The 72,089-nt window shown below is 41.2% G+C and overlaps 1 protein-coding gene across 1 annotated transcript; it reads right to left on the bottom strand.

Annotated features, from left to right (window-relative positions):
• Positions 1-37,986: 37,986 nt before the first annotated feature.
• Positions 37,987-45,292, bottom strand: LOC128656398 (uncharacterized). Its single transcript, XM_053710279.1, has 2 exons — positions 43,205-45,292; positions 37,987-39,778 (listed from the first exon to the last, which is right to left on the bottom strand). Exons 1-2 carry the CDS (start codon positions 45,096-45,098, stop codon positions 39,249-39,251), a joined length of 2,424 nt encoding a protein of 807 aa, XP_053566254.1. The 5' UTR covers positions 45,099-45,292; the 3' UTR covers positions 37,987-39,248.
• Between the last annotated feature and the right edge of the window lie 26,797 nt (positions 45,293-72,089).

Genomic DNA, 72,089 nt, shown 5'->3' with positions numbered 1-72,089 from the left:
TAATCATATCACATAGTATTCCCATGCTCTGGCACTAAATTAATTAAATAAAATTTACACTGTCATTTCATTATTTCTGCGGTGTTCGGGTCAAACGATTCCATACGATTGGTCATATGACTCCTTACTTTGTGCGGTAACTCAGATCACTATAGGTAGATAATGGTCACGTATATTGAACTGACAGGTTCCTGTCTTGCTTAGACCCAGGTCTATCTATGTTAAGTCTGAGATCCAAATTGTCTAACAGATTCATAACCGTATTAAACCTTATTTTAAAATTCCCGTGCAATATTAGCAATTCAGTGTATTCAACTCACTAATGGCATTGCACAGTATATCACTTAGCATAACATTAATTTAAAACAGTATGTTAACTAATATGTGCACACTACACACATCATGATTCAAAGATTAGTCACTCAGGTTTTTGCCTCATATGTTTCTAGTATCGTTATTACTAAGACTTCATTTCAATCGTATTAGTAAAAAATTTTAATAAGCAAAATATTGCCTGACGCAAGTTTGTAGTCTCATATGTTTCTAGCATCTCTATTACTAAAGATGCATTTCAAATTCATTAGTAAACTATTACACATTTGCCTAATGCGATACACTTCAGACACATATATGGAGAAGGATATATATATATAAAAACCATCTTCTATGTGAATACTTATCCACCTAGGTTTATATTCACATGATTGCATTAGTATGAAGATACATATGCATTTTATGTGGAATTTACCATGTGTAATTTATAGAAAAGTTGTCATAAGGGTAGTTTTTTTAGGCAAAAAACAGAAGAAAAAAGGGGGGCAGACAGAGCACTATGGGCGGCACTTTTGACAAAATATTTTATTAAATGTATGCACAATGTGCCATGTAACTGTTGATTATTAATTCACAGTATTACTCGTCTTGTGTTCCATTTGGAGCACTTAAGATGTTTTTAATTTATCATGGAGTATAATTCTAACTCAAAATCAACTCTTTGAATACACATTGCACAAAACATTGTAAAAAATAGATACAGATTATGAATACTATGATTATCATTCCTTCTATATTACAGAAAAACCCAATAGTTATTTGCTTCATTCATTCCGTGTGGCATTACTGTGTTTAATTTGAATATCCAACTAGTTTCTTTTTGTAATAGAGTATTCTCAGTATTACCACCTCTAATGCCCGGTTTCACTCTTTCTATGCCCCAACATTTGAAGGATGTAGTTTTACCTGCATGATTCAGCAGGAAATGTTTCGCTACAAGTGATTTTTTTACCTTCTTTCATATCTTTTTTTGGCATTACGTATGTTACTGAGGTGTTCAGTTATTCTGGTACTCAATTTACGGGTTGTCATGCCTGTGTATATTAAGTTGCATGAACATGATAAGCAATATATGACATTGTCACTCTGACAGTTAATATGAGTTTTGATTTTCCATTTCTTAGAAAATCTGTCAGTAATGGAGTCTTTTTTAGTCATAAATTGACAGGTTTTACAATGGTCACACGGAGTAGAGCCTTGATGTATTGGTTTTTTATTTCTGTTTCTATCAAAGTGACTTTGTGTGAGATTGTCTCTTAAGTTTCTGGCACGTCTAAAAGTGAAAGATGGTCTTTCCGGTATCAATCCTTTTAAGCGTTCATCACTTTGAAGGATATGCCAGTGTTTTTTGACAATTGAACTCACTTTCTCACTTTGATTACTGTAGGTGGATATAAATCTAATGGTATTCTCATCTGATCCACATTTTTTGTTTTTTGGTTTTAAAAGATCTGACCTGTTTTTAGATAGTGCTTTTTGATAAGCCCTGGCTTAATTCTAGTGCTGATTTTTTGAAAGAGTTTATGTATGTGCAATTTCTCCTTACTCTAAGGTATTCACCATATGGCAAACTGGTGATTGTGGACGGATGATGGTTGCTATGTGCATGTAAAATATTATTTGTGGCAGTAGCTTTTCTATATGTGTCCGTCACTAATTTGTTATCATTCTTAGAAATGGTTAGGTCCAAAATCTCAACTTTTTCATAACTGACATTATAAGTCAGGTATAATCCGAATGGATTGATGTTAAGTAATTTGATGAATTCATTTAGTGACTCCATTGGACCATTCCATATAAGGAGAATGTCATCTATAAACCTGGACCAGTGGGAGATGTACTGTGTATACTGGTTCATATTTTCATTGAACACAATCATCTCTTCCCACCAGCCCAGGTATATATTGACATACGTTGGCGCGCAGGATGTGCCCATTGCGGTGCCACAGACTTGTAAGAAAAATTTGTCATCGAACACAAAGTAATTGTGTGTGAGAACAAATTTCAATAACTTAATAATAAACTCTTTAGTGGCTGGATCCATATCAGTATCTTTTTGTAGGAAATGAGCAATAGCTTTGATGCCCCATTCAGTTTTAATACTCGTATAGAGAGACTCTACATCACATGTCACTAGGATAGAGTGTTCAGTAACTTGAATACTTTGCATTTTATTTAAAATGTGCATCGTGTCTCTAGTATGCGATGGTAGAGCCTCAACAATGTTTCTTAACCTCGCATCAACGTATCTGCTGGCTTTTTCTGTCAGTGATCCTATCCCTGAGACGATTGGTCTCCCAGGTGGGCATGAGATATTTTTATGGATTTTCGGTAGTAAGTATAAGGTCGCTACTTATATAGTAAAGACGGTATTAGCTATGAATTGTTGCAGATGATCACATATGTTCACTTTCAGACAATATAGTAAGAGAGTGAAGTTGTCAGTGCTTGTAACCAATGAAAAATCAGTAGAGACGAAGATGATTCAGGGAATTCTATCAGACGTAAGCATCAGTATACGCCCTGAATGTACAGCGGCTCATTAGTGCGATGATGGGCGTTCCTATAGGCTTAAGCTGATTGGTTGGGATAGAAATTGTTAGCACTATAAAAGAGGGTGGCACCCGGGCCTCGGTTTGTTCTAACACATTGACAAAGGCTGATCAACACAGCCGAAACGCGTTTTTGATAATTGTAAGCACTTCGGTGCACATCTACATTGGTTTTATTTGCTGTCGCTTGTCCCTGCCACCTGAAGCCGAGGGAGCTGCTATCGGCCAGGAAACAGTGGGACAAGGTGCACAGCGATTTAGTGGGTATTTTTAAGGTGGTTATCCTCCTTTTTTAACTTAAATCAGAATAAAAATTCAATTTTTTAATCACTTTAGTAGGAATGAGTGCAATATTAAACCCTTAACCTTAGGTTCATTCTCTTGGTATCTTTATTTGAAATGCAAGAATGTAAGTTTAAATGCCGGCCCATTTTTTGGTGAACAACCTGGGTTGTTCTTGCTGATTGGTGGATAAATTTATCCACCAATAAAAAAGTGCTGGAGGAAGAGTTTGGCGTGCGGCTCCACTAATCCGGAACCGGAACTGCGGGTAGACCACAGGGTCACAGGGTCATCCAAGGGTGAGACAACTATTCCAAAGTGCCGTAGCCAGGGAGATCAAGCCCAAGGTATGTAATGCAGAAAAGAAGATAGCAGGCACTACTCGGGGGTGAAATACAAGCAGCAATTTATTAATTTAAGCCATACAAAAAAGAGATCAGGCTTAAAATAAACACCAGCAGCATACAAACAGGAGAATAGACACAGAGGGACTGACGGCCTGACGCATTTTGCGCCCCCTAGTGGCGCTTAATCATAGGCTAAGTTAGTGACAACAAGACACCCCTTATATACACACACAAGGGAATTAACCCTACCCCCACCAACAATAAGTTTAAAACATACTTATGTATTCTATAATGCATTTAAGGCTGAGACAATTGAATTGTAGGAGAGAGACAAATTATGCAACCCTGCAATACTGTTATAAGTCTAGAACTAGTGTGAATGCCTGAGTAGTGAATAAAATGCTCCAGACAGTTCACAATAAGATAGAAGGGCACAAAAAAAAATACAAAAAGATAAAAGGGCACAAAAAGAATTAATGAACTAATGTAGTGAATTAATATCCAAAGTTCTATCAACCTAGTCAGAGGAACCAACACTCCTATATTAAACACATATACAGAATAACCCAAAAAGTACTAAATAAATAATTTAATTAATTAATTAATCTTCCAACTCATTAAAAAAATTATAATACTAATAATAATAATAAATGTAGTGCATAAATTAGGTTAGAAAAAGAAAGCAGAAATCAATACATGTGTTTAGATAGAATATATGAATAGGTAGAACTTAAGTGTCAATAAAGAAATTGATGTCACATTCCTTATTCATACCATTTGGTATCCTAGTGTGTAATTTTAAAATCCAATAGAGTTCTTTTCTATCTAGGATTTTATTTTTGTTACCACCCCTTGGGGGGAGTATGACTCTATCAATGACTTGTATTGACATGTCTGCAATGAGACTGAAATGATGATAATTTAAGTGATTTGCTACTGCAGAATCTACAAAATAATTTTTAATATCCCTAATATGTTCACCATATCTTGTTCTTGCCTCACGTGACGTTTTCCCTACGTATTGACTTTTACACAAATTACAGGTAAGTAGATAAACCACGTAGGAGGTTCTACAATTAGCATAAAAGTCTATTAGGTAAGTTTTATTATCATAGGACGAAGTAAAACTATTTCCTACTATTACATTTGTGCAAGTGGTACATTGCCTACCACCGCACTTAAAATTACCCTTCTTTGAAAGCCAACAAGTGGGATTTCGATGGTTTGTTGTGACCATACTGGGAGATAGAAATCTAGATAGAGTTTTAGGCTTTCTTGAGACAAATCTGCAGTTATCAATCAGAGGTTTTAAAATTGGTTCGCCCATTAATAAATGAAGATGTTTTTTAAGTATATTAACTATACTTGTGTATTGTGGTGAATACTCAGTAGAGAATACCACAGAATCCCCTGACACATGTTTTTCAGGACCATGTCTCTTTTTTAGCCTATAATTATTAATTTTAACATGCTGTCTACATTTTTCTAGGTCATCGGGGTTGTATCCTCTGTTGATGAGTCTGTTTTTTAGCTCCAAGGATTGTTCATTGTAAATTTTATCAGACTACGTATTCCTACGTAGTCTGATAAATTGACCCTTGGGAATGGCTCTAATTAGATGGGATGGATGTTGAGAAGCAGCATGCAAGATTGTGTTTCCAGCAGTGCTCTTCCTATATGTTTTTGTCATGATCATATCCCCAGTGGTGTACAGTGTAAGATCAAGAAAATTTATCTCTTTAGCGTTCATTTCGGCAGTAAATTTCAAACCCAATTCATTAGTGCTGAAGTAGAGTAGCATGCTGTTTGAAAGATCTGGATCCCTATCACTGTGCACCACTAGGAGCAGGTCATCTATATATCTGACGAAGAGCTCTATCCGTTCAGACCAGGGGTTGGGAGGGGAGTAAACATACATTAGCTCCCACCATGCAAAAAAATATTGGCAAAAGACGGGGCAAATTTTGCCCCCATGGCCGTCCCCCTTATCTGCAGATAGAACTCTCCGTCAAAAGAAAAAAAGTTGTGTGTTAGTAAAAATCTCAAAACATCACCTATATACAGTCTGACTGTATTATCCAACTTGCCCTGTCTTTCCAAGAAGAAATCAACTACCAAGATGCTGAGGTATGCTGGTGTAAAGGGACATAATGTCTGCAGTTATCCAGCAAAAGTCCTCCTTCCACCTGATAGTATCCAATGTGACAAGGAGGTGGGAAGTATCCTTTAAATAGCTTAATTGTGTCATAGCAATAGGCTGGAGGATACTATCCATCCATTCTCCAAGTGGCTCTAAAAGAGACCCAATCCCGGCCACAATTGGCCTTCCAGGTGGACAGGTGGCACTCTTATGGATCTTTGGTACATGATGGAATATTGGAATAATAGGGTGATCAGGTATCAGCGACTCCAGATCTTTAGCAGAAAAAAACACCCAAAATGACACCATCCTCAATTAGTCTGGTTAGTTCCTTTTTGAACATGGAAGTGGGATTACCAGGAAGCTTGCGATAAACAGTAGAGTCTGACAGTTGCCTGTCAGCTTCTTGAAGGTAAAAAACCTTATCCATCACAACTATGCTGCCACCCTTATCTGAATTCCTTATAACAATATCTTTATTTTCCCTTAAATGCTTAAGGGTTAGGCGCTCTGCTCGATTCAGATTAGGGGTGGCAGCATTCCCAAAATTCCTGGTTTCCACATCCTGTTCAAGTTTAAATATGTCCTCAATGATGATATCCAACCACTGCAAGGCAATCCTAGGTATCTGATTCATAAAAAGAAAATTGATGAGGTACTAAGAAAATGTGATCAGGATCAAGCCACCAGAAAGGGAAATAAATTTAACAGAGATAAGGAGGACTATGACCAGAATAAAGTTTATAATTGGATGATTAATCGCCAACAACATCGTTCAAATAAAAATAAAAATAAGTTTGGAAATAAGAAACAACAACCCAAACAACAAAGCGCCTCCAATATAGAACCAAAGTCAATTCTTAAAAAGAAGGACACTAAAAGGGTTGCTTTTAGCACTTCAGAGGGTGAATCCTCTGATTCTGAAGCTAATACTACCGCCAGTTCATTCTCTTCAGTTTCATCTCTTTGCTCTTCTTCACCCTCTTCTTCTCCCTCCTCTTCTCCACCCTCATGTGTTTTTTTACAGAAACCCCCGAAGGAGGCCGTGAACCTGGAAGTGCGCCCAAAGACAAGGAACTTAAAGGAAAAAGGAAAAGAAGGCGAAGAAGATGGAGAAAAGGAAGGGGGAAAACGAAACAAGAAACAGAAAAAGGGACACTAGTAAATGAAATGGAGCATGTATCCTCTAATGATATAAGCATTTTTAACATATCGCAATACAGTCTATCTAAAGAGGAACATGCTATTCTTTCAAAGGGTTTAGGCTTTGCCCCTACCAACAAGTTTTCTAGTTTTAGCACTTTACTTGACATCAATAAATTTGTTCGCAAATTAGCTTTGAAACGCTTTTTTGCACTAACTAATGGGGAGGTGGGAAATGAATGTGAAGCAGTTGAGATTATCGAGCCTGGTAGAGCACATGCTGCATGTTCTGTACATTTACCTTTTCAAGATGCAAGTGCTGTTGCTACACTCGAATCCCTCTACAACCCTGGTGTTGATCATAATGGTGATGAACCCCTAAATGCACTGAAACATCCTGAAAAGAATAGTTCATCCTTTTACCCAGTTAATTTCAGGGGCCCAATAGTAAATGCATACCAAAAGGCAGTCCAAGAGGACACATTTAAACTTGAACAGGATGTGGAAACCAGGAGTTTTGGGAATGCTGCCACCCCTAATCTGAATCGAGCAGAGCGCCTAGCCCTTAAGCATTTAAGGGAAAATAAAGATATTGTTATAAGGAATTCAGATAAGGGTGGCAGCATAGTTGTGATGGATAAAGGTTTTTTACCTTCAAGAAGCTGACAGGCAACTGTCAGACTCTACTGTTTATCGCAAGCTTCCTGGTAATCCCACTTCCATGATCAAAAATGAACTAACCAGACTAATTGAGGATGGTGTCATTTTGGGTGTTTTTTCTGCTAAAGATCTGGAGTCGCTGATACCTGATCACCCTATTATTCCAATATTCCATCATGTACCAAAGATCCATAAGAGTGCCACCTGTCCACCTGGAAGGCCAATTGTGGCCGGGATTGGGTCTCTTTTAGAGCCACTTGGAGAATGGATGGATAGTATCCTCCAGCCTATTGCTATGACACAATTAAGCTATTTAAAGGATACTTCCCACCTCCTTGCCACATTGGATACTATCAGGTGGAAGGAGGACTTTTGCTGGATAACTGCAGACATTATGTCCCTTTACACCAGCATACCTCAGCATCTTGGTAGTTGATTTCTTCTTGGAAAGACAGGGCAAGTTGGATAATACAGTCAGACTGTATATAGGTGATGTTTTGAGATTTTTACTAACACACAACTTTTTTTCTTTTGACGGAGAGTTCTATCTGCAGATAAGGGGAACTTACATGGGGGCAAAATTTGCCCCGGCTTTTGCCAATATTTTTGTTGCATGGTGGGAGCTAATGTATGTTTACTCCCCTCCCAACCCCTGGTCTGAACGGATAGAGCTCTTCGTCAGATATATAGATTACCTGCTCCTAGTGGTGCGCAGTGATAGGGATCCAGATCTTTTAAACAGCATGCTACTCTACTTCAGCACTAATGAATTGGGTTTGAAATTTACTGGCAAAATGAACGCTAAAGAGATAAATTTTCTTGATCTTACACTGTACACCACTGGGGACATGATCATGACAAAAACATATAGGAAGAGCACTGCGGGAAACACAATCTTGCATGCTGCTTCTCAACATCCATCCCATCTAATTAGAGCCATTCCCAAGGGTCAATTTATCAGACTACGTAGGAATACGAAGTTTGATAAAATTTACGATGAACAATCCTTGGAGCTAAAAAACAGACTCATCAACAGAGGATACAACCCTGATGACCTAGAAAAATGTAGACAGCATGTTAAAATTAATAATTATAGGCTAAAAAAGAGACATGTGTCAGGGGATTCTGTGGTATTCTCTACTGAGTATTCACCACAATACACGAGTATAGTTAATATACTTAAAAAACATCTTCATTTATTAATGGGAGATCCAATTTTAAAACCTCTGATTGATAACTGCAGATTTGTCTCAAGAAAGCCTAAAACTCTATCTAGATTTCTATCTCCCAGTATGGTCTCAACAAGAAACCATCGAAATCCCACTTGTTGGCTTTCAAAGAAGGGTAATTTTAAGTGCGGTGGTAGGCAATGTACCACTTGCACAAATGTAATAGTAGGAAATAGTTTTACTTCGTCCTATGATAATAAAACTTACCAAATAGACTTTTATGCTAATTGTAGAACCTCCTACGTGGTTTATCTACTTACCTGTAATTTGTGTAAAAGTCAATACTTAGGGAAAACGTCACGTGAGGCAAGAACAAGATATGGTGAACATATTAGGGATGTTAAAAATTATTTTGTAGATTCTGCAGTAGCAAATCAGTTCAATTATCATCATTTCAGTCACATTGCAGACATGTCAATACAAGTCATTGATAGAGTCATACTCCCCGCAAGGGGTGGTAACAAAAATAAAATCCTAGATAGAAAAGAACTCTATTGGATTTTAAAATTACACACTAGGATACCAAATGGTATGAATAAGGAATGTGACATCAATTTCTTTATTGACACTTAGGTTCTACCTATTCATATATTCTATCTACACACATGTATTGATTTATGCTTTCTTTTTGTAACCTAATTTATGTACTACATTTATTATTATTATTATCATTTTTTTAATGAGTTGGAAGATTAATTAATTAATTTATTTATTTAGTACTTTTTGGGTTATTCTGTATATGTGTTTAATATAGGAGTGTTGGTTCCTCTGACTAGGTTGATAGAACTTTGGATATTAATTCACTACATTAGTTAATTAATTGTTTTTGTGCCCTTTTATCTTTTTGTATTTTTTTTTTGTGCCCTTCTATCTTATTGTGAACTGTCTGGAGCATTTTATTCACTAATCAAGCATTCACACTAGTTCTAGACTTATAACAGTATTGCAGGGTGGTATAATTTGTCTCTCTCCTACAATTCAATTGTCTCAGCCTTAAATGCATTATAGAATACATAAGTATGTTTTAAACTTATTGTTGGTGGGGACAGGGTTAATTCCCTTGTGTGTGTATATAAGGGGTGTCTTGTTATCACTAACTTAGCCTATGATTAAGCGCCACTAGGGGGCGCGAAACACGTCAGGCCGTCAGTCCCTCTGTGTCTATTCTCCTGTTTGTATGCTGCTGGTGTTTATTTTAAGCCTGTTCTCTTTTTTGTATGGCTTAAATTAATAAATTGCTGCTTGTATTTCACCCCCGAGTAGTGCCTGCTATCTTCTTTTCTGCAATAAAAAAGTGCTGTCCATAGTCTGAACCAAAAAAAGCTTAGATGCATTCTTTTTCAAATAAAGATAGCAAGAGAATGAAGAAAATGTGATAATAGGAGTAAATTTAAAAAATGCTTAAAATCGCATGCACTATCTAAATCACAAAAGAAAAAAATTGGGTTCAGTGTCCCTTTAAGGACCGGGCATTTCAGACAAAAACTTAACTAAAAGACCAGAGCATTGTTTGCATTTTTCCCATCACTACATTTAAACAGAAATAGAGACTTTTTTATATTAACCTTTCAAAACTATTTTTTTTTTTTAGTAGACTACCCAAAGTATTGATCTAGGCCCATTTGTATGCCACCATTTCACCGCCAAATGCGATCATATAAAAAAAACTTCACAAACTTTAGGTTTCTCACTGAAATTATTTACAAACAGCTTGTGCAATTATAGCACAAATGGTTGTAAAAGCTTTTCTGGGATCACCTTTGTTCAGAAATAACAGACATAGATGGCTTTGGCATTACTTTTTGGTAATTAGAAGGCCGCTAATTGCAACTGCACACCACACTTTTATTATGCCCAGCAGTGAATGGAGTTAATTAGGTAGCTTGTAGGGTTAATTTTAGCTTAAGTGTATAGGTTACCCTCCTACCTGGTACTTCCCACCCCCTGATCCCTCCCATACCCCTCTCAAACAGCTCTCTTCCCTCCCCCTAATGGTTACCCTTTGTTAAGTATTGGCAGAAAGTCTGCCAGTATGAAAATAAAAGGCTTTTAAAAAAAAAAAATAATAATATATTTTCTACTATTGTGTAGGATCCCCCCCAAACAGCTCTCTAACCCTCGACCCGCTACCTATTAGCCACCATCTTAGGTACTGGCAGCTGTCTGCCAGTACCCAGTTTGCTGGCGTTTTACTTTTATTTATTTTATTTTTTTAAAACCCCAATTTTTCTGTAGTGTAGCTGCTCCCCCCTCATTACCCTTCCCCCTCCAGCTACCAGATCAATTTCCCACAACGGATCCCACATAAGATTCCCCTCCTCCTCATTCCCCCCTCCCCCTCTCACTGCCACTGCGGATCAATTTTTTTTACTGCTTAGCGTGGCATATCGGTCCCACCTACTCCCATCCTCCTCCTGCCCCCCTCCAACAATGGGCCGCTCACTCACCCACCTCCCTCCATAAAAACGATCGGCACCACCACTGCCCGATGCAGAGATGGTCACAGGGTCTCCCTTTCTGCATTGGTACCCCTGCCCATCTATTTCTGGACTGCCCCACTAGTTTTAGCAAGATTGTGGCAGAGAGAGGCCCAGTACTGCAGTGTTGTATAGGGTACGGCGCTGGTCGTTAAAGAAATAATCTAGTCAAAATTGAACTTTCATAACTTAGATTGAGCAGGCAATTTTAAGCAACTTTCTAATTTACTCCTATTATCATTTTTTTTCTTCATTCTCTTGGTATCTGTATTTGAAAAAGCAAGAATGTAAGCTTAGGAGCTAGCCCATTTTTGTTTCATCACCTAGATAGCACTTTCTGATTGGTGTCTAAATGTAGCCACCAATCAGCAAGCGCTGCCCAGGTTCTAAACCAAAAATGGGCCAGCTCCTAAGCTTACTTTCAAATAAATATACAAATAGAACAAAGAAAATTTGATAATAGGAGTAAATTAGAAAGTTGCTTAAAATTGCATGCTCTGAGGCCTACTTATCAAGCCGTCAACTGTGCTGCATTCGACGGCACCAATACACTCTCCATATTTATAAAAAAGGCTGTCAAAAAGCCACGCACCAAGTACGGGGCGATGAGCAGCGGACTGTTGTTAACTAACAGTCATCAATCTCGCTGATATTCGGCTTTTTCCCAGCTTTAATTATATCCTGTCACTAAACACCGACACTATACTAAAATGTTTAACCCCTATCCCGCCGCTCCCCGACCCTGCCGCAACTAAATAAAGTTATTAACCCCTATCCCTCCGCTCGCGGAGCCCACTGCAACTCCAATAAAGTTATTAACCCCAATCCCACTGCTCCCTGAGCCAACTGCAACTAAATAAAGTTATTAACCCCTAAACCGCTGCTCCCGGAGCCCTCCACAACTAAATAAAGTTACCCATAAACCCCTGGCCACATCACTACCACTTACTAAACCTATTAACCCCTAAACTGCCAGCCCCCCACATCGCCATAAACTAAATTAACTTATTAACCCCTAAACCTAACAACCCCTTAACTTTACATTAAATATTAACTCATCCCTATCTTATAATAAATTTAAACTTACCTTTAGATTTAACTTAAACTATATTAAACTAATAATTAATCTATCCTAACTATTATATTAAAATTACATTAAACTATATTGCATATTTAAACACCTAACCCTACTCAAATTATTTAAATCTACAATAAAGAATTACTAAGTTACAAAAAACTAACAACTAAGTTACAAAAAATAAAAAACACTAAGTTACAAAAAATAAAAATAAACTATATAAAAAAAACATATTTAAACTAATTACACCTAATCTAAGAGCCCTATGAAAATAAAAACGTCCCCCTGAAATAAAAAAAACCCTAGCCTACAATAAACTACCAATGGCCCTTAAAAGGGCCTTTTGCGGGGCATTGCCCCAAAGAAATCAGCTCTTTTACCTGTAAATAAAAATACAAACATCCCCCAACAGTAAAACCCACCACCCACACAACCAACCCCCCAAATAAAAACCTAATCTAAAAAAGCTAAGCTCCCCATTGCCCTGAAAAGGGCATTTAGCTCTTTTTCCTTGCCCAAACCCCTAATCTAAAATTAAAACCCACCCCATAAACCCTTAAAAAACCTAACACTAACCCCCGAAGATCCACTTACAGTTTTTGAAGACCCGACATCCATCCTCAACGAAGAGGCAGAAGACCTCAGCGAAGCCGGCAGAAGTCTTCATCCAAGCGGGCCGAAGTCTTCATCCAACCAGGCAGAAGTCTTCATCCATCCGGCGCGGAGCGGCTCCATCTTCAAGACATCCGGTGCAGAGCATCCTCTTCTTCCGACGTCTTCTTTACAATGAGGTTTCCCTTTAAATGACGTCATCCAAGATGGCATCCCTTACATTCCGATTGGCTGATAGAGTTCTATCAGCCAATAGGAATTAAGGTTGAAAAAAATCATATTGACTGTTGCAATCAGCCAATAGGATTGGCTGTAATTTTTAATAGTAGATTTAAATTATTTGAGTAGGGTTAGGTTTTTAACTTTAATTTGTAGTTTAATGTAATTTTAGTATAATACTTAGGGTAGGTTAATTAATAGTTTAATATAGTTTAATGTAATTTTAGTAAAATAGGGTAGATTAATTAATAGCCTAATATAGTTTAATGTAATTTTAGTATAATAGTTAGGGTAGCTTAAATAATAGTTTTATATAGTTTAATTTAAATCTAAAGGTAAGTTTAAATTTATTATAAGATAGGGATGAGTTAATATTTAATGTAAAGTTAAGGGGTTGTTAGGTTTAGGGGTTAATAGGTTAATTTAGTTTATGGCGATGTGGGGGGCTGGCGGTTTAGGAGTTAATAGGTTTAGTAAGTGATAGTGATGTGGGAGGCCAGGGGTTTATGGGTTAATAACTTTATTTAGTTGCGGTGGGCTCCGGGAGCGTCGGGATAGGGGTTAATAACATTATGTAGGTGGCGGTGGTTTCGGGGTGGCAGAATAGGGGTGTTTAGACTCGGGGAACATGTTAGGATGTTAGGTGTAAACATAACTTTTATTATACCATAGAAATCAATGGGATATCTTGCAGCAGCGAACATAAGCTTTTGCTGCTTTCAGACTCCCATTGATTCCTATGGCATCCTCGGCCTCCAGGGCGGTGGATTGAAAAGCAGCTACGCTGGGCTGGAATAGTGGCGAGCGTACCTGTTAGCAGTTTGAGAACTAGCAAAAGTTGTCAGATAGTGCCGAATTTGTATTCGGAACATCTGTAATGACGTAAGCATCAATCTGTGTCGGATTGAGACCGGCAGATCGTATGTTACGTTTTAATTTTAATTTTGATTAGACTATTCCTTTAACATTATAAACACAGTACCCAATGTAAAGGCACTTTTCAGTGCTTCTTTATTTTTATTTATTTTTAAACACCGCACATCCTGAACTGCATAGTTACCAAGTGCATAATTAAAAAGACAATGATTTAACACCTACTCTGAATTTAAAATAAGCAGTCATTTTTTTCTCTAGCAAATTTATTTTTTCTCCTATTTTCCAGCCCCTGTATCATGTGAAAGGCATCAGCCAATCACAGACTAGTAGTATACATATCCCTTAAGAGCTTGTGCACAAGTGCTGTAGGATCTTTTTTTCCAGAAAGTGTAAATATTAAAATGCAAAATTTGATAATGGAAGTAAATTGGAAAGTGCCTTAAAACTGCTGCTCTTTTTGAATCATAAAAGTTAATTTTGACTTGAGTGTCCCTTTAATATGCCTGACAGTTTCTATCATATCACCTCTCCCCTTTCGCTCCTCTGAGTTATGCATATTTAGGTAATCAAGTCTTTCTTTGTAAGCTTTATTTGTTTAGACCATACACCGTGTTATTGATTATATTGCTTGTGTTTCCCCTTAAGCTTTCTGACAGGTGCTTGACTTCTAAGCTTCATTTGACTTGAGCGGTTCTGGAAATGCTGCAGAACAGGTATCTTTTCAGACAAGGTGATTACTAAATTGCTACTAGCTCCCTAAGCAAATTATTGGCTAGGAATAATGCCTCATGTCAGTCTGGGAATTTTTATTTCTTTAATTATACTCTCTGTCCGCATGTTGTCTTGTTTAAAAGGGGGTAGATTATTTTGTAAGTAGCAGCAAAGCTCTTGAATGCTTTAAATCCTATGACCTCATGGTAATATTTTTTTACTTTGTTTAAACACAAGATATGAGGTAGTAGTATTGGAATAACAGCTCTACTTGCTTCATTATCAGATGTGAAATGGTTATTTTTTCTATAGTTTCTATGGGTGTCGATTCTTCTGTGTTTCACTGTCTTAAAGGGACAGTCTACACCAGAATTGTTATTGTTTTAAAAGATAGATAATCCCTTTATTACCCATTTCCCAGTTTTGCATAACCAACACAGTTATAATAATATACTTTTAACCTCTGTGATTATCTTGTATCTAAGCCTCTGCAAACTGCCCCTTTTTTCAGTTCTTTTGACAGACTTGCAGTCTAGCCAATCAGTGCCTGCTCCCAGATAACTTCACGTGCACAAGCACAGTGTTATCTATATGAAATATGTGAACTAACACCATCTAGTGGTGAAAAACTGTTAAAATGCAATCACAAAGAGGTGGGCTTCAAGGTCTAAGAAATTAGCATATGAACCTCCTAGCTTAAGCTTTCAACTAAGAATACCAAGAGAACAAAGCAAAATTGGTGATAAAAGTAAATTGGAAAATTGTTTAAAATTACATGCTCTATCTGAATCATGAAAGTTTATTTTGACCTAGACTGTCCCTTTAAATGGCATCTACATATTCTGATCTTGGTAAAGGAGAGTATATTTAGCTTGCAATTGGGAATTATTTAAAGGGACATGAAACGCATTTTTCTTTCTTTCATGATTCAGATAGAACATACAATTTTAAACTTTCCAATTTACTTCTATTATCATTTTTTTTTATTATTTTTTGTAGAAAAGCAGGAAGCTAATTTCAGTGGAATGCATGTGGCTCTGCATTATATGGCAACAGTTTTGCAACAATTTTATACATTAGCAAGAGCATTAGAAGACAGCAGTATTTCATGCCATGTAGTGCTCCAGACATGTGCGTCTTGTCTAGATATCTCTTCAACAAAAAATAACAAGAGATAAAGCCATGTGACCAGAGCATTGACGGCTTTTGAACGGATTTGTATAAATCCCGGGATCAAAAAAGCGCATCTTTCACTAACATATAAACAGCTTAAAGGGTCCTTTCCGGACCAACGTCCTATTTTACAAGGTAGTGGAGCACAGAATTAATACAGAATGTTGATGACGATGACTGGAAGCTCTGCTTCAAAGCGTGTCACTCAGCCTCTAGCTCCCTGTTCATATCTGAACTGAATTATAAAATACTTGCACAATGGTACCTGACACCACAGCGCCTCAGATATATTTACTCAACCGCTTCTTCTGCTTGCTGGAGGCGTTGCGGAGGGATAGGCAACATGCTACACATCTGGTGGTACTGTCCTCTACTTGGGGGATTTTGGACGCAAGTAGAGCACAGCATTACAAAAATAATAGGCTCACACATTCCCCTCAGCCCGAAATTAATTCTACTGAATCTTATCCCACCACTTAACTGTATATATCGTACTAAATTGCTCCAATTAATGTTGGCCTGTGCAAAGAGACTAATACCTAGGTTGTGGAAGACCCAAATGATCCCTACCCACACACAGTGGATATCTGAGGTTGGGCATATCCTAAATCTCGAAAAACAACATTTTTATCTTTTGGGGAAAAAAGATTTTATTACGAATGTGCTTTTATCTGGGAACAAGGCCTTTTTGGCTTAGACCAGGCTGTCTTACAGTGACTGAGCACTGATGGGAACGAGTGTTCACCGACCTCTATGGGACTGTTGATATCCCGCTTTTTATTCGATTACGGGGATGAGGGAGTAGGACTACACAGACATATTTTCCCTTCCATTTCCTACGCCCCTTACTTTACTTTTCTTCTTGTCTTTTTTTCTTATCTGCAATGAGACTAGCGAACATTACTATGAGGAACTTGTTACGTCTTAAAAATGTTAAAATGATTGGGATAGCTTACATGTGCATATTAACGTATTGTTTTATTTCTAAGTATTGCATTATTTCTGTTACCAGCTATGTATTTTGTCTTGACTGTAATGCTTCGAAATATTGAAAACCCATTACGTGTTTATTGAATAAAAAAAATAAAAAAATAACAAGAGAACGAAGCAGATTTGATCATTGTATTCTCTATCTGAATCAAGAAAGAAACATTTTGTGTTTTATGTCCCTTTCAGAATTTTTATTGGAGCATTAGCTGATGTCTTTATTCTATCTATAAATGATTAGAGCACTGCTTATTTTTTTTAAATAAGTAACTATCACAAAGGTAAGAACATATATTTTATAACATTGAGGACAAAAATGAAGCTTTCAGGATCCTGAAATCACTGCTTCAGGCTGTGCAGCAGAACAAATATATATTTGTCTATGTCACTAAATTCCAATACAAATAAATGTAAAAATTTGTCCTTGACGCCCAATGCTTATTAATACTATTAAAATTCAAGTTATAAATAGGTATATAAGACCATTTTGCATCTTATATACACAAGTGACAAAGGTCTGCAGAAAAAATGCTTGTTATTCTTCAAATACCTTTTTCTTTAAAGGTCAAATATGTTGGTAGAACACACTTTAGTTTTTATTAGTAAAGAGAAAACTATTTCCTATATAATTCATTGTCTATCATGTTTACCTATGTTTATATACTCTGAGAAGTCTTTCATAAAAAAAATAATAATCTAGCAATGTGACATACTAACCTCAGAAAATGATGGTCATTAGGCTTGTTAAAAAAAAAAATCTGTTTTTTGTATTGAGAATGAGAAATTCCTGTGACATACCTTTCTTACTTACCTTAACGCTTTGGCTGCTAAGCCATTTCCCACCTGGGTGCTAAACTGGATTTGAGCTTTTTTTATTTTTTTAAATATATTTATTTTTTCCTTTTTTTCCAGATCACCAAGACTTATACCATTGGAAAGGTTAGGCTATTACCGTGGGTCTTGGGGGTCTGTAGCTGCTTAGATGCCTGAGATGCAGGCTTCTAAGCAGCATGCCCCCTGTCATGAGATGCAGGACACAGTATAGAAGGTACAAGGCTATTTTATTGCAGATCATAGAAGTATACAGCTTGTACAACACACCTAACTCAGGCCTAGATTTGGAGTTTGGCGTTAGCCGTGAAAACCAGCGTTAGAGGCTCATAACGCTGGTTTTGGCCGCCCGCTGGTATTTGGAGTCAGTGATTAAAGGGTCTAACGCTCACTTTTCAGCCGCGACTTTTCCATACCGCAGATCCCCTTACGTCAATTGCGTATCCTATCTTTTCAATGGGATCGTTCTAACGCCGGTATTTAGAGTCGTTTCTGAAGTGAGCGTTAGAGCTCTAACGACAAAACTCCAGCCGCAGGAAAATAGCAGTAGTTAAGAGCTTTCTGGGCTAACGCCGGTTCATAAAGCTCTTAACTACTGTACCCTAAAGTACACTAACACCCATAAACTACCTATGTACCCCTAAACCGAGGTCCCCCCACATCGCCGCCACTCGATTAAAAATTTTTAACCCCTAATCTGCCGACCGCCACCTACGTTATACTTATGTACCCCTAATCTGCTGCCCCTAACCCCGCCGACCCCTGTATTACATTTATTAACCCCTAACCTGCCCCCCACAACGTCGCCGCCAGCTACTTAAAATAATTAACCCCTAATCTTCCGACAGCAAAGCGCCGCCACCTACGTTATCCCTATGTACCCCTAATCTGCTGCCCCTAACACCGCCGACCCCTATATTATATTTATTAACCCCTAATCTGCCCCCTCAACGTCGCCGACACCTGCCTACACTTATTAACCCCTAATCTGCCGAGCGGACCTGAGCGCTACTATAATAAATGTATTAACCCCTAATCCGCCTCACTAACCCTATCATAAATAGTATTAACCCCTAATCTGCCCTCCCTAACATCGTCGACACCTAACTTCAATTATTAACCCCTAATCTGACGACCGGAGCTCACCGCTACTATAATAAATGGATTAACCCCTAAAGCTAAGTCTAACCCTAACTCTAACACCCCCCTAAGTTAAATATAATTTAAATCTAACGAAATAAATTAACTCTTATTAAATAAATTATTCCTATTTAAAGCTAAATACTTACCTGTAAAATAAACCCTAATATAGCTACAATATAAATTATAATTATATTATAGCTATTTTAGGATTTATATTTATTTTACAGGCAACTTGGTAATTATTTTAACCAGGTACAATAGCTATTTAATAGTTACCTAGTTAAAATAATAACAAATTTACCTGTAAAATAAATCCTAACCTAAGATATAATTAAACCTAACACTACCCTATCAATAAATTAATTAAATAAACTACCTACAATTACCTACAATTAACCTAACACTACACTATCAATAAATTAATTAAACACAATTCCTACAAATAAATACAATTAAATAAACTAGCTAAAGTACAAAAAATAAAAAAGAACTAAGTTACAAAAAATAAAAAAATATTTACAAACATAAGAAAAATATTACAACAATTTTAAACTAATTACACCTACTCTAAGCCCCCTAATAAAATAACAAAGCCCCCCAAAATAAAAAATTCCCTACCCTATTCTAAATTAAAAAAGGTAAAAGCTCTTTTACCTTACCAGCCCTGAACAGGGCCCTTTGCGGGGCATGCCCCAAGAATTTCAGCTCTTTTGCCTGTAAAAAAAAACATACAATACCCAAGCCCCCCAACATTACAACCCACCACCCACATACCCCTAATCTAACCCAAACCCCCCTTAAATAAACCTAACACTAAGCCCCTGAAGATCTTCCTACCTTGTCTTCACCATCCAGGTTCACCGATCCGTCCTGAAGAGCTCCTCCGATGTCCTGATCCAAGCCCAAGCGGGGGGCTGAAGAGGTCCATGATCCGGTCAAAGTCTTCATCCAAGCGGGGCAGAAGAGGATCTTCCATCCGATTGAAGTCTTCATCCAAGCAGCATCCATCCGGAGCGAAGCGGCAGGATCCTGAAGACCTCCAGCGCGGAACATCCATCCGGCCCGACGACTGAACGACGAATGACTGTTCCTTTAAGGGACGTCATCCAAGATGGTGTCCCTCGAATTCCGATTGGCTGATAGGATTCTATCAGCCAATCGGAATTAAGGTAGGAATTTTCTGATTGGCTGATGGAATCAGCCAATCAGAATCAAGTTCAATCCGATTGGCTGATCCAATCAGCCAATCAGATTGAGCTCGCATTCTATTGGCTGATCGGAACAGCCAATAGAATGCGAGCTCAATCTGATTGGCTGATTGGATCAGCCAATCGGATTGAACTTGATTCTGATTGGCTGATTCCATCAGCCAATCAGAAAATTCCTACCTTAATTCCGATTGGCTGATAGAATCCTATCAGCCAATCGGAATTCGAGGGACGCCATCTTGGATGACGTCCCTTAAAGGAACAGTCATTCGTCGTTCAGTCGTCGGGCCGGATGGATGTTCCGCGCTGGAGGTCTTCAGGATCCTGCCGCTTCGCTCCGGATGGATGCTGCTTGGATGAAGACTTCAATCGGATGGAAGATCCTCTTCTGCCCCGCTTGGATGAAGACTTTGACCGGATCATGGACCTCTTCAGCCCCCCACTTGGGCTTGGATCAGGACATCGAAGGAGCTCTTCAGGACGGATCGGTGAACCTGGATGGTGAAGACAAGGTAGGAAGATCTTCAGGGGCTTAGTGTTAGGTTTATTTAAGGGGGGTTTGGGTTAGATTAGGGGTATGTGGGTGGTGGGTTGTAATGTTGGGGGGATTGGGTATTGTATGTTTTTTTTTACAGGCAAAAGAGCTGAAATTCTTGGGGCATGCCCCGCAAAGGGCCCTGTTCAGGGCTGGTAAGGTAAAAGAGCTTTTACCTTTTTTAATTTAGAATAGGGTAGGGAATTTTTTATTTTGGGGGGCTTTGTTATTTTATTAGGGGGCTTAGAGTAGGTGTAATTAGTTTAAAATTGTTGTAATATTTTTCTTATGTTTGTAAATATTTTTTTATTTTTTGTAACTTAGTTCTTTTTTATTTTTTGTACTTTAGCTAGTTTATTTAATTGTATTTATTTGTAGCAATTGTGTTTAATTAATTTATTGATAGTGTAGTGTTAGGTTAATTGTAGGTAATTGTAGGTAGTTTATTTAATTAATTTATTGATAGGGTAGTGTTAGGTTTAATTATATCTTAGGTTAGGATTTATTTTACAGGTAAATTTGTTATTATTTTAACTAGGTAACTATTAAATAGCTATTGTACCTGGTTAAAATAATTACCAAGTTGCCTGTAAAATAAATATAAATCCTAAAATAGCTATAATATAATTATAATTTATATTGTAGCTATATTAGGATGTATTTTACAGGTAAATATTTAGCTTTAAATAGGAATAATTTATTTAATAAGAGTTAATTTATTTTGCTAGATTTAAATTATATTTAATTTAGGGGGGTGTTAGAGTTAGGGTTAGACTTAGCTTTAGGGGTTAATACATTTATTAGAATAGCGGTGAGCTCCGGTCGGCAGATTAGGGGTTAATAATTGAAGTTAGGTGTCGGCGATGTTAGGGAGGCCAGATTAGGGGTTAATAATATTTATTATAGGGTTAGTGAGGCGGATTAGGGGTTAATAACTTTATTATAGTAGCGCTCAGGTCCGCTCGGCAGATTAGGGGTTAATAAGTGTAGGCAGGTGTCGGCGACGTTGTGGGGGGCAGATTAGGGGTTAATAAATATAATATAGGGGTCGGCGGTGTTAGGGGCAGCAGATTAGGGGTACATAGGGATAACGTAGGTTGCGGCGGTTTACGGAGCGGCAGATTAGGGGTTAAAAAAAATATGCAGGGGTCAGCGATAGCGGGAGCGGCAGATTAGGGGTTAATAAGTGTAAGGTTAGGGGTGTTTAGACTCGGGGTACATGTTAGAGTGTTAGGTGCAGACGTAGGAAGTGTTTCCCCATAGGAAACAATGGGGCTGCGTTAGGAGCTGAACGCTGCTTTTTTTGCAGGTGTTAGGTTTTTTTTCAGCTCACACAGCCCCATTGTTTCCTATGGGGATATCGTGCACAAGCACGTTTTTGAGGCTGGCCGCGTCCGTAAGCAACTCTGGTATCGAGACTTGCATTTGCGGTAAAAATGCTTTTTTGGAGCCTAACGCAGCATTTGTTTGAACTCTCGATACCAGAGTTAAATTTATGGTGCGGCCAGAAAAAAGCCTGCGGAGCGTTAACAGCCCTTCTACCGCAAAACTCCAAATCTAGGCCTCAGGCCTAGATTTGGAGTTTGGCGTTAGCCGTGAAAACCAGCGTTAGAGGCTCCTAACGCTGGTTTTGGCCGCCCGCTGGTATTTGGAGTCAGTGATTAAAGGGTCTAACGCTCACTTTTCAGCCGCGACTTTTCCATACCGCAGATCCCCTTACGTCAATTGCGTATCCTATCTTTTCAATGGGATCTTCCTAACGCCGGTATTTAGAGTCGTTTCTGAAGTGAGCGTTAGAGCTCTAACGACAAAACTCCAGCCGCAGGAAAATAGCAGTAGTTAAGAGCTTTCTGGGCTAATGCCGGTTCATAAAGCTCTTAACTACTGTACCCTAAAGTACACTAACACCCATAAACTACCTATGTACCCCTAAACCGAGCTCCCCCCACATCGCCGCCACTCGATTAAATTTTTTTAACCCCTAATCTGCCGACCGCCACCTACGTTATACTTATGTACCCCTAATCTGCTGCCCCTAACCCCGCCGACCCCTGTATTACATTTATTAACCCCTAACCTGCCCCCCACAACGTCGCCGCCAGCTACTTAAAATAATTAACCCCTAATCTTCCGACCGCAAAGCGCCGCCACCTATGTTATCCCTATGTACCCCTAATCTGCTGCCCCTAACACCGCCGACCCCTATATTATATTTATTAACCCCTAATCTGCCCCCTCAACGTCGCCGACACCTGCCTACACTTATTAACCCCTAATCTGCCGAGCGGACCTGAGCGCTACTATAATAAAGTTATTAACCCCTAACCCGCCTCACTAACCCTATAATAAATAGTATTAACCCCTAATCTGCCCTCCCTAACATCGCCGACACCTAACTTCAATTATTAACCCCTAATCTGCCGACCGGAGCTCATCGCTACTATAATAAATGGATTAACCCCTAAAGCTAAGTCTAACCCTAACACTAACACCCCCCTAAGTTAAATATAATTTACATCTAACGAAATTAATTAACTCTTATTAAATAAATTATTCCTATTTAAAGCTAAATACTTACCTGTAAAATAAATCCTAATATAGCTACAATATAAATTATAATTATATTATAGCTATTTTAGGATTAATATTTATTTTACAGGCAACTTTGTAATTATTTTAACCAGGTACAATATCTATTAAATAGTTAATAACTATTTAATAGTTACCTAGTTAAAATAATAACAAATTTACCTGTAAAATAAATCCTAACCTAAGATATAATTAAACCTAACACTACCCTATCAATAAATTAATTAAATAAACTACCTACAATTACCTACAATTAACCTAACACTACACTATCAATAAATTAATTAAACACAATTCCTACAAATAAATACAATTAAATAAACTAACTAAAGTACAAAAAATAAAAAAGAACTAAGTTACAAAAAATAAAAAAATATTTACAAACATAAGAAAAATATTACAACAATTTTAAACTAATTACACCTACTCTAAGCCCCCTAATAAAATAACAAAGCCCCCCAAAATAAAAAATTCCCTACCCTATTCTAAATTAAAAAAGGTAAAAGCTCTTTTACCTTACCAGCCCTGAACAGGGCCCTTTGCGGGGCATGCCCCAAGAATTTCAGCTCTTTTGCCTGTAAAAAAAAACATACAATACCCAAGCCCCCCAACATTACAACCCACCACCCACATACCCCTAATCTAACCCAAACCCCCCTTAAATAAACCTAACACTAAGCCCCTGAAGATCTTCCTACCTTGTCTTCACCATCCAGGTTCACCGATCCGTCCTGAAGAGCTCCTCCGATGTCCTGATCCAAGCCCAAGCGGGGGGCTGAAGAGGTCCATGATCCGGTCAAAGTCTTCATCCAAGCGGGGCAGAAGAGGATCTTCCATCCGATTGAAGTCTTCATCCAAGCAGCATCCATCCGGAGCGAAGCGGCAGGATCCTGAAGACCTCCAGCGCGGAACATCCATCCGGCCCGACGACTGAACGACGAATGACTGTTCCTTTAAGGGACGTCATCCAAGATGGCGTCCCTCGAATTCCGATTGGCTGATAGGATTCTATCAGCCAATCGGAATTAAGGTAGGAATTTTCTGATTGGCTGATGGAATCAGCCAATCAGAATCAAGTTCAATCCGATTGGCTGATCCAATCAGCCAATCAGATTGAGCTCGCATTCTATTGGCTGTTCCGATCAGCCAATAGAATGCGAGCTCAATCTGATTGGCTGATTGGATCAGCCAATCGGATTGAACTTGATTCTGATTGGCTGATTCCATCAGCCAATCAGAAAATTCCTACCTTAATTCAGATTGGCTGATAGAATCCTATCAGCCAATCGGAATTTGAGGGACGCCATCTTGGATGACGTCCCTTAAAGGAACAGTCATTCGTCGTTCAGTCGTCGGGCCGGATGGATGTTCCGCACTGGAGGTCTTCAGGATCCTGCCGCTTCGCTCCGGATGGATGCTGCTTGGATGAAGACTTCAATCGGATGGAAGATCCTCTTCTGCCCCGCTTGGATGAAGACTTTGACCGGATCATGGACCTCTTCAGCCCCCCGCTTGGGCTTGGATCAGGACATCGGAGGAGCTCTTCAGGACGGATCGGTGAACCTGGATGGTGAAGACAAGGTAGGAAGATCTTCAGGGGCTTAGTGTTAGGTTTATTTAAGGGGGGTTTGGGTTAGATTAGGGGTATGTGGGTGGTGGGTTGTAATGTTGGGGGGCTTGGGTATTGTATGTTTTTTTTTACAGGCAAAAGAGCTGAAATTCTTGGGGCATGCCCCGCAAAGGGCCCTGTTCAGGGATGGTAAGGTAAAAGAGCTTTTACCTTTTTTAATTTAGAATAGGGTAGGGAATTTTTTATTTTGGGGGGCTTTGTTATTTTATTAGGGGGCTTAGAGTAGGTGTAATTAGTTTAAAATTGTTGTAATATTTTTCTTATGTTTGTAAATATTTTTTTATTTTTTGTAACTTAGTTCTTTTTTATTTTTTGTACTTTAGCTAGTTTATTTAATTGTATTTATTTGTAGGAATTGTGTTTAATTAATTTATTAATAGTGTAGTGTTAGGTTAATTGTAGGTAATTGTAGGTAGTTTATTTAATTAATTTATTGATAGGGTAGTGTTAGGTTTAATTATATCTTAGGTTAGGATTTATTTTACAGGTAAATTTGTTATTATTTTAACTAGGTAACTATTAAATAGCTATTGTACCTGGTTAAAATAATTACCAAGTTGCCTGTAAAATAAATATAAATCCTAAAATAGCTATAATATAATTATAATTTATATTGTAGCTATATTAGGATGTATTTTACAGGTAAGTATTTAGCTTTAAATAGGAATAATTTATTTAATAAGAGTTAATTTATTTCGTTAGATTTAAATTATATTTAATTTAGGGGGGTGTTAGTGTTAGGGTTAGACTTAGCTTTAGGGGTTAATCCATTTATTATAGTAGCGGTGAGCTCCGGTCGTCAGATTAGGGGTTAATAATTGAAGTTAGGTGTCGGCGATGTTAGGGAGGGCAGATTAGGGGTTAATACTATTTATGATAGGGTTAGTGAGGCGGATTAGGGGTTAATAACTTTATTATAGTAGCGCTCAGGTCCGCTCGGCAGATTAGGGGTTAATAAGTGTAGGCAGGTGTCGGCGACGTTGTGGGGGGCAGATTAGGGGTTAATAAATATAATATAGGGGTCGGCGGTGTTAGGGGCAGCAGATTAGGGGTACATAGGGATAACGTAGGTTGCGGCGGTTTACGGAGCGGCAGATTAGGGGTTAAAAAAATATGCAGGGGTCAGCGATAGCGGGAGCGGCAGATTAGGGGTTAATAAGTGTAAGGTTAGGGGTGTTTAGACTCGGGGTACATGTTAGAGTGTTAGGTGCAGACGTAGGAAGTGTTTCCCCATAGGAAACAATGGGGCTGCGTTAGGAGCTGAACGCTGCTTTTTTGCAGGTGTTAGGTTTTTTTTCAGCTCAAACAGCCCCATTGTTTTCTATGGGGGAATCGTGCACGAGCACGTTTTTGAGGCTGGCCGCGTCCGTAAGCAACTCTGGTATCGAGAGTTGCATTTGCGGTAAAAATGCTCTACGCTCCTTTTTTGGAGCCTAACGCAGCATTTGTTTGAACTCTCGATACCAGAGTTAAATTTATGGTGCGGCCAGAAAAAAGCCCGCGGAGCGTTAACAGCCCTTCTACCGCAAAACTCCAAATCTAGGCCTTAGTAACTGTAACATAGACAATAATGGACCTAAACCATGCCCCCATCTGGTGACGTCACTTCCCACTCTCATCACATCTTCCCCCTTTTCAATGGACAAAGCATACTTTTTTTTTTTCATTTGAATACATCAAATAACAAGGTATACAAGAAGCATACAAAAATAGTTTTGTTTAGTATACAATAAATAACAAGTTAAAGAGAATATCTATATAAACAACATGAATTACATCCTGACTTGAACATCGGGGTAGACTACCCTAGTCCACAGTGACCATGGGATTATTCTGCCCATACCTCCGGTCACTTCTCTAACTAGTGCTAATCCCGATATCGGGCTGGAAGTTTCACCACTCTTCCACTTGATGTCATTCTACATGAACTGTCCTCTGATACAGAAGAAGGTGATTGAGAGTCTGCTGGAGGCAAATGCTGGAGGCAAAGACATATCCCCGCTGTGATCTTGCTGAGGAGAAGGTACCCCTCTAAAACAGGGGATCCCACCGACAGTGGTACTGAGGCATCCAAATTCTCAGGTACAGGCTGAAGATGTTTTTGATTTCGACGTGTGACTGTCCATCAGTAAGGACTACATAAGACCTTGGTTCTGGAGAGCGTCCAATTACCATAGCAGGCGTCTTCCATTTCTTCTCATCTATATAAACTTTCACATCTGATTCCGTTGAAGATTCTTCAGCAGCAGCCAGCAGGAGCCTGGAAAGTGTATCTGTCACTACTATTTGTCTCCCCGGCATAAGCACTGCCTGAATGTTGAACCTGAGCAGCCTCATCAGAAGTATCTGGCATCTTAGAGGTGTTTTGTCAATATCATAGGAGTTGATTAAAGGAACTAGCGGTTTATGGTTAGTCTCCAGACTAAGTTTCTCTAAACCCACTAGGTAACGCTGGAAGTGCTCACAGGCCCAAACTGCAGCCAGGCACTCTTTCTCAATTTGGGCGTATTTCGACTCAGCAGCCGTCAGTGTACGGGAACAGTAGGTGATGAGCTGTAGTTTTTTCTCATTCAACTGCAGGAGGGCGGCCCCTAACCCATAACTGCTCGCATCGGCACTAACCACAGTCTTTTTGGAAGGGTCATAGAACCCCAACACTGGGGCAGACCCCAGTAGGGACTTGACCTGCACAAAAGATTCTTCTTGTGAAGGTCCCCAGACCCAGGCAACATCTTTCTTTAGCAACTCTGTGATAGGGTGTAGTATTGTGGATAAATCTGGAAGGAACCTGTCCACATAATTCACAAGGCCCTATATTTGTCTCAGCTCATGTACATCAGAAGGACTTTTCATCTGTTCAATAGCAAGGATTTTATCAGGGTCCAGCTTGATGCATCCCCATTGATGATATGCCCAAAGTAACATAACTCAGCCTTCCTAAAATGGCATTTCTCCTTATTCAATTTTAGCCCGGACTCTCTAATGGTCTGCAGCACACAGCTCAATCACTGAGCATGTTCTTTCAATGTAGACCCATACACCAAGATGTCGTCCATGATGACTGCCATGCCCTTGTGGTCTCTTAGAAGAGAACTCATCTCTCTTTGAAAGATTTCAGGAGCAGAGGATATCCTGAAGGGGAGTCTGCAGAAGCAAAACTGACCTACTGGTGTAATGAAGGTAGTTAGTTTGCGGCACTTTGGATCTAGAGGTATCTGCCAGAAGCTGCTGGAAGCATTGAGTGTGGAAAAGAACTTCGCCCCAGCCAATTTCGGGGCTATGTCTTCAAGTGTCGGCAGCACATATCTTTCTCTCTTCACCGCCTCATTCAGCCTTTTCAAGTCTACGCAGATTTGTACCTTCCCATTTTTTTTGCAACAGTCACAATGGGGCCACACCAGTCAGTCGCTTCAACAACCTCTTCAATGACTCCCATATTCTTCATGCGCAAAAGTTCCTTCTCCACTTGAGGCATGAGTGGGAATGGAATTCTACGAGGAGTGGAAATGCTGTATGGGACTGCATCACCTTTAAGTGATATTCGGACTGGGTTGCAATTCAGTAGGCCCAATTCCCCAAACATGTCTTTTGAAATCTCATGGCAACCAGGCCCAAACCACAGGCTGCTTTTCTGCTCAATAGGTTGTTAACACACTGACATCTAATCACATGTACCCATATGATTAATTTCCTCTGCTTTTACTCGCAGTTGGCAAGAAATTTCCCTGCACAATCGATAAGCCACCAGGACTATGAACTTTAGTTGTAACTTTTGCCAGGGACATAACAGTGATATCAGCTCCTGTGTCAATCTTAAAGGCAACTTTGGCTCCCATTACAGTAAGGGTAACCCGCCAATCTTCATCTGAACCAGGCCGTTTAACAACGGACCCCACAATGGACACTTCTCGACCCTCCTGGTCACTATCCACCTGCATCTCCTTAATGTATTCAGTTTTACACACCACTTCAAAATGGCCCATTCGGTTACATTTTCTACATATTTTGTCTTTAGCAGGGCATACGACACTCTGATCATGGGTACGGTTACACTGCATGCAGTGACCATGCTGCATCCATCCGCTTCTGGGCCTATCTTTTGACCTTGGTCTACCGCTCACACTGTGCCTTTCACTAGTAGCTCTCCTGACTGCTGCACTTCATCCACAAGACCTCAGATCAGCATTTTGCTTTTTCACAAGTTCACTCTGGCGGGCCATCCTAATAGCCCCATTTAACGTTAATTCAGCCTCCAACTGTAGCTTCAGTGAGACTTTAGCATCTGCAATTCCTATGACTATACTGTCTCTGATTTGCTCCTCTTTAGCAACAACAAACTCACAGAATTCAGCTGGTTCATACAGGCTGCGCACAAATGACTCCACAGATTCTCCCACACGCTGAGCTCATTTGTGAAAACAAGCCCTCTCATGAATCACATTTCTTTTGGGTACAAAGTGGGCACTGAGTTTATTCATAACTATTTCAAAGTCAAATTCTTCCCCTTCTTAGAAAGTAAAGGCTTTGAACACTGGCTCCACATCTTTCCCCATAGAATATAAAAGAGGATTAACTTGTACTTCACCACTCTCCTTATAAAGCTTGGAATCAATCCTGAAGCGTTGAAACTGCTGACACCATTTGGGCCAAGCTTCAGGCTGAGAGAAATCAAAAGGCTCAGGTGGGGTAAACTTCGACATCGTCATTAATCAGGAAACAGAAGTGTAGGCAAGTACTTCTAATACCATGTCATGAGATGCAGGACACAGTATAGAAGGTACAAGGCTATTTTATTGCAGAGCATAGAAGTATACAGCTTGTACAACACACCTAACTTAGTAAATGTGACATAGACAATAACGGACCTAAACCACACCCCATCCAGTGACATCACTTCCCACTCTCATCACACACCCATTTCCCTATATTGTCCATTGTTAATTTCAAATAAAGTTGTGCGGTGACGTTATCATGTCATTGCGTGTGACGTCACCACTCGAATTGTGACGCCCCGGCGATGCCTCTCACTATTCAGGCCAGATCACCGTTGTGGGAATAGGTGGGAGCCCCCAGATTGCCCTCAATGTGGGTGAGTGCTAGCTACGGCTCTGAGCCATCATTAGCACCTGACTGGGACAATTTTGAAATGGCTCAGAGCCGTCGTTAGCACTCTCTTAAAGTGAATGCAAAGTTTCATAAATAAGTGCCCCGTTTATAAAAAAAATACTATTAAAAACAGGGGCACTTTCATTCATAAAAGTTTACATTGCAGTACTTTTTTAAAAATACGTACCTTTTTCTGCAGCAAAGCCAGATTGGCAATTCCCTGCCCGCAGTATCTCTGTTTTTACATCAGCAATGACTAAACCAGCTTCCTCCAATCATGGCATACACCCCAGAGCATTCATCTCTTTAGGCCACGCCATGATTGGAGGAAGCCGGTTTCATTATTGCTGTGTAAATACAATTAGTGATGTCCCGAACTGTTCGCCCGCGAACGGTTCACATCGAACATAGCTTGTTCGCGTTTGCATTTGTGGGCGAACACATGGCGATCCGCCCCTATGTGTCATCATTGAGGAAACTTTGACCCTTTATGTCACAGCCGCCTGACACATTAGAGCCAATCAACATCAGACACTCCCTCACAGACCCTCCCAGCTACTCGGAATCCGCCATTTTAGACTCATAACGACCTTGTTTTCTTAAAGAGAGGACGTGTTGTGTTTTTGCTCCTGACATTAATAGGAAAAACATAGTTAGGCTAGTGTATTTACAGTCCAGAAGGACTCCACTCATCTTTGCTGCAAGCCCTTTTTAGGGCTATATTTCGTGCCCTTTTTTTTTTTTTTCCTTTTTTTTTTATTAGCATTTGCCTGGCTTTCAGGCTGTGTGTTTAAGGCTCACAGCATATGCTGTGATTACTGCCACCACTGATATCTCCCTAACAACATTAGTTTAAATTTAACTAACCAAAAAATTTAATTATTTTGCTAGTGTAATTTTTTTTCATTTTCTATCAGGCCAGTGTCACACAGCATATACTCTGGTTCATTGCTCTGTGCCAGCCAGCAGCCACCAGTGTTAATATCCGTTTATAACATTATTTTAAATTTAAAAAAAAAAAAAAAAAATATTTTGCTAGTGTAATCTAATTACATTTACTATCAGGCCTGTGTCTGTCAGGCTCACTCAGCATTAATATACCTCATTTTTTTTCAGTCTTTTGGTTAATTGGTCTGTGCCAGGCAGCCACCCAGCACTCATATCTATTCTTCTTCACCTTAATTTTAATATAAAAAAAAAAAAGTTTAAATTTGTATGATAGTGTTATCTAATATAATTTTCTATCCGGCCTGTGTGTTTTGCTGACATACAGAGCCTACTGTGTTTACTTGCTGCCCTCCCTAGTCTATGAGCCACGACTCATATGTGTTTAACCTTTTTTTAATTTCCCCCCCAAAAAAATAATTTAAATCATTTTTCTAGTGTAATCTAATAGTATTTTCTATCAAGCGTGTGTGTATCTGACTTACAGAGCCTACTGTTTTTAATAGCTGCCCTTCCAAGGCTATCAGCCACGACTCATATGTATGTGCTTAACCTTTGTCAGGGTAATCATAACCGCCATATAGACCTCCACCAATAGGGGGAGTTACAGGGCTGAAAGTGCGAAGAACAGTACTACTTAACGCAACCTAGTTGGGTCCAAGAACGCATGTTTAATTATTAGACTTTATCAGGGTAATTATATATCTAACAAATCTATCTATTTCTCTTCTATTGATTCTAACTATCAATCTATGTATATCTATCTATCCTATCTATCAATCTATCTTCTGTCCGGGATGTTTTGAGACAGCCACTTTGGGAATATTAGTTGATTTAGGCCCATTATGGCTTAAAAGCAGACTCTGCATAAACTATGTAATTTTCCATGGGAGTTTTGCCAGGGATCCCCCTCCAGCATGCGACAGTCCAGGTGTTAGTACCCTTGAAACAACTTTTCCATCACTATTGTGGCCAGAAAGAGTCCTTGTAGGTTTTAAAGTTCGCCTGCCTATTGAATTCAATGGCGGTTTGCGACATCACTAAGTACAACATGAGAAGCGGGTGGGGGATTGCCAATCCGGCTTTCCTGAAGTAAAAGGTAAGTATTTGTAAAAATACCCTACAATGTTAAGTTTCATGAATGAAAGTCCACCTGTTTTTATAGTATTTTAAAAACCGGGCACTCATTCAAGAAAATTGACATTCGCTTTAAGTAATACATTGATTATATAAAAATTTAAATTTAATGAAGTTTATAAATGCAACATTAAACATTCAAAACTAACAAAGTTTAAAGGGACATTAAAGTGAAAATTAAACTTTCAGATGGAGAATGAAACTTTAAACAAATTTGCAATGTATTTGCTTACTTTTACGTATTTTAATTTTTTAAGTTTCCATATTAATGTCTATTATATTATATATATATGTGTGTGATTTAGCTTCCTTGGTTGTTCCAAGAGTTAGAAAAATATAGGAACTAAGTCCACATCTGTTGTCAAAAAATGTAAAAGGTTCTCTAAAACATATAAATACAATTATTTTTTTATTATCAAATCTACTTTTATCTTAGTATTATTTAGTGAAAGCTAAACCCTGATAGGATCAAATGCTAATTTCTAAGCCCTTGAAGGCCGCCTCTTATCTCTGCATTTTCACATTTTTTTACAGCTAGATAGCGCTAGTTACTTTGGTTTTAAAATAGGGATAGTATTGTTGGTTTACAGGTTTAATCTTTTTTTATTTTTTGTAATTTAGTGTTTTGTTTTGTTTTTGCAATTTAGTTTAGTGTATTTAATTGTATTTTAGTTTAGATATTTGTAGTTTATTTAATTTATTGATAGTGTAAATGTATTTGTAACTTAGGTTAGGATTTATTTTACAGGTAAATTGGTAATTATTTTAACTAGGTAGCTATTAAATAGTTATTAACTATTTAATAGCTATTGTATCTAGTTCAAATAAATACAAAGTAACCTGTAAAATAAATATAAACCCTAAAATAGCTACATGTAATTATTAATTATATTGTAGCTATCTTAGGGTTTATTTTATAGGTAAGTATTTAGTTTTAAATAGGAATAATTTAGTTAATATTATTAATATTATTTAGATTTATTGAAATAATAATTAAGTTAGGGGTGTTAGAGTTAGATAGGGTTAATATAGTTAATATATATAATATAATAACTATATTAACCCTAATATAATTAGGGTTAATATAGTTAATATAGGTGGCCGAGGTGTAGGGGGGTCAGATTAGGGGTTAATATATTTAATATAGGTGACGACGGTGTAGGGGGATTAGATCAGATTACAGGCAATAGAGCTGGTTACTTTGTGACAATGCCCCACAAAAAGCCCTTTTAAGGGCTGGCAAAAGAGCTAGTTACTTTGGGGCAATGCCCCGCAAAAGGCCCTTTTCAGGGCTATTTGTAGGGTTAGACTTAGGTTTAGTGTTAGGGATATTTTAGGGGTTAATAAATTTAATATAGGTGGCGGCGGTATAGGGGGATTAGATTAGGGGTTAATAAATTTAATATAGGTGGCGGCGGTATAGGGGGATTAGATTAGGGGTTAATAAATGTAATATAGGTGGTGGCGGTATAGGGGGATTAGATTAAGGGTTAATAAATTTAATATAGGTTGCGGTGGTATAGGGGGATTAGATTAGGGGTTAATAATTTTAATATAGGTGGCAGCGGTGTAGGGGGATTAGATTAGGGGGTAATACATTTATTATAGGTGGCGGCGGTGTAGGGGGGTCAGATTACAGGCAAAAGAGCTGATTACTTTGTGACAATGCCCCGCAAAAAATGCCCCTTTAAGGGCTGGTAAAAGAGCTGATTACTTTGTGAAATGCCCCGCAAAAAATGCCCCTTTAAGGGCTGGCAATAGAGCTGGTTACTTTGTGGCAATGCCATGCAAAAAGCCCTTTTCAGGGCTATTTTTAATTTAGTTTAGGGTAGGGACATTTTAGTATTTTAGGGCTTAATATATTTAATATAGGTGGCGGCAGTGTAGGGGAATTAGATTAGGGGGTAATATAGTTAAAATAGGTGGCGGCGGTGTAGGGGGCTCACATTAGGGGGTAATAATTTTAATATAGATGGCGGCGGTGTAGGGGGATTACATTAGGGGGTTAGACATTTAATGTAGGTGGCGGCGGGGTCCGGGAGCGGCGGTTTAGGGGTTAAACACTTTATTAGGGATTGCGGCGGGGAATCACGGTTGACAGGTAGATAGACATTGCGCATGCGTTAGGTATTAGGTTTTATTTTGCAGCTAGTTTAGGGAGTTACGGGGCTCCTACACCTGCAATTTGTGGCGAGGTGAAAGTGGAGTAAGATTTCTCCATTTTCGCCACGTAAGTCCTTACGCTGTATATTGGATACCAAACTGCGCTGGTTTGGTATACCTGTCTATGGGCCAAAAACTACGGCCGAAGGCAGAAATATACGAGCGTAACTTCTATGTTACGCCATATATGTGATACCAAACCAGCGCAAAATTTGGCGTCACCGGCTTTTGTGGGTGACGCTGCATATCGGATCGAGGCCCAAGTGAGAGCGTTAATCTGGCTCACAAAGTTTAAATGATATGCATTTTCCTGTATAATGCATAATAATTAAATTATTGTATAGACTTTTAACATGCTTTTTTCATGTTAAAAAACATGTTTAAAATCTATACAATACTTGTAATACAATTAATATGCACTATACAGGAAATTCATATAATTTAAACATTGTATATACATGTATCAATATAACTCCTATAGTGGAGTTTTTTTCTTTATTAGTCAGGCCTAGTGAAGTCATGTCCTAGATATAGGGGTTCTGTGGGAGTTAGCTGGGCGTTCCAGGGGAGTACCCTACATTTTATTTGGGATATTTCTCCAGTAGTGCATTGTATTCCATTCTGAAGTACAGGTTATGTGTAGGGCTTCAGCCATGTTTGTCTTTTCAGTGGAGAGACTTTACAGTGTGAGGCAGGTAGTGTAGGTTTAGTTACAATAATGTTAGGTATGTAATATTTAAGTGTTTCTACACAGAAATTGTGTTTGGTTTCAAGTAAGGCCCCCACCCTCTGAAAGTGCCAAAAAGTAGCGATGCCACAATCCCTATTATTTCCTATGGGAGACACATCGCCACTAGATGGCACTTTTTGGGTCCACCCCCTTTTATAGAATATATCAACAGGCCAATGGACTGCAAGTCTGGTGAGGCCAGAAAGATAGATTCTCTTCAGTTTGTCGATGCTTTACCCTATGGGCCCCATTTAAGAAGCCCTATGAGCCCCATTTAAGAAGCTGCAAATGCAGCTTTGGAGCATCTTTTGCTGCAGGCTTACATGAGCGAGCCTGCAGCCGATAGTTAATGACCACTGCTTCTTAACCTATATGGCAACTCTTAGCTGGCTGTTTTCAATTCCCACCTCAGGCCATTCAGCTCAGCCTAATTGATGATTACATTGTGACTACCAACCCACATTCCTTGAATAAGAGACCTTGTGATTTGGGGACATCGCTGAGTCAAGGGTGAGGCCTTGTGAGGGCGGCCATCTTTCAACTGCATGCAGTGGCAAACCACAGCTGCATTATAGTCCCCAAGACCACCATTGTATCTGCTCTCTAAATATTAGACGGCATTAGGGTTCTTTTGCAGACTTATCAGTCATCCTTTGTGGAGAATTTGCAGTCCACCAGGGGCGAAACTACAGGGGATGCAGAGGTTCGCAAACGTTGACCTGCCACTGGCTGCACTGATATCATGTGAGTGTGACATGATGCTTCACTAGTGTCTCTGACTTCAGGGGTTAGTCTTTCTGTTTTACCCATTGGTGTTTATGTGTGTATGTATGTATATGACTGTGTGTGTGTATTTATGCATGTATGTGTGTGTGTGTATGTTTGTGGAACCAGAAAATTACAGACCTTGTTACTACAGCATGGTGGGGCAGGGGTAAACAGTGTCACTATACAGTACCACTATATACAGTACGGGGGGCTGGACTATGTCGCAGACTACTGTGGTCACTTTATAAAGTACTGGGGCGGGTAGGGCAGCCATCTCACCGACAGATTACAGACTGTGTCACTGATTCACTATATACAGTACAGTGGGTTAAAAAGTGTCAATATATACAGTAATAGGGGGTCAGACCATCTCACAGACTGTGGGCACAGGGTACCTCCTTTTTTCTTAGATTCTTGCACCTGGGCCCTGTGGTTTCTAGTTATGCCTCTACAGTCCACTCTAGATTCAGCTGCTGAGGAAGACCCAGGAGTGTTCCAAGCCGGGGGATGTGCTTTCAAGCGGATTAGCGCAAAGCGGGGACACATCTCAGAACGAGACTTCCCTCTCTAAAAGGGAAACTAGACTTGTGGCTGAAGTTAGGCACTTGCGAGGTGGAAATATACCTGCAATATCCTAAAGTTTGCTAGCTCGCCACTCTGTCCTCTACACTAGCCACAGAGAGAAAATCACATAATGCACCAGAAGCAGTAAGACGACATGTTAAGGCTGACCCTATCCTACTCCACAAGTATTCTTTGGCTGGACTGCAGGGCGATCATCCCGAACCACTCATTACCTCTTGCGCTACAACAACATAGCCCGGAGGTGTGGTGTTTCATGAAGGTGCTTGAGGTCAGGAGATGGGGTATATTTGGGACACAGTGACTGCAGACTTACCGGCCTTCCCTTACTATGTGCAGCTATATGTGCAGATTTCAGCTTGCCAAGCAGTCATTCCCCCTCCGAGGCACATACTCTTCAGTTGCAAGGCCTGACAGAGGAGCGCTGTATCTGGCTCCTCCTGGAGATTGAGGAGAGTTCCATGTTTCCCTTGAGAACCGGAGTGGGCTAGCTATATGTCTGAGACTAGCAGCAAAACAGACTCATATAGTGTGTTTTTTACTGTTTGCTATGTTTTCCTTATAGTCCTGCATTTTTTGTTTCTCATACTGTTTTAGGTCGACTGTTGAGCAGGAGATACACAGGTCATAGAATCCCAAGTGTGTGTATGTTTTATTTGTAAGATATCTGGTCATTGGCTTCTTATGAGGATCTGTTGTTCTGAAGCCCTATAGCCAATAACATAACGTCCTTGTTCCTTGTTGTTTATACCTCTGCTCCAAAGGTTGGTCACTTATTTTATTCTTCCCATGTCTGCCCACCTCCATTTGCCCTCACAATTTTAGCAATATTATCATAAACGGTACTTAACCATTAACAAAAACACTACTTTAATATGCCCAGTTGCTCTATTTATCCAATTAGAGATAAAAGGGGTTTGACCTTGTACTCCAAGCGGTTAAATACTAGGTGCACCTAATTAATCCACACTCTTAGTTGGGTAATAACATTCACAACACTCTTTATATTATTCTCCCTATGGTTATGGACACTTGAGTTTCTTCATGGTTCTTCGGTTGATGGGTGTAGGGCCCACACCCAGCCAATAAGAATTATTCTCCCTTATACCAATATATATATATATATTATTGTGCAGCACTCATGCATTTTATGTTACCCTCGCTGTTACAGAAACAGGTGCACCACTTTAATGGGGTTACTCTGATTTGGATTTTGCATTTCTTCTTCTGTTATCCATTTTATATTGTATATTTTTTATGTATTGAATGCGTGGACTCCTAGTTTAAAATAGCATTAGGGTAAGTTGCCAGCTGTTAGTAAGATCAGCAGTAGTTGATTAGTAGAAGACGAAAATCTTACAAAACTGATGTTTCCTTGATATACCCCACTATGCTAAATAGGGTTGATTAAGGTTCTTAATGTCACCAGATTGTAGGTGGAGCCTTGGTACGTTACAAGATTGATCTCTGCCCCCTCCTTCCCCCTCCCTCCTCCCCCCCCTTCCCCTTTCACCTTTTCCCACCTATAGAACCCTGACACTAGGGAATGGTGTTTAGGGTCCTATAGCGCGGTTTCTCTCGTAACATACTGCACTTTATAATCCTCCCCAAACTAGTTACCCAGATTTAGGTGGCTCTGCTATGCTCTTATTTACACTTTTTAGATCTTCTTTACTTTGAGTTCCTATAAGGGATTAAACGCTTACCGGATCCTTCCCAGCTGAGGAGGGAGAATCTTAACCATAACTTAACTTAAATAACTATTTACATGTGCATGTAGTGCGAATAACGACAGACAACTTTGTATGGGAGAAATTTTTGACCGTCACAGGTCAGAAATTTTATTAACCTAAATCAACTAGTAGAACCAATAGAACTGAATATGGCGGCATAGAGACCAACTAACCCAGTACAGCAAGGAGATTCCCGGCCCAACGGGAACAGCAGCAGAGGGGTCTCTGCCCTAAGGAGATGACGCTGAGGGGTTGCAGAGATCACGTGACCATCCCTCAAGAGGGAGGAAGGAGGGTTACCGTCACGTGCACGTGAGGCCTACCCTCCTCCCCAAAATGTGGTCATCACTCACCCCTAGCGACCTTCTCCTACGCAACAGGACCGGGATCTCCCCGCCGCCGGGGTGCACAAAGATCTTCCACCTGATATAAGGATCTCTCTGTTACCAAGCCGAAATGAACCGCATAACAGAGAGGGGAGATCTATAAACTACAGCAATGGCATAGGGGCCTAGGGTGAGTAGCCATAGCCCTGCCATTGAATTGCCGTCAATTTAGCAAAGAACCAGTAACAAAAGGGGAGGGAGGGCGGGACAAAACTGCTTCAGTCAGGATCCAGAGAAGAAGAGGAAGTTGCCAGGGAAGATTCAGCTTTTCTACAGGTAAGGAGGGGCCTACCCTGAATAGCAACAATGTTGCACCCTGACACAGCCCTCTCTCTTCTATCCCACTCTCCTACAGCCTTAACCCTTAGACTGCTCCAGGCTTATGCTAAGCCCTACACTGCATTAAGGGATTAAACGCTTACCGGATCCTTCCCAGCTGAGGAGGGAGAATCTTAACCATAACTTAACTTAAATAACTATTTACATGTGCATGTAGTGCGAATAACGACAGACAACTTTGTATGGGAGAAATTTTTGACCGTCACAGGTCAGAAATTTTATTAACCTAAATCAACTAGTAGAACCAATAGAACTGAATATGGCGGCATAGAGACCAACTAACCCAGTACAGCAAGGAGATTCCCGGCCCAACGGGAACAGCAGCAGAGGGGTCTCTGCCCTAAGGAGATGACGCTGAGGGGTTGCAGAGATCACGTGACCATCCCTCAAGAGGGAGGAAGGAGGGTTACCGTCACGTGCACGTGAGGCCTACCCTCCTCCCCAAAATGTGGTCATCACTCACCCCTAGCGACCTTCTCCTACGCAACAGGACCGGGATCTCCCCGCCACAAGGAAGCATTTTAATGGTCCCTTGCCGCCACCACCCACAGCCCGACTTAGAGGAGGGGTGAAATTGCTCTTTGGATATCTCCTATGAATAAATCTAAACCCACATCAGAGAGATGAACTTTATCCCTTCTGTAAAGTTCAGTTCTATCAGCCGAAATGGCTTCGTGCCGTACCACGAAGCCACCTGAACCTGTGACGGTTTTTGCCAATGATGCATTGATCTTTTTCTAATCCGATATGCCGCCGTATGGGCAGACATATGCCTCCAGTGGAGGCGGGGGACTATATTGGACCATCCTATCATGACTCCTGGAATGCGCACTCTCAAACAACTTATGTCTGCCTGTATAACTTTTATTAACTGGAGAACTGGCATGGCCCCCACATCATTACCCCCCAGGTGAAGGATCAGGATATGAGGCTTACCCCAATGTACTAGGGCCTCTGATAATGTTCCAGCTAATTGTGGCCAACACATCCCCCTGTCCCCTAACCATCTAATGGATACTTTGTTGGAGGGAAAACCTAGGGATTGGCCAATTGGGAGGGATGCACAGCGAAGTGAGGCCCAGTGAACGAAGGAGTGTCCCACAATCCAAATTCTCTTCACTCCTGGGACAGTGCCTGTGGAGACAAATATTTTAGTATTTGAAAATTTACGATAAACATTAAACAATTGGCCGGACATATTTTTTGAAACAATTGGAGTCGCCAACGCCCAATACGTTTAATGTCCTCGCTCAAGGACCCCGCTTGCGCCGCATCTGTAGCTGCCCCTATCCGGAAGGAGTGTGGGGCCAGCTTGCTAGCATCCAACCCCGCTTTGACTGCTGCCAGCTTCAGCACCCTCCCAAACTGGAATTTTGAAAGGGATTTGCCGTCCGCGTGGACCAAGAACTGACCCTGGACTTGCGGTCTGTGGGCTAAATAAATATTAACCCATTTTACAGTGCAACATGCGCTGACTGCTTGTGGATATAGGGGGATCCAAGTTCCCTTTCCATCCTGGTCCGTTTTTGAACGTGGAAGGAAAAGGAGGAGGGACCCAGGAGCAGCCCTAACATGCTGCAACTGAATCCCTGACCCAGCCTTCTGTTTAGAGGGTGCTACTAATTCACTGACCCTAAGGGCCCCTGCAAAGGCCAAATTAAATGCTGTTTTGAAGAGCACGGCTTCAAATTCTGATAAACAAACTTCATCGAGCACCTGGACCAAACGTTCCAGGCGCTCGCGAGTAATGGGCTCACGAGAGTCTATTTTACGCTGCTGCGATCTACCCCAACCCTTGATGACCTGCCTGATGAAAAATGAGTCAGTGGGGTCAGGGATGGATAAAGTCCTGTAGAAAAATGATATTGCTGCTAATTTAGACTGTATTGCCCCTTGACGAACGCCGGAAGTGTGTAAACTCACCAGCCAATCACATAACGTGTCCTGAGATCCCCGAGCAGCCTCAATTCCCCTGGAATTACAGAACTTTTCCCATTCAGTCCACATGCGGACATAGGAGTGCCATGTGGATGGTGCAAGGGAGGATCGAACCAACGGAAGCAAGGCTATCCAGGAAATCAGGACAGCTTAAGCCCAGTGTAGCTGCCCTTGGGACTAACTGTCTAAATTTTACCCAATCAAAACGTGACAGTGCGTCGGCCACTACATTGTTCACCCCGGGGACATGGCGGGCCTGGAATTGGATGTTAAGCTCCAGACAGCGCAGCCCCAAGTGACGCAACAAAGTGATAACCTTCTCGGAAGTGGCTGTTAAGTTATTGATTGCGTATACCACACTGATGTTGTCTGTCCAGAACACAACAGTCCCATTCTCCAATTTTTTACCCCACAGCTCGACGGCCAAGACCACGGGGAATAGCTCCAGGAGAGTTTAAATTATGAGTCAGGCCCGCTGGGGGCCAGGACTTAGGCCAAGGCTCTGCACTCCACTCTCCCTGAAAGTAAGCCCCGTAGCCGTGCGATCCAGCTGCGTCCGTGAAAAGATGTAATAACTGACTTGACATGGGAATTGACCACCATACCCGCACCCCGTTAAAATGTGTAAGGAATTTTTCCCATACTACCAGATCAGCCATCAAATCCTCCCCCAGGGTTATTTTAGAGTTCGGGTTGGACCTACCGCTTAGCTGTCTTTCTAGTCTTTGGTTAAAAACCCGACCCATGGGGATAACCCTGCAGGCGAAGTTAAGTAGCCCTAATAACGATTGTAATTGTTTGAGGGAAATAACTGATTGCGAAATGGACGCTCTGACCACCTCTAGCATGGCTTGAACTTTGTCAAATGGCACCCTACAAAGCTGAGCGATGGTATCAATCTCAATACCTAGGAAAACTAAACATGAAGTGGGGCCTTGAGATTTGTCTTCGGCCAGGGGCACTCCGAAGTGGCTCATAATATTGCGCATTTTGTTCATTATGGTTAAGCATTCGCTAGAACCTGCCCTACCTATTATGAGGAAATCATCAAGGTAGTGTGCTATGGAATCGCTGCCCACGTCAGAAGCTACAACCCAATGTAGGAAACTGCTAAACGCCTGAAATAAGGCGCATGATAAAGAGCAGCCCATGGGTAGGCAACGATCCACATAAAACATACCCGACAACTTGCAACCCATAAGGTGGAATACTGAAGGGTGAAGTGGCAAAAGCCTAAATGCTGATTCAATGTCAAGTTTCGCTAATAAAGCACCTGGCCCTGCCCTCCGAACCAGATCTAGTGCGCTATCAAAGGATTGATAGCGCACTGAGATGGGTTCTGGGTCAATAGCATTGTTGACTGAGCTACCTTTAGGGTATGACAGGTGCTGAATGAGACAAAACTTTCCGGGTTCTTTCTTTGGGACCACCCCCAGCGGAGAAATGACCAAATTGGCTAAAGGTGGAGAAGGAAAGGGCCCGGCCATGCGGCCTAAGGCCACCTCCTTATCAATTTTTTCCCTCACGACCTTAGGGTGCTGATATGCTGAGATTAGATTCCTATGAAATTTAATGGCCTTAATGAACTTGACAGTTGGAATTTTGAAACCGTATGAAAACCCTTCCCACAACATTCGTGCCGCACCCTGGTCTGGGTATGTCCATAACCAGGGTGTCATTGCCCCAACCTTAATTGGCGTTTCCGCTTTTTTGGCCCAGGCTGGTATTTGGGGGCTTATTGGCTGTGGTATTGTCCCTTCGCTTGCTGCATTCACTACCCAGGTGTGATCCAGAGCAGAATCTGCAGACGTGCCTAAAGGCGCATGAGCTACCCTTTTCACATTTTTTATCCTGAAAAGGCCAGCATGTGCCCCCCCTTTTCCTATTTCTATTGGGACGAAATGACTGCTGCGGGGAGTTAATGGCGGAGGAGGAACCCCCTTTGGGGTCCATCCGCTGCCATAATTGATTATCTGTGGAGTCGAAAGTTAAGGTAGGGTTACCCGCCATCTTTCTTCTGAACTCTGCATCATACTCCCTCCATACTCCATCGCTGTGATTACGCTGAATCCAATGAATGGTGTCAGTGTATTTAAGAATGGCCAGGCTCTGTGAGGGGTATTTCTCTATATAACAAGAGGAAAACACCCTAAAGCATTGCAGCCACTCATCGAAAGTATCGGGGCGCTTACATTTTTTAGGGCCTGTCCCTTCAGCACTTCTTTCCCTCTGCCTATAAGCTTCCACAGAGAGGTCGAATATATTAACGTATTTACCTCTGTGGATTCTACTACTTTTTTGCGCAAATGCTTATGCAGCGAATAAATTTTACTGGGCTTGCGTCGCCATAGAGGGCCGCATGTCTTTCAGAAATGGCCCTGGGGGGTAAGGATTCTGACGGGACCTCTGTAAGGGGTTCCGTGTATGGAAGGGCTAGCATCTTCATACTATCGCGCTTCTTATCTGGCGCAGCCCCCCTCTTTAAAAATGTTTTAATCATTTTAAACATTTTCTTCTGTCCTGACCCTTGTAAACCCATTGAAGAGTCACTACTTGACCCTGTGTCAGAGGTGGATGAGTCAGAAGAAGAATTGTTATCGTGTGTAAACAAAGTATTCTCACCGTTTGAATTAGCAGACAGTCCTTGTCCGGTGTTGCTAGTGACTTGTTCTGGCTGCTGACTGGGAATAGCGATGGCGTTGGCTGAGCCCTGCTGTCCATTTGAAGTGGTCGCAGCTGCTCCTGCGTCCACTGGGTTAATTACAGCAGCAGTTGGTTGCTGGACCTTTGTTGGCTCCTTTGAGTGAAGAACTCCCTGCAAGAGAGACAATAATTCGCGAGCACTTTGTTCTTGTGTGTGTGGGTTATCAATAGCAGGAAGTTGGGCCATACAAATAGCATCCTGTGCTGGATTAGATACAATAGTAGTAGCATTGTTTTGTGCCCTAACATTAGCATTCTGGCCTAAATTTGATACTAATGCATTACCTGCTGCAGCAGTCATAGCAGTGAGATGACCATGACCTCCTGTCTGTATCTGACCTACTGTCTGCACATTCACCCCTTGCAAGCCTGCATTCGCCACCATGGAGGATGATTTATGAGTTTCAGCCACATGTAAACCACTTTCAGACCTTAAAGTGTTAATAACTAATTCTGTTGGCTGTGCAGCCGTCTGACAGACATCACCATCACGCAAGCCACATTCATACCTTTGGGGGTTAATGAAACCAGCTAGCTGCGCAGCTGTCTGAGCTGCGCCACAATCAGCACTTTGAGGGTTAATGAGTAACACCTCTTGCTGCTGCGCTGTTGAAATTGCGCTACCTGCATCACTTATAATGTTACTGGAATAATCCTGCTGATCGTGTGTTTGCGCTGCAACTACATTCCTTATATGAAACCCATGAGCAAATTCTAAAGGCCTCATTGCCCTAATAGGGTTAATAGTGCGAGCACCCCTTCCCCTTCTAATGCCTGTCTGCCTTGCATTGCCTCTAAACTGTGAGCGGCCCCTTTGCGGCAATTGATAATATTGGGCCTTTTTTACCGCCTGCTTGCGCTGCATGCTAGCGCCCTTATTGCCCCTTTGCCCTCCTATTAATACCCCATCCACGGCCAAGGACGACTCTCGGTGCTCACCTGCATCTTGTGTAGCACCGTGAGCCGATGTCCCTGCGACCGCGTGGGGTTTCGCCAAACCGGAAGTGCCGATGGGCACTTCCGGTGACATCACTAACATGTCGTCTGCCCTGGGGATAGGCCGCGCACCACGCGGTCGGGGTTCAGCAAGGCCGCAAGGCTCCAGTAATGTCACCGGAGGCCCTGCGGTCCCCGAAGGTGTCCGCGGATTAGTGAGTGGTGTGGCGGTAGAAGCGACGGTTGGTCTAGCTCTGTCCCGTCCGGGCAGAGTACCGCCAGAGGCCGCAGGTGTCTGAATAATGGATTGAGGCTGTGGTTTGTTTTGTTTTTTAGCAACTGTGGGCCTACAAGGAGTTAAGACTCCTGAAATAACAGGTTGTGTGGTGGTAAGATGTGGTGTCTGTGGTGTCTGCAATATTGCAGATTGGGACCTAGGTGTTCCTTGAGGGTTATTCAAAACCGGTATGGTAGTAGGATTAAAATTAGTTGTAACCGGCTCTTGTGGAATGGGCTGAGAAGCAGCCATTGCTGCAATAATATTCTGTAATAAACCTGATACTGCAGACACTGCTGAGGGAGGAACAGCACTGATAAATGAAGCCATGTGGCTAGCTGCAATATTGTCAAAAGGCAAGTTTATTTGCTGTTGTGGGGGATTTACTTGCTCTAACTGATCATTAACTGACTCCAGCTCTTCTATATTATGAATCTGAGCAGTAACAACATTAGAAAACTGAGTTGGGGGGATAATAACCAAATCATCCAAACTATCAGATTGAACACTTAACTGTCTGGTCACATTTGCAGATCCAGATGGTGCTTGGTCAGTCTGAAAACGTCTGGGAGGCAAAGTAGAACGCCTGGGACGATTCATGTCTGCACTAATGAGGACAAAACTGCTTCAGTCAGGATCCAGAGAAGAAGAGGAAGTTGCCAGGGAAGATTCAGCTTTTCTACAGGTAAGGAGGGGCCTACCCTGAATAGCAACAATGTTGCACCCTGACACAGCCCTCTCTCTTCTATCCCACTCTCCTACAGCCTTAACCCTTAGACTGCTCCAGGCTTATGCTAAGCCCTACACTGCATTTACGATTTCTTTGAATGCATATAGAAATTGTATGTTTAATATACATTATTACAGGTCTATGATTATCTGATTTATATATGTTTCTTGGTTAAAAACTAAAAAATATGAGGTTGTTCTACATTATGCTTAGTATCCTGGTGAAGTAACATATTTGTACACATGCTATGGTTAAAGCAATTGTTATGTCCTTTTCTATACATATATTTCTGATTGTTGTACTACTGCTTGTCTGCTGTACTGTATTTACAACCTCAATTAAAAAAAAATATTTAAAAAAAAAAAAGATACATTAGACCCGCTTTAAGACCCATTCCAATTCCACAGAATTTTTGTTGTAATTACCTTGCATTGATTTTTGCTGGGGGTTTTTTTAATCCATTTTGATCTATAAGAAGACTTTTATAATCCATTTATCACAAGCTTTTCAAATGTATTTGTGAAGCAATAATTCCCCTATACAATGCATAGGGCCAAATTGCTACAATTTCAGTCAATCAGGAAACACTTTTCCAAAAGCTTTTTTGAGCATTCAAGGACCTATAGTTCAACAGCCTTGAGGTATGGACTTTTAATCTGTAGCTTTGTACTCAGTTCAAATGTTGCTAAACATGATTATCGGATAGATTACGAGTTTTGCATTATGGGTGAAAAAGCAGCGCTATGGCTCTTTTTCACTACCGCTACTATTACGAGTCTTGCAGGTTTATCTGTACCGCACACTTTTTTGGCCGTAATGCAACGTAACTACCGCAGCTTTCAAAAAGTCCTTTTTCAATGGGACTTCCATAGCGCCGGTATTACAAGTTTGCCTGTCCAGCCAAAAAGTGAGCGGTACAGCCCATAACTACAAGATTCATACCGTAAACTGAAAGTCAGTAGCTATGGGTTTTACGCTACCAAGCTGTAACTTAAAACTCATAACTAAAGTACTAAAAAGTACACTAACACCCATAAACTACCTATTAACCCCTAAACCGAGGCCCTCCCGCATCACAAACACTAAAATAAAATTATTAACCCCTAATCTGCTGCTCCGGACATCGCTGCCACTATAATAAACATATTAACCCCTAAACTGCCGCTCTCCTGCATTGTAAACACTAGTTAAATATAATTAACCCCTAATCTGCTTTCCCTAACATTGCCGCAACCTATATTACTGTTTTTAACCCCTAATCTGCTGCCCCCAAAATCGCTGCCACTATACTAAAGTTATTTAGTTAAAGCTAAGTCTAAAGCTAACACCCACTAACTTTAATATAAATAAAAATAAATCTAAATAAAAATTACTATCATTAACTAAATAATACCTATTTAAAACTAAATACTTACCTGTAATAGTTAAATTGTAGCTAGCTTACGGCTAGATTTAGAGTTTTGTCGGTAATGACCCGCGTAGCTAACGCTGGCTTTTTTCTGGCCGCACCTTTAAAATAACTCTGGTATTGAGAGTCCACAGAATGGCTGCGTTAGGCTCCAAAAAAGGAGCGTAGAGCATATTTAATGCCACTGCAACTCTTGATAACAGAGTTGCTTACGGAAGCGGTCAGCTTCAAAAACGTGCTCGTGCACGATTCCCCAATAGGAAACAATGGGGCTGTTTGAGCTCAAAAAAACCTAACACCTGCAAAAAAGCCGCGTTCAGCTCCTAACGCAGCCCCATTGTTTGCTATGGGGAAACACTTCCTACGTCTGCACCTAACACTCTAACATGTACCCCGAGTCTAAACACCCCTAACCTTACACTTATTAACCCCTATTCTGCCACCCCCGCTATCGCTGACCCCTGCATATTATTATTAACCCCTAATCTGCCGCTCCGTAAACCGCCGCTACTTACATTATCCCTATGTACCCCTAATCTGCTGTCCCTAACAACGCCGACCCCTATATTATATTTATTAACCCCTAATCTGCCCCCCACAACGTCGCCTCCACCTGCCTACACTTATTAACCCCTAATCTGCCGACCGGACCGCACCGCTATTATAATAAAGTTAACCCCTAATCCGCCTCACTAACCCTATAATAAATAGTATTAACCCCTAATCTGCCCTCCCTAACATCGCCGACACCTAACTTCAAACATTAACCCCTAATCTGCCGACTGGAGCTCACTTTGTATTTATTTTAACCAGGTACAATAGCTATTAAATAGTTAAGAACTATTTAATAGCTAAAATAGTTAAAATAATTTCAAAATTACCTGTAAAATAAATCCTAACCTAAGTTACAATTAAACCTAACACTACACTATCAATAAATTAATTAAATACAGTACCTACAATTACCTACAATTAAACCTAACACTACACTATCAATAAATTAATTAAATACAATACCTACAAATAACTACAATGAATTAAACTAACTAAAGTACAAAAAATAAAAAAGAACTAAGTTACAAAAAATAAAAAAATATTTACAAACATTAGAAAAATATTACAACAATTTTAAACTAATTACACCTACTCTAAGCCCCCTAATAAAATAACAAAGCCCCCCAAAATAAAAAAATGCCCTACCCTATTCTAAATTACAAAAGTTCAAAGCTCTTTTACCTTACCAGCCCTGAACAGGGCCCTTTGCGGGGCATGCCCCAAGAAGTTCAGCTCTTTTGCCTGTAAAAAAAACATACACTACCCCCCCAACATTACAACCCACCACCCACATACCCCTAATCTAACCCAAACCCCCCTTAAATAAACCTAACACTAAGCCCCTGAAGATCTTCCTACCTTATCTTCACCTCACCGGGTATCACCGATCGGTCCTGGCTCCAAAATCTTCATCTAAGCCCAAGCGGGGGCTAGACATCCATCATCCGACGGCTGAAGAAGTCCAGAAGAGGCTCCAAAGTCTTCATCCTATCCGGGAAGAAGAGTAGATCCGGACCGGCAACCATCATCTTCTAACGCTCACTTCAGCCACGACTCTAAATACCGGAATTAGAAAGATCCCATTGAAAAGATAGGATACGCAATTGACGTAAGGGGATCTGCGGTACGGAAAAGTCGCGACTGAAAAGTGAGCGTTAGACCTTTTTTTTACTGACTCCAAATACCGGCGGTAGCCTAAAACCAGCATTAGGAGCCTAAATAATATGCTGGTACTGGATCGGAGATTATAGGAGGTGGGAAAAGCTCTTAAACACAAGGCTGGAAAGATGGAGGATGCATCTGGATTCCAGCGACAGCCAGTTTAGTTCTTTTAGCATGTCACAATGGTGGGTCCTGTAATAACATTGTAGCACAAAGAGGCAGAACGAATTATACAATGTATTAAGTTTATTAAGGTGAATTTGCGGTGCAGGTGCATATACTACATCCCCCATAATCAATGATTGAATGATTGGCATCAGCATTTGCTGTACAATCTTTTCCTTTACTGTAGGGCTTAGGCAGGATTTGTTTCTGTAAAGGGCACCTAGTTTTGGATAGAGTTTAGATGCAATTTTTTCTATGTGGAGGCCAAAAGATAGATTGGGGTCTTTCAACATACCCAAGTATTTGAAAGAGTGGACTGCGGTCAGTGTGCAATTTGATTGACCAGGATTTGACCACAATACTAAAAGAAAGCAGTTCGATCCTCCTTTTCCTACAGAGCACCACAATTAAGGAACGACCTCCCGCACACTTTCAAACCTTCCCCAAGTCTAAAATCCTTTAAGAGATCTCTCTCTAGATATCTCAAAACAGAATGCATCTGTCATGATTGATTATATATTTCCTACCTGTTCTATGTTACATTTTGCATATATTATGTAATAATATTGTTTTTGTATTTTATTGTACCCTATTGTATCAATGCAATGTTTTGTGGACCCATGACATACTTGAAAACGATAGAAATCTCAATGTATCCTTCCTGGTAAAATATGTTATAAATAAATAAAAAAAATGTATATATATATATATATATTTACAGACACATATACACATATGCTGCTCTCTAAACATAGTTGGTATACAGGATAACATTTATAGGGATCAAATGGGTAGAGGGCCCTGCCGAGAGTTGCACTGTTGTAGTCGGCTCTTATGAAGGTGATCTGCAAACAGCTGGGCTCATAGGCTTACATTCTAAGGGGTTCAAGGAGAAAGCAATAGAGGTAGGAAAGGTTAGGGTAGGTTGTATGTATCCCTGAATAGTAGAGTCTTTAGGGAGCGCTTAAAGCTGTTAAAAGTAGGGGAGAGTGTTGTGGAACGAGGCAGGGAATTCCACAAGATGGGGGCCAGTCTGGAGAAGTCCTGTAAACAGGAATGTGAGGAAGTAACAAGAGAGGAGGAGAGTAGGAGATTGTTAGCAGAGCAAAGGGGACGGGAGGCAGAGTATCTGGAGAAAAGGTCTAAAATGTAGGGGGAAGCAGAGAAGTTGAGGGCTTTGTATGTCCAAGTGAGGATTTTGTGTTTAATCCTGGCGGCAAGAGGAAGCCAGTTAAAGGATTGGCAGAGAGGTGCAGCAAATGAAGAGTGATGTGTAAGGAAGATGAGCCTGGCAGAGGCATTCATTAGGGATTGTAAAGGAGCTAGGTGGCAGCTAGGTAGACCAGAGAGGACAAAGTTGCAGAAGTCGAGGTGGGAAAGAATGAGAGAGTGGATTAAAATCTTACACCGAGATTCCGAGTTTTGTGGTAACAGGGGTGCGTTGCTAACGAGCCTTTTTTTTTAACGCTACCTTAAGACAACGCTGGTATTACAGTTTTTTTTAAACCTGGCGTTAGCCGCAAAAAGGTGAGCGTAGAGCAAAATTTAGCTCCACATCTCACCTCAATAGCAGTGTTGCTTACGGTAGCGGTAAGCTGGTAAAACGTGCTAGTGCACGATTTCCCCATAGGAAACAATGGGGCTGAGCCGGTTGGAAAAAAAACTTACACCTGCAAAAAAGCAGCGTTCAGCTTCTAACGCAGCCCCATTGATTCCTATGGGGAAAGGAATTTTATGTCTACACCATTATCCCTATGAACCTCTAATCTGCTGCCACCAACATCGCCAAACCCTACATTATATTTATTAACCCCTAATCTGCCACCCCCAATGTCGCCGCCACCTACCTACACTTATTAACCCCTAATCTGCTGCCCTCAACGTCGCCGCCACTATATTAAAGTTATTAACCCCTAAATCTAAGTCTAACCCTAACACCCCCCTAATTTAAATATAATTTAAATAAATCTAAATAAAATAACAACAATTAAATAAATTATTCCTATTTAAAACTAAATACTAACCTATAAAATAAACCCTAAGATAGCTACAATATAACTTATAGTTACATTGTAGCTAACTTAGGATTTATTTTTATTTTACAGGCAACTTTTTTTTTATTTTAACTAGGTAGAATAGTTATTAAATAGTTATTAACTATTTAATAGCTACCTAGTTAAAATAAGTACAAATTTACCTGTAAAATAAATCCTAACCTCAATTACGATTACACCTAACACTACACTATCATTAAATTAATTACATAAACTAACTACAATTAACTACAATTAAATTAAATAAACTAAAGTACTAAAAACAACAAACACTAAATTACAGAAAATAAAAAAATAATTACAGACATTACTGTTCTATAAGTTGTAACTATCCTCCTCAGACCCACATCATTTGTGAATATGAATTTCAATAATTATGGCCTCCCAAATGTTAAACATTGTTACACAGAACGCTAAAGGGTTAAATTCTCTGTTGCCCTGGTGTGGTTCAAGAAATCTAGGGCAGACATTGTATTTATACAGGAGACACTTCCCCAAAGACAACCCACCGACATTGGCAAATAGGGACTACCCAATGGGATACTTTGCTCATAATACTAGGAAGACAGGGGGGGTGGGGATCCTATTCAATAAAAATGTTCCCTTTCAATTGGACAAAGTTGAAGCAGACCCTGGAGGTCGATGGATTATTATTACAGGCCTTATTCACAACCGGCCACTCACCCTGGCCAATATTTATGCCCCAAACACCAAACAAGCCAAATTCTTACATAAATTAAAATGTCACATACTTTTGCACCAGAAAGGCCCTTTAATCCTTGCGGGGGATTGTAATTTAGCTTTGGACCCACTTTTGGATTGCTCCTCCGGTCGAAGCTGTGTCCACTCTAAAACACTGACTGATACTACATCTCTAATCCAGGACCTAGCCTTATTAGACACTTGGAGACTGAAACACTTCTCATAACACACCTACACTTTTTATTCTAATCCCCACAAAAACTATTCTCGAATTGATTACATCTTCTTGGACCAACTTTTGTATGAACTAGTTAATGACGTTGACATTATCCCAACAACCTGGTCAGACCATGCAATGGTCTCCCTAAGCCTAAAGTGGTTGAACACCCCAATATCCCCATTTATCTTGAGATTAGACGAATCCCTACTTAAAAACGATGTGCTTACTAAACAGCTGGCAGAAACAATAGAGGAATACTTTAGATTAAATGCTACAGAAGACATATCCCCACACACTCTCTGGGAAGCCCACAAAACCGTCTTAAGAGGCGAACTCATTAAACATAAAGCAAAACTTAAGAAACAATACAGAACAGGGTACAATGAAATTTTGCAATCTATCCTTTCCTTAGAGAGACAGCATCAGGAAACACCTTGTGATGTCTCTTTATCCAACCAACTTAGACATTACAGAAATTAACTTAACCGCTTGCTGTATTTGGAGGCACAAACTAGTGCATTATACCTCAAAAAACTTTACCTAGCTAGGTCAAATAAAATAGGACTGTCATTGGCTAGAACCTTTAAGGAACGCAAACTTCATTCCTACATACACAAAATAATAGACAATTCGGGGAAAATAATCATAGGAGGCCTCTCCATTGCTGACAAATTTAAAAACTATTATAGCTTACCAGCGCCTCATTTTGCAGACACACCTTTAGCCACAGAACAATACATAGCGGAGGCCTCTCTACCCAATATTTCCAACGAATTAGCAAAAACATTAGATAGCCCCATCACACCCCAAGAGGTATTGTCAGCTATAAAATCCTTACCCTCCCATAAAAGCCCAGGCCCAGACGGCTTTTCTAATTTGTATTATAAGCAATTCAAGAATTTACTGTCTCCCTATCTCACATCACTGTGTCAGTCTATTGACAAAGGTGATGGGTGGTCCAGGAGTTCCCTTGAAGCACACATCTCGGTAATAGCTAAGCCCGGTAAAGACCCCTCATCGGTAAGCAATTATAGACCAATTTCTCTCCTGAACACCGATCTAAAACTGTATGCTAAGATTCTAGCGACTCGGGTAAATCAGATCCTCCCCCAAATTATCCACGTTGACCAAAAGGGGTTTATCCCAAAAAGAGAAGCTTGAGAAAATACCATCAGAGTCCTACACTTGATTGAGCAGTCCGGCCGGTCGAGAGTACCTTCAATCTTGATTTCCACTGATGCTGAAAAGGCATTCGACCGGCTGGACTGGAACATCCTGAAACATAGTTTGGGGGCCTTTGGTTTTGGCCCTATCATGATCCAAAGGATTTACAGTTTGTACTCTTGCCCCACCGCAAGGGTCCGAACGAATGGGACCTTATCCGATGGATTTAAAATACGAAACGGCACGAGACAGGGGTGTCCCCTTTCTCCTTTGCTTTTCGCTATCTCAATCGAGGTGCTCGCGGCACACATAAGGAACAATCCCTATATCACTGGTCTCAACCTGGGCTCCAACACATATAAACTCACCTTCTACGCCGATGACGTCCTCACTTTGCTCACCCACCCGTCTCAATCCCTGCCACACTTACTTAGTGAATTCGATAGATTTGGTAGCCATTCTAATTTCCTGATTAACGCCCAGAAATCAGAAATCCTTAACATTAATATGCGAAGAGGAGATTTTGAAGCCCTTAGAGCCCACTGTCACTATAACTTGTTACATTATAAAATTAAATACCTTGTTATCAACCTGGCCCCCACTGTTAACAAAATTGTTAAATTTAACTATTTCCCCATATTGCACAAACTGAAGAGAGACTTTGAAACCTGGCAAGCCAAACCTGTCTCTTGGTGGGGCAGGATACAATCGGTCAAGATGACCACCCTCCCCCAGATCCTGTATATCCTCCAAGCTGCCCCAATACACCTACCCACGACATACCTGAACCAACTCCAGTCAGTAATAAACTCCTTCATATGGGGTAATCTTAAACCTCGAATTAGTAAAAAAAAGTCCTCATAAAACCATTAGGAGAGGGTGAGTTAGGAGTACCTTTAGTCTCTCAATATTTATAAAGCGGTGACTCTACAAAGAGTCTGGGAATGGCATGAACACACTCCTACTAAAGTTTGGATTTCCATTGACTCTCATCTGTTAGGTTCCCCTACCATAGGGCCGCTTTGCTGGATTAGTGATAACTGTAGACCTGCATATGCTAGATCATCACAACTCTACTCACATATCTTCCAAACATGGGGCAATGTATGGGCCAAGACTAGAGTCATTTCCTCATTTATATTCCCCATGATCCTAATACCACTAAATGCTGAGTTCAACAAAGGGATAATTCCAACAGAACCAAGTCACCTGGGGGTGGGTCAGACAATCCTGTTTACATGTCTGTCTGAGGGGGGGGAAACTGAAACCAAGGACATTGCTTGCTGACACTGCAGGGGGTGTTTTCTCTAAGTGGTTAAAATATGCCCAGTTGACACACTTGGTGGGTTCTTCACATCACAGAGGTGAGCTTCTGACTAACATGTTTCGAGCGCCTCTGTCATGGAGGGACTGTACCCAGGGGGTCTCTCTCCATAGTCAAAAAGCTGCTAGACAACACTTACATTACCTACCTTCTCATATGATTCCACCTGGCAGACAGACTTAGATCTCCCTATATCTAAAGAACAATAAGAAAACATCTGTTACCATTCCTCTAAATCCTCGTCCTCCCCTAGGATACTGGAGATGAACCACAAAATCCTATTTTGATGGTATCTTACCCCAGTCAGGCTTAAACACATATACCCTAGCACTAATGCAACATGTTGGAGGGGTTGTGGGTCTCCTGGCATGATGGCACATATTTGGTGGCATTGTCCGAAATTGCATCCCTTTTGGGAGGCAATCTCTACTCATCTGAAGGTCATATTAGGGGAACAGTTCTTCCTATCCCCTCTCACAGCCCTTCTTAATTATAATCCAGGTAAAATATGTAGAATCCGATTGAAACTTTTGCAATATTGCCTAAACAGCGCTAGGCTGCTTATCGCCCGTCAATGGAAGTCTTCAGCCATCCCTACATTGCAGGACTGGTTACATAATACCTCTGAACTCCTCTCAATAGAAGAATACTCTTTTTTCAAAAATGGATGCTTGCCTCTATATCGCAATATTCAGTTCTACTGGCAAACACTCCTACACTCCCCCACGACCCTATCCTAGGCAAATATTAGTATAATTGCTCGTTATCCCAGTTGGACCCCCCCCCCCATACTTTCTCCTCCCCCTCTCCTTTCCCTTTACGTTGTTATCCTTTTACTAGCTGGAATGGTTCTTTGTTTAGTTTTGAGCTTTACTTTTATTGTATTAGAATATTCAATGGGTATGACTTTAATACCTTTTGTTACAATATGTATACTGTAACTCAATCTAATACGTAAGTACCTCATTAACACATGGGGGTACCAGTTCTCCTGATATATATCCACTTTAGATTGCTCCCCGGAGATATGGCTCATGACTCAATTTATGTTTGGACATTTACTCACCCAAGAACACAGCGAACTGTACTCACAAGTTATCTTGATACATGAGTGCCTTATACTCTTTATTTTATGTTGTCATTACTCTTCAATATGTGGCATAATATTTTGCACTGAATATATTTTATTTTGTAATAAGTTTATTTTTCTTTAATAAAGCTCTTTTGAAACAAAAAAAAACAAAAAAAATAATTAAAATTTTTTTAAACTAATTACACTTAATCTAATCCTCCTAATAAAATAAAAAGCCCCCCAAAATAATAAAATTCCCTACCCTATACTAAATTACAAATAGCCCTTAAAAGGGCCTTTAGCGGGGTATTGCCCCAAAGTAATCAGCTCTTTTACCTATAAAAAAAATACAATACCCCCCCAACATTAAAACCCACCACCCACACACCCAAACCTACTCTAAAACCCACTCAATCCCCCCTTAATAAAACAGAACCCCCTTGAAGATCACCCTACCTTGAGACGTCTTCACCCAGCTGGGCACAAGTGGACCTCCAGAGGGGCAGAAGTCTTCATCCGATCCGGACAGAAGAGGACCTCCAGATGGGCAGAAGGCTTCATCCAGGCGGCATCTTCTATCTTAATCCATCCGGAGCGGAGCGGGTCCATCTTCAATCCAGCCGACGCAAAGCATCCTTTTCAAACGAAGTCCAAGTGAAGAATGAAGCTTCCTTTAAATGACATCATCGAAGATGGCGTCCCTTGAATTCCAATTGGCTGATAGGATTCTATCAGCCAATCGGAATTAAGGTAGGTTTGAAGTTCAATCCTATTGGCTGATCCAATCAGCCAAAAGGATTGAGCTTGTATTCTATTGGCTGTTCCAATCAGCCAATAAAATGTGACCTCAATCCTATTGGCTGCTTGGATCAGCCAATAGGATTTTTCCTACCTTAATTCCGATTGGCTGATAGAATCCTATCAGCCAATCGGAATTCAAGGGATGCCATCTTGGATGACGTAATTTAAAGGAACCTTCATTCTTCTCTTGGACTTCATTTGAAGAGGATGCTCTGCGTCGGCTGGATTGAAGATGGACCCGCTCCGCTCCGGATGGATGAAGATAGAAGATGCCGTCTGGATGAAGACTTCTGCCGCTTGGAGGACCTCTGCTGCCCAGATCGGCTGAAGACTTCTGCCCCTCTGGAAGTCCACTTGTGCCCGGTTGGGTGAAGACATCTCAAGGTAGGGTGATCTTCAAGGGGGTAGTGTTAGGTTTTTTTTAAGGGGGGATTGGGTGGGTTTTAGAGTAGGGTTGGGTGTGTGGGTGGTGGGTTTTAATGTTGGGGGTATTGTATATTTTTTTACAGGTAAAAGAGCTGATTACTTTGGGGCAATGCCCGCAAAAGGCCCTTTTAATGGCTATTTGTAATTTGTAATTTAGTATAGGGTAGGGAATTTTATTATTTTGGGGGGCTTTTTTATTTTAATAGGTTGATTAGATTAGGTGTAATTAGTTTAAAAAAAAATTAATTTTTTTTTATTTTCTGTAATTTAGTGTTTGTTTGTTTTTGTACTTTAGTTTATTTAATTTAATTGTATTTAATTGTAGGTAATTTAGAAAATTAATTTAATTATAGTGTAGTGTTAGGTGTAATTGTAACTTAGGTTAGGATTTATTTTACAGATAAATTTGTACTTATTTTAACTAGGTAGTTATTAAATAGTTAATAAATATTTAATAGGGGGGGCAGAGTTAACCACTGAGTGGAGAGGTAGTGTTTCACAGGAGCTCTGCCTGATTTCTCATAAAATCTCCTAAAAATCAGAGTTATAGTTAAATATATTCAGATATTTTTTAGTTGGTGTGTGCCCTAGCATCTTAGCAAAGTGATGGAAGATTTGCCATCCCTATTGATAACACGGAGCACTTTGGAGCCGGGCTATTCTCAAAGTGTGGAGCGGTGCTTTAAGATCTACTACATTTGCCCGGTGACTATCAGAACTTTAGCGGTGGTCTCACTGCACTCCGGAGGGTCAGGGCTCTGCTCCAGAGTGTTATAGGGGTACCTGCCATCCATCAGAGGGAAGCGCTGGCCCAGCTCACGGTTACCTAATAGTCCACAAGGTTTGCCGCCACATCTGTTTGAGTGCTACGTGGCTCTTACCCGGAGAATCAGATCTAAGTCAGGACTTCTGCCAGACATAATGCTCCGGTAAGGAACCGGGTGAGGTAGATGAGAGGGCCCTCACTCAGGGACCTTTCAGTTTGGGCGCGAAAGACCGCCATCTTCAATGCAGACTGACTGCTCTGCTGCGACATATAGAGGTTCCGGTAAAGACATCAGCTACACAGGGTCTTCAGCACTTAAAAAAGTTTTAATGACGCAGAGTTATAGCGACGTTTCGGGGTCACAGCCCCTTATTCATGCTTGAATATTCATGTTATATGTTTCAGGACTGGGCAACATCCTGAGGTCATTCGTGCACTTATACCTGTGAGTGTGCTGTTCCCATTGACTGTTTAGCTACACAAGGGGTAAGACTGACTTATTTAAACCATGACTTGCCAACATAATGAACTAGCTCACTAATGTTATTTGGATCCCCTACGGGGATAAAGGGACTTTCATAGCGAACAGCATTAACCCCTACATCCTCACTTGAACTAGGGGCCCACTCTAGACCTGGGTGTTTTCAGGATCATTATGGAAGGCATAATAGCACATTACACTAGCAAGGGGACCTGGGCACTAGATAAGATCTTTGCCTTTATGTACAGAGGATCAGTGGTGCTATAAAGAGCGCTGACAGGGTAATAGATAAAGTTACGCACAAGGTGGGGAACTACGTCCTAGATATAAACATGGAAAAAACAATCAGCCACTTATAAGCTTCAGAGAGCCCTGCAGGGTCTAATGCGACAGTAGCATTAATATGTAGTCATACCAACAGACTCTTGTATTTCTTTAGTTTTGCTGTATACTTTATGTGATTTTGGACCACAAGCCCCTGCTGCTTCCGCTTATACTGTGGCACTGGCAAAATACCCTTGCTTCCAGGGCCTTGCAGCTAGGCATCTGGGAGAAGTCCCCATATACTAGAGAAGGAGTCTATATAAAGTGAACATTCTGCCATAAGAGTGGGGGTCTCTCAAAATACTAGTTATACTGGACATTGAACCACACAATGCTGATTCTCATGGCCGGTGATTCAGGCCTTAAGATGTAAAGACGAGCTACACAGGTGTCCGGCGATCGGGGAACTAGTGTGGGATCCTATGTCCCTTCCAAACGTAGTGAGGATTTAAGCCGCTTCTGTTCTATTGGTCCTGATCTTCTTGAGCAAATTTTTACTTGCTGGAGTTTGTATATACACTCTAAATCACTTGAGCTTACTGGGTGGAGGACCTCCTAACATGGCGCAGGGGTCCAAGAGAAGGACTGCAAACCAAAGTGAATACAGGAAATCTGTGGCCGATCACTTTAAACCAAAAACACAGGTGTAAAAGACACTGACTACAAGTGAACCTGACACGGATTCCGTCCCAGGGCTATCTCCATCCGATCAGTAGTGATGTCGCAAACTTAAAATTTTCCGGATTCGAACTTCCGCAACTGTTCACGAAAGGACGAACCGGGCGAACCACCATTGACTTCAATAGGCAGGCGTATTTTAAAACCCACAGGGACTCTTTCTGGCCACAATAGTGATGGAAAAGTTGTTTCAAGGGGACTAACACCTGGACTGTGGCATGCCAGAGGGGGATCCATGGCAAAACTCCCACCGAAAATTACATAGTTGATGCAGAGTCTGGTTTTAATCCATAAAGGGCATAAATCACCTAACATTCCTAAATTGTTTGGAATAACATGCTTTAAAACATCAGGTATGATGTTGTATCGATCAGGTAGTATAAGGGTTACGCCCACTTCACAGTGACAGACCAAACTCCCCATTTAACGCACCGTAAACAACTGCAAACAGTTCATTTGCACAACCACGAGATAGATAGATTTGATAGATACATAGATTAGATAGATAGATCAATAGATGCAATATACATTTGATAGATACAATAGATAGATTTGATAGATAAATAGATAGATTTGATAGATGTATAATTTCCCAGACAGAGAATTACAAGATGTGCAGTCTGTGACCCATGGTAAGGTTCCCAGAGGCAGTTGCGGCGCCAGGGGACGTGTAGATGGCATGGATTTTAACAACCGGGAGATGGGAAAAGATGCTTGGTCAGTCCTCCTACTTCAAATTTGGGGCACTGCGCGTGCAATCGTTGCCGGACTTTTAGCCGACGGCCATGTGGCCGATGGACATTTTTCCGACGGACATTTGTCCAACGGACATTTGGCCGAAACACAAGTGGCTGTCACAAAACAGTCCAGCCACGAGATAGATAGATTTGATAGATAGATAGATTTGATAGATAGATAGATAGATTACAAAGATCAATAGATGCAATATACATTTGATAGATACGATTGATAGTTAGATAGATTTGATAGATAGATAAATATATAGATTTGATAGATATATAATTTCCCAGACAGAGAATTACAAGACATGCGGTCTGAGACCCATGGTAAGGTTACTTCCTTTTGCACAATCGAGTACAGGTTGGGGATTGCCTTTTGTGCAAAGAAATTTCGGCCAGGTACCTTCCACTGCGGTGTCCCCTGGTCGGTTGGTCAGTCCTCCTACTTCAAATTTGGGGCACTGCGCGTACAATCTACTGTGGCACCAGATATGAGTGGTGTGTTAAGTAGTACTATTCTGATCAGTTTAATACCTGTTACTCCCCCTATCAGGGGATGTGTATATGGCATGGATTTTAGGAACCGGGAGATGGAAAAAGATGCTTGGTCGGTCCTCCTACTTCAAATTTGGGGCACTGCGTGTGCAATCTAATATGCCATCAGATAGGAGTGGTGTGTTAAGTAGTACTATTCCTATCAGTTTAATCCTGTTACGTGTCTTTTTTTTGTTTTGTTTTTGAAGCCACAGTGCAGCACCAGAGGCCAGAAAATTCTGGCATGTACACATGCCTGAAAAATTAGGTATTGTTGCAGCCACTGCTGTAGCAGCGGCCAGAAATATTGATGTTTGTTTCCCAGGCAGAAAGTGCCCTAAAGCATTGCGGCTTGAACCCTAGTTGGTAGCGGATAAGTCATGCAAGTCATCCGGCATTTGAAGATAAAATACAGCAGCGTGTGGACCATTTTTAGCCCAAGGCAGCTCATGTCATCAGGCCTTTTTTACTCTAATGTATCGCCCAATGTCAGTCCCTTCGGGATCCATCCCTCATTCATCTTAATAAAGGTGAGGTAATCTAGACTTTTTTGACCTAGGCAACTTCTCTTCTCAGTGACAAACCTCCTGCTGCACTGAAGGTCCTTTCTGACAGGACACTTGAAGCGGGGCAGGCCAGAAGTTCTATTGCAAATTGGGATAGCTCAGGCCACAGGTCAAGCCTGTACACCCAGTAGTCAAGGGGTTCATTGCTCCTCAGAGTGTCAAGATCTGCAGTTAAGGCGAGGTAGTCTTCTACCTGTCGGTCGAGTCGTTCTCTGAGGGTGGACCCCGAAGGGCTGTGGCGATGCATAGGAGTTAAAAAGCTCTGCATGTCCTCCATCAACAACACGTCTGTAAAGCGTCCTGTCCTTGCCGGCGTGGTCGTGGGAGGAGGAGGAGAATTACTTTCAGCTCTTCCCCTGTTAGATTCCCGTTGTGCTGTGACATCACCCTGTGTAAAGCATACTTTTTAATTTATTTTGGAAATGCTGCATCCTTTCCGACTTGTTGTAATTCGGTAACATTTCTGGCACTTTATGCTTATACCGGGGGTCTAGTAGCGTGGACACCCAGTACAGGTCGTTCTCCTTAAGCTTTTTTATACGAGGGTCCCTCAACAGGCACAACAGCATGAAAGACCCCATTTGTTGGATGCCGTGCTACTCATGTCCCATTCATCATCCTCAGTGATGTCACTGAAGGTATCTTCTTCCCCCCAGCCACGTACAACACCACGGGTACCAGATAGGTGACAATGAGCACCCTGGGATGCCTGTTGTGGTTGGTCTTCCTCCTCCTCCTCAAAGCCACATTCCTCCTCTGACTCCTCTTCCTCACAATCCTCTTCCAGCATTGCCGCAGGTCCAGCAAGCGATGCTGATAAGGCTGTTTCTGGTGGTGATGGTGACCACAACTCTCCCTCTTCCTCTTCACGCTCATCTACGGCTTGATCCAGCACTCTTCGCAGGGCAGGCTCCAGGAAGAAAACAATTGGTATGATGTTGCTAATGGTGCCTTCGGTGCGACTGACTAGGTTTGTCACCTCCTCAAAAGGACGCATGAGCCTACAGGCATTGCGCATGAGCGCCCAGTAACGTGGCAAAATTCCCAGCTCCGCAGAGGCTGTCCTAGCACCCCGGTCATACAAATACTCGTTAACGACTTTTTCTTGTTGGAGCAGGCGGTCGAACATTAGGAGTTTTAAATTCCAACGTGTCGGGCTGTCGCAAATCAAGCGCCTCACTGGCATGTTGTTTCGCCGCTGGATATCGGAAAAGTGCACCATGGCTGTGTAGGAACGCCTGAAATGGCCACACACCTTCCTGGCCTGCTTCAGGATGTCCTGTAAGCCTGGGTACCTATGCACAAAGCGTTGTACGATCAGATTACACACATGTGCCATGCACGGCACATGTGTCAACTTGCCCAATTTCAATGCCGCCACCAAATTACTTCCATTGTCAGAAACAACTTTGCCGATTGGTGCGGAGTGAGCCACTGATCCACCTGTGCGTTAAGGGTGGACAGGAGTGCTGGTCCGGTGTGACTCTCTGCTTTCAGGCAAGTCAACCCCAAGACGGCGTGACACTGCCGTATCTGGGATGTGGAATAGTACCTGCGGAGCTGGGGGGGTGCCGTTGATGTGGAGCAAGACGCAGCAGCAGAAGAGGACTCAGCCAAGGAGGTTATGGAAGAGTATGGAGTAGGAGGAGTAGAGGAGGTGGCAGCAGGCCTGCCTGCAAGTCGTGGCGGTGTCACCAACTCCTCCTCTGCAGAGCCACGCATTCCATGCTTGTCAGCCGTCAGCAGGTTTACCCAATGTGTAGGTGATATACCTGCCCTGACCATGCTTTGCAGACCAGCTATCAGTGTTCATATGGACCCTTGCCCCAACATTGTGTGCCAGACATGCCATTACTTCCTTTCGCATAATCGAGTACAGGTTGGGGATTGCCTTTTGTGAAAAGAAATTTCGGCCGAGTACCTTCCACTGCAGTGTCCCAATAGCTACAAATTTTTGGAATGCCTCAGACTCCACCAGCTTGTATGGTAAAAGCTGGCGGGCTAAGAGTTCAGACAAGCCAGACGTCGGGCAAGGGAGTGACTTTGTGACATTGGCTTCTTACGCTCAAACATGTCCTTGACAGACACGTGCCTGTGGGCAGATGAGCAGGAACTGCTCTGGAAGAGAGACGGAGTGGCGGATGGTTGAGAGGGGTCAAGGAGGACAGCAGTGGTTGATGTGGCTGAAGATGCTGGACCAGGAGGATGATGGCGGCTTTGAGTTTGTGTGCTGCTTCTACTCATGTGCTGATCCCATAGGTGTTTGTGATGTGCGATCATGTGCCTTCTCAAAGCAGTTGTACCTAGGTGGGTGTTGCACTTCCCACGACTCAGTTTCTTTTGGCACAGGTTGCAAATGGCATCGCTGTTGTCAGAGGCAGACACACACAAAAAATGCCACACTGCTGAGCTCTGTGATGACGGCATTCTGGTGGTGGCAACAGCATGCGTTGATTGGCGTGCTGTCTGGCTGACCCCGGGTGCCGATGCATGCTGTCTGACTGTGCCCCTAGCTCCTTGCGACGACCTCCCCCTGCTTCCAACTCGTCTCCTCCTCTCTGTCTCCCCATCTGAACTTTCCCCCTGTTTTTCTTCTCTTCTAGCGGGCACCCATGTGACATCCACGGACGCATCGTCATCATCAAGCGCTTCACTTGTATCTGACAAATCAACAAAGGAAGCAGTAGCGGGTACATCATTATCATCATCATCACACCGTACGTCCATGTCTGTAATGCTGCCTGACTGAGACATATCACTGTTATCTACATCCTCTGTCAATGATGGTTGCGCATCACTCATTTCTTACAACTGATGTGTAAAAAACTCCTCTGACACATCAAGTAAAGCGGCTGTGGTGCTAGTGTTGGTGGTGGCGGCAGGTTGGCGAGTGATGGTATCTTGAGAGGTGCCCGAAGATAAGCTGGAGGAGGATGGTGCGTCAAGGTTCGGAGCGGAAGCTATAGAAGATTGGGTGTCCTGTGTTAAAAAGTCAACTATGTCCTCCTCAGAACTTTTCGAGTTCATGGGACGTGGCCTCTGAAAACTGGGCATTATTCTACGGCCAAAGGGAATCACAGCACCACAACCACGATGGCACCTGCGGGTTGGCCTGCCTCTGCCTATCATTTTTTTTAAATGTACACTTACACTACTATTAAACAAGATATGAGTGGTGGCACTGGACAAGTAGGCACAGTATATGCTGTGAGCCTGACACAAAAAAGCAGACTGATGTTTCACAGTCCAAAAAGTTTTTATTTTTTTAAATGTACACTTACACTACTATTAAAAAAAAGATATGAGTGGTGCCACTGGGCAAGTGGGCACAGTATATGCTGTTAGCCTGGCACACACGCTGGCAGGCAGGAAACTGCAATTAGATTACACTAGAAGACTGATGTTTCAGAGTCAAAAAAGTTTTTTTTTTTTTTATTATTTACACTACTGTTACACCAGATATGAGTGGTGGCACTGGGCAAGTGGGCCTGGCACACACGCTAGCAGGCAGGCAATTGCAATTAGATTACACTAGCAGACTGATGTTTCACAGTCAAAAAAGTTTTTTTTTAAAAAATTTACACTACCGTTACAACAGATATGAGTGGTGGCACTTAGCAAGTGGGCCTGGCACAAACGCTGGCAGGCAGGCAACTGCAATTAGATTACACTAGCAGACTGATGTTTCACAGTCAAAAAAGTTTTTTTAAAAAAAATTACACTACTGTTACAACAGATATGAGTGGTGGCACTAGTTGACAAGTGGGACTGGCACACACGCTGGCAGGCAGGCAACTGCAATTAGATTACACTCACAGACTGATGTTTCACAGTCAAAAAAGTTTTTTTTTAAAAATTTACACTACTGTTACAACAGATATGAGTGGTGGCACTAGTTGGCAAATGGGCCTGGCACACATGCTGGCAGGCAGGCAGGCAACTGCAATTAGATTACACTAGCAGACTGATTTTTCACAGTCAATTTTTTTTTTTTAAATTGCACTACTGTTACAACAGATATGAGTGGTGGCACTAGTTGGCAAGTGGGCCTGGCACACATGCTGGCAGGCAGGCAGGCAACTGCAATTAGATTACACTAGCAGACTGATGTTTCACAGTCAAAAAAGTTTTTTTTTTTAAATTTACACTACTGTTACAATAGATATGAGTGGTGGCACTAGTTGGCAAGTGGGCCTGGCACAAACGCTGGCAGGCAGGCAACTGCAATTAGATTACACTAGCAGACTGATGTTTCACAGTCAAAAAGGTTTTTTTAAAAAAATTACACTACTGTTACAACAGATATGAGTGGTGGCACTAGTTGGCAAGTGGGACTGGTACACACGCTGGCAGGCAGGCAACTGCAATTAGATTACATTCGCAGACTGATGTTTCACAGTCAAAAAAGTTTTTTTTAAAAAAATTTTACACTACTGTTACAACAGATATGAGTGGTGGCACTAGTTGGCAAGTGGGCCTGGCACACACACTGGCAGGCAGGTAACTGCTATTAGATTACACTAGCAGACTGATGTTTCACAGTCAAAAAAGTTTTTTTTTTAAATTTACACTACTGTTACAACAAATATGAGTGGTGGCACTAGTTGGCAAATGGGTCTGGCACACATGCTGGCAGGCAGGCAACTGCAATTAGATTACACTAACAGACTGATGTTTCACAGTCAAATTTTTTTTTTTTTAAATTACACTACTGTTTCAACAGATATGAGTGGTGGCACTAGTTGGCAAGTGGGCCTGGCACACACGCTGGCAGGCAGGCAGGCAACTGCAATTAGATTACACTAGCAGACTGATGTTTCACAGTTAAAAAGTTTTTGTAAAAAATTTTTACACTACTGTTACAACAGATATGAGTGGTGGCACTAGTTGGCAAGTGGGCCTGGCACACATGCTGGCAGGCAACTGCAATTAGAGTACACTAGCAGATTGATGTTTCGCAGTCAAAAAAGTTTTTTTTAAAAAATTTACACTACTGTTACAACAGATATGAGTGGTGGCACTTAGCAAGTGGGCCTGGCACAAACGCTGGCAGGCAGGCAACTGCAATTAGATTACACTAGCAGACTGATGTTTCACAGTCAAAAAAGTTTTTTAAAAAAAAATTACACTACTGTTACAACAGATATGAGTGGTGGCACTAGTTGACAAGTGGGACTGGCACACACGCTGGCAGGCAGGCAGGCAACTGCAATTAGATTACACTCACAGACTGATGTTTCACAGTCAAAAAAGTTTTTTTAAAAAAATTTACACTACTGTTACAACAGATATGAGTGGTGGCACTAGTTGGCAAATGGGCCTGGCACACATGCTGGCAGGCAGGCAGGCAACTGCAATTAGATTACACTAGCAGACTGATTTTTCACAGTCAATTTTTTTTTTTTTAAATTGCACTACTGTTACAACAGATATGAGTGGTGGCACTAGTTGGCAAGTGGGCCTGGCACACATGCTGGCAGGCAGGCAGGCAACTGCAATTAGATTACACTAGCAGACTGATGTTTCACAGTCAAAAAAGTTTTTTTTTTTAAATTTACACTACTGTTACAATAGATATGAGTGGTGGCACTAGTTGGCAAGTGGGCCTGGCACAAACGCTGGCAGGCAGGCAACTGCAATTAGATTACACTAGCAGACTGATGTTTCACAGTCAAAAAGGTTTTTTTTTAAAAATTACACTACTGTTACAACAGATATGAGTGGTGGCACTAGTTGGCAAGTGGGACTGGTACACACGCTGGCAGGCAGGCAACTGCAATTAGATTACATTCGCAGACTGATGTTTCACAGTCAAAAAAGTTTTTTTTAAAAAAATTTTACACTACTGTTACAACAGATATGAGTGGTGGCACTAGTTGGCAAGTGGGCCTGGCACACACACTGGCAGGCAGGTAACTGCTATTAGATTACACTAGCAGACTGATGTTTCACAGTCAAAAAAGTTTTTTTTTTAAATTTACACTACTGTTACAACAAATATGAGTGGTGGCACTAGTTGGCAAATGGGTCTGGCACACATGCTGGCAGGCAGGCAACTGCAATTAGATTACACTAACAGACTGATGTTTCACAGTCAAATTTTTTTTTTTTTAAATTACACTACTGTTTCAACAGATATGAGTGGTGGCACTAGTTGGCAAGTGGGCCTGGCACACACGCTGGCAGGCAGGCAACTGCAATTAGATTACACTAGCAGACTGATGTTTCACAGTTAAAAAGTTTTTGTAAAAAATTTTTACACTACTGTTACAACAGATATGAGTGGTGGCACTAGTTGGCAAGTGGGCCTGGCACACATGCTGGCAGGCAACTGCAATTAGAGTACACTAGCAGATTGATGTTTCGCAGTCAAAAAAGTTTTTTTTTTTAAAATTTACACTACTGTTACAACAGATATGAGTGGTGGCACTTAGCAAGTGGGCCTGGCACACATGCTGGCAGACAGGCAACTACAATTAGATTACACTAGCAGACTGATGTTTCACAGTTAAAAAAGTTTTTTTTTAAAAAATTTACAGTACTCTTACAACAGATATGAGTGGTGGCACTAGTTGGCAAGTGGGCCTGGCACACACACTGGCAGGCAGGTAACTGCTATTAGATTACACTAGCAGACTGATGTTTCACAGTCAAAAAAGTTTTTTTTAAAAAATTTACACTTCTGTTACAACAGATATGAGTGGTGGCACTAGTTGGCAAATGGGCCTGGCACACATGCTGGCAGGCAGGCAACTGCGATTAGATTACACTAGCAGACTGATGTTTCACAGTCAATTTTTTTTTTTTTAAATTACACTACTGTTACAACAGATATGAGTGGTGGCACTAGTTGACAAGTGGGCCTGGCACACACGCTGGCAGGCAGGCAACTGCAATTAGATTACACTAGCAGACTGATGTTTCACAGTTAAAAAGTTTTTTTAAAAAAAAATTACACTACTGTTACAACAGATATGAGTGGTGGTACTAGTTGGCAAGTGGGCCTGGCACACATGCTGGCAGGCAGGCAACTGCAATTAGAGTACACTAGCAGACTGATGTTTCGCAGTCAAAAACGTTTTTTTTTTAAAATTTACACTACTGTTACAACAGATATGAGTGGTGGCACTTAGCAAGTGGGCCTGGCACACACGCTGGCAGGCAGGCAACTGCAATTAGATTACACTAGCAGACTGATGTTTCACAGTTAAAAAAGTTTTTCTAAAAAAAAATTACAGTACTCTTACAACAGATATGAGTGGTAGCACTAGTTGGCAAGTGGGCCTGGCACACACACTGGCAGGCAGGCAACTGCTATTAGATTACACTAGCAGACTGATGTTTCACAGTCAAAAAAGTTTGTTTTTTTTAATTTACACTACTGTTACAACAGATATGAGTGGTGGCACTAGTTGGCAAGTGGGCCTGGTGCACATGCTGGCAGGCAGGCAACTGCAATTAGATTACACTAGCAGACTGATGTTTCACAGTCAAAAAAGTTTATTTAAAAAAATTACACTACTGTTACAACAGATATGAGTGGTGGCACTAGTTGGCAAGTGGGCCTGGCACACACGTTGGCAGGCAGGCAACTGCAATTAGATTACACTAGCAGACTGATGTTTCACAGTCAAAAAAGTTTTTTTTTTTTAAATTTACACTACTGTTACAACAGATATGAGTGGTGGCACTAGTTGGCAAGTGGGACTGGCACACACGCTGGCAGGCAGGCAACTGCAATTAGATTACACTAGCAGACTGATGTTTCACAGTCAAAAATGTTTTTTTTTTTTTAAATTTACACTGCTGTTACAACAGATATGAGTGGTGGCACTTAGCAAGTGGGCCTGGCACACACACTGGCAGGCAGGCAACTGCAATTAGATTACACTAGCAGACTGATACTTAACAGTCAAAAAAGGTTTTTTTTTAAAAAAATTTATACTACTGTTACAACAGATATGAGTGGTGGCACTAGTTGGCAAGTGGGCCTGGCACAGACGCTGGCATGCAGGCAACTGCTATTAGATTACACTAGCAGACTGATGTTTCACAGTGAAAAAATATTTTTTTACAAAATTTACACTACTGTTACAACAGATATGAGTGGTGGCACTGAAGGCAGGCAACTGCAATTAGATTACACTAGCAGACTGATGTTTCACAGTCAAAATTACACACGCAAAAAAAAAAGATGTTCTAGCCCTAAAAATGGCTTTTTGGGGTGCTGTCCTTACAGCAGAGATCAGATGAGTCCTTCAGGACTGTAGTGGACACTGAGTACACTAGCCAGGCTGGGAGGGTCTGGGAGGAAATGTCTGCTGCTGATTGGCTGAAATGTGTCTGCAGACTGTGAGATACAGGGTCAAAGTTTACTCAATGATGACAAATAGGGGCGGATCGAACATCGCATATGTTCGCCCGCCGCAGCAAACGCGAACAAACTATGTTCGCCGGGAACTATTCGCTGGAAAACTATTCGCAACATCACTTCCCAGTCAGTGCTCTCAGACAACTCCAGATCTTGAGCATACCATTGCGTCAGAAATAGTGGATATGCTTATTCAAAAATTAAATAACCTGCAAGACACTCTCACTAAGACCTTCAAGAGCTCTGTAGCAGATCTACGGAAAGATATTGTGGCAATTGGTGAGAGAGTGGAAGCCCTAGAGTAAAAACAAGAGGATCTAGTGGTGGAACAAACCAACCTGTCTAATCATTCCCAGATAATGGTGGACATGCTAGATACTATGGAAGCAAAGATGGCAGATATTGAGAATCTCTCCCATCGCAATAATTTGAGATTCCGAGGAATAACGGAGGAGATCTCCACTCAGTATCTAGAGGCCTTCCTCAATGAATTCAGCGGCTACCTCAAGTCTCCACAGCTTCCTAGTGAAAAACTTGCTAGATAGAGTCCATAGACTGCCTAGAGGAAGAAATGTCTCAGTGGAAAAACCCAGGGACTTCATTGCCCGATTAAATTTTTTCACTTATAAGGATCAGATCCCCAAAGCAATGATAGCCAACCCCACACTCCCGGACAGATTCCAGAACATCCAGATCTTCCCGGACCTATCACAGTTCACACTCCAAAAAAGAGCTACCTTCAGAGAAGTAACTAAAGTTCTACGGAATCAGGGTATCAAATATAGATGGGGTTATCCTACAAGACTTCTCATACACAGGGATGGCCATCTCTATGCAGCCAATATACTCAATAGAGCCCAACAATACTTGAAAAACTGGGATCTCATCCAGACCTCTCAACCTAGAGGCCGCCACCAAGCCAGAATGGAAAAAGAGTCTGTGGAACCAACAACTAACGAGGTCCTGCGAACTCCACATCCCTGGTTTCCAGGGAAATAACCACCATGGACTCTAAATTATCTGCAAGCTCAAGATGATAAGTATTTCAACTCAAGGGGAGAGGGAGGGACATGTTTTTTTTCTGTTCTGTTTGATTTTTCTTCTTTACAGGTGGGTTTGGGATATATAGGCCCTTATTACCTAATGGTCTACAGGGAGTGCAGAATTATTAGGCAAGTTGTATTTTTGAGGATTAATTTTATTATTGAAAAACAACCATGTTCTCAATGAACCCAAAAAACTAATTAATATCAAAGCTGAATAGTTTTGGAAGTAGTTTTTAGTTTGTTTTTAGTTATAGCTATTTTAGGGGGATATCTGTGTGTGCAGGTGACTATTACTGTGCATAATTATTAGGCAACTTAACAAAAAATAAATATATACCCATTTCAATTATTTATTTTTACCAGTGAAACCAATATAACATCTCAACATTCACAAATATACATTTCTGACATTCAAAAACAAAACAAAAACAAATCAGTGACCAATATAGCCACCTTTCTTTGCAAGGACACTCAAAAGCCTGCCATCCATGGATTCTGTCAGTGTTTTGATCTGTTCACCATCAACATTGCATGCAGCAGCAACCACAGCCTCCCAGACACTGTTCAGAGAGGTGTACTGTTTTCCCTCCTTGTAAATCTCACATTTGATGATGGACCACAGGTTCTCAATGGGGTTCAGATCAGGTGAACAAGGAGGCCATGTCATTAGATTTTCTTCTTTTATACCCTTTCTTGCCAGCCACGCTGTGGAGTACTTGGACGCGTGTGATGGAGCATTGTCCTGCATGAAAATCATGTTTTTCTTGAAGGATGCAGACTTCTTCCTGTCCCACTGCTTGAAGAAGGTGTCTTCCAGAAACTGGCAGTAGGACTGGGAGTTGAGCTTGACTCCATCCTCAACCCGAAAAGGCCCCACAAGCTCATCTTTGATGATACCAGCCCAAACCAGTACTCCACCTCCACCTTGCTGGCGTCTGAGTCGGACTGGAGCTCTCTGCCCTTTACCAATCCAGCCACGGGCCCATCCATCTGGCCCATCAAGACTCACTCTCATTTCATCAGTCCATAAAACCTTAGAAAAATCAGTCTTGAGATATTTCTTGGCCCAGTCTTGACGTTTCAGCTTGTGTGTCTTGTTCAGTGGTGGTCGTCTTTCAGCCTTTCTTACCTTGGCCATGTCTCTGAGTATTGCACACCTTGTGCTTTTGGGCACTCCAGTGATGTTGCAGCTCTGAAATATGGCCAAACTGGTGGAAAGTGGCATCTTGGCAGCTGCACACTTGACTTTTCTTAGTTCATGGGCAGTTATTTTGCGCCTTGGTTTTTCCACACGCTTCTTGCGACCCTGTTGACTATTTTGAATTAAACGCTTGATTGTTCGATGATCACGCTTCAGAAGCTTTGCAATTTTAAGAGTGCTGCATCCCTCTGCAAGATATCTCACTATTTTTGACTTTTCTGAGCCTGTCAAGTCCTTCTTTTGACCCATTTTGCCAAAGGAAAGGAAGTTGCCTAATAATTATGCACACCTGATATAGGGTGTTGATGTCATTAGACCACACCCCTTCTCATTACAGAGATGCACATCACCTAATATGCTTAATTGGTAGTAGGCTTTCGAGCCTATACAGCTTGGAGTAAGACAACATGCATAAAGAGGATGATGTGGTCAAAATACTCATTTGCCTAATAATTCTGCACTCCCTGTAGGAGGACTTATGCAATTTCTCTACTGACCATACCTCATCATCAGGTGAACACTGGGAGGCCGTATCTGTTTCAAGTCTAGACCATGGGTTGGGATCCTGAGAAAAGGCTCTAAAGAGACATAAACTCACATAAGTAGAGGACATGGCCCTAGTAATGGCTCTTTAGAGGAGTTACTACACTTAGGGGTTCTTTGAGTCATGATTAGATTGACTGCCTATTTCATATATGGGCATCATAGTTATAACTGTTATTGTACTATTTAAATATCTTGATAAATACCTGGTTAATGTATAGTTTGAAAACTGTGTTTGGTACAGGTGGGAAAGCCCTGATCCTTTCTGGGAGGTATACTATAATAGCCTTAACCACAATTTTTACATATAGGCTATATTGAACCTAACAAATGATACAGGAGTTTATATTGTTATTTGGAGAGATTGGAGCCAATGCTATGCCCTGACGCCTGGGGGAGTGGGATCGCCCTGAATTGTTCCACCTTGCTCAGATTGGAGTGGCTTCGGACGGTTTGTTCCGCTGGGGGGCAGGGCAGATCTATGGGTTTCATTATATGTCAAAACGTACTGTCATAGTCTAAAACATGTTGTTATTTTGCCTTCCAACAAAATTTCAGA

The sequence above is a fragment of the Bombina bombina genome, chromosome 4, assembly GCF_027579735.1.
Source record: "Bombina bombina isolate aBomBom1 chromosome 4, aBomBom1.pri, whole genome shotgun sequence".
Classification (NCBI taxonomy): domain Eukaryota; kingdom Metazoa; phylum Chordata; class Amphibia; order Anura; family Bombinatoridae; genus Bombina; species Bombina bombina.
This window is presented reverse-complemented; position numbering and strand designations above follow the sequence as displayed.

Coding starts and splice junctions, on each gene's coding strand:
- LOC128656398 (XM_053710279.1), bottom strand. CDS start 45,098: ATGAATCGTCCCAGGCGTTCTACTTTGCCTCCCAGACGTTTTCAGACT. Junction 39,779..43,204: donor ACTGTCTGCTAATTCAAACG/GTGAGAATACTT, acceptor TTGTCTCCACAG/GCACTGTCCCAGGAGTGAAG.